Below are 60,948 nucleotides of genomic sequence, written 5' to 3' on the forward strand. Positions count from 1 at the left end.
CAGTCATTTAACCATTTAGGGCAAAATAAACACAACCAAAAATCCCAGCAGCAGCATCAACAATACTCATCCTAACTTTTTCTTACTTTCTTAATCATACAAAATCATTAACTAATAAAAACCCTAATCTACCTTCAACAAATCACCAACACAATTTCAAGGCTTTTTAAAACAGCATATATATATATATATATATATATATATATATAGATAGACTTACAAATACCATTACTAAAATTATTTAAAGGAAAACATGGATTCTAAGAGGAGAGTAGCTAGAATCCTTACCAAGTTTATGGTTCTTGTGGGGGAAAATAGACATAGAACCACTCATGTAAGAATGGTAGAGAGCTTGAGAGAGTTTTCTGGTTCCTTTGAGAGAATAAGAAGAAGAAATGAGCTTTCTTTTGGTGTGTGAACCGGTGGACTTGAGGGAAGACTCAAGAGAGCTTCCTAGCACTTTCCTTAAGACAAAAGAGAGAAAGGTGAGGTGCAAATATCTGATTTGCATGGATCCGTGGGAAATGGGAGCAAAAGAGTTTCTTGAGTCTTCTTGCTTTGAGAAAGTCAAAGAAGAGATAAAGGTGCAACCAATAAGAACAAAGAAGGAAGAAAACAAAGAAGTAAAGCAAGAATGACCAAGGGAAATTTCTGGTGCAGCCAAGAAGTCTAGCAAAAATATCTTGGGTGAACTATCTTGGGTGACATACGTATATTGCTAAGGAAAGGGAGAATAACTCACCTTTTCAACTTTCTTGCATTCACACTCACTTTTCTATCAAAAATAATATTACTTTGCATATACATATATATATATATATATATATATATATCTCTCTCTCTCATAATTTAACCACCTAATATAGTTTTGTACATGCTAAGTATATATTTATAATACAAATAGTCATTTCAATTGTTTATAATCTTTAAAATTCTTATTCAATGACATTATAAAATAATATGTTTATTAAATACTCTTATATTAATTTTTGTAAGTAAGTGGCTTAAAATATTAATCATAATTAACCACTTAAACACGTAGTTTAATTATAAAAATTGGGTCGGGGTGTTACAACTATAGTTGATCTTTTATTTTATTTTATTTTATTTTTTTTCATACAAGATAGAATTTCTACTCTATCCTAATATAAGTGTGTATATATATATATATATATATATATATATATATATATGTGAAGGTTCCTCTTGGAGACTTGAATCTCGGCCCTTACCTCCCATATCCCACAAACATTTATACTTGTGGAGCGACCAAACATTTATACTTGTGGAGTAACCACCGCACCAAGGATGTGCGGTGGTATAGTCGATCTCTTTTAAACATACAGTTTTTGTTGATTTCACTTGTGAGTTTTGCTTTGGAATGAGATAAATAGGCGGATATAATAAATGAAAAAGGAAAAAACTGCCCCCTCAAAAAAAAAAAAAGAAGGAAAAAACTGGGAGGAGCAAAGCACATTAATGAACTTATGGATCCAAAGAAACAATAAGCGAGCTCATTCAATTCCTCTAAAATCGAAACCAGTGACAACTGGATGCTTAAAAAGTAAACTTGTAGCATTGGAATATTATGCAAAATCCACTGCAATAGTCAATGCCATCAATAGGACACAATGGTGGCTTAGGCCTTTGCATCATACTTCACAATACTATGATAATAATAATAATATTTTTATTTTGGCTTCAAAAATTTTATTAAAAAAAATACAAATTTTTTGTCCCTCAGTGTTCCAGTGCCTATAACAACTGCAAAATTTCATGTCTATAATTTTTCTTTCTTCATTTTAAACTTTGATTATTTATCTTCTCAAAATAAAATTAAAAAAAAAAAAAAACTTTGGTTCTTTATAAATAAACAAAATTTAAAATAAATGTGATAGGCTGTGATTGATGAGATATAAAATAGAACATAGAGAAATTTTATTCCTTAACAATGTTTTCAGCCATGCAGCGTAAATAACAGAGACAAAAACTTCAGGTTTGGATCCCATGATATTAGTGGGATCCCCGAGCAGTTTTCACTAAACTCATCTCAGGAAGGGATAGAGTGGCAGCTACACTTGACTCAAACCAACCTAGCTTCGCAATGAGTTTTTTAACCAAGTAACCTGCTAAGAAAGAAATGCCAGAGACCCCGAGCCCAATCGCCAAGTAGTACAATATATTTGTGATATAGTTGTACCACTTGGTTGACTTTTGGATGTAAGTCTTCACAATGGCAAGCAGTGTGATGCATAAAAGAGAAGCTGCTGCAACTGCTGCGAGCTTAAGTTCCCTATTGTCACTCTCATAAAATGAGAAGCCATAGACCACAGGAGGCACTAAAGCCAAAAACAAGGAATGATAATATGGCAACTGAGGCATGCACAATGAAATTGCTTAATTTTCTGCCCCAGCACTTCTTGGTATCGATCCACTTGTTCTTCTGTTCCATTCGATTTCAAGGTCACTTTAGATTCATCCTTCCTCAATTCCTTAAGCTGTAATTTTATAATTTTAGTTCAAGATCATTAGGGTTAAAAACTATACTCATAGAAACAAGTTTCATACCACATAACATACTTCAAATTATCGGCTAAATAAGACATGTTGTACAATATTTACAAAAAAATCTAATTAAGGATTTTTTAATTGTAAAACTTAGTTAAAAAACACAATAATTGTTATCTCACACTTGTTAATATATACTCCCTATATACTATATCCACGATTTCACACATGATGTCCATTTTTTTATTTTTACTTTTAGTGATGTTCATATTTAAAATGTGAAATGAGTGATGTATTTGTATGATGTACAATAAGGAGTGCCTAAGAATCAATGCCCTAAACCAAATAGACAATTTATGTCAAGATTTGGAGAATATCTTAATGTATCATCAGAGGCATTATTGAAATTGTCTTGTTTACTGATCAAGTTGAAGGAGAAGTTTCTGGGGACAAAAATGAAAGGACCTTGTATGAATTGATGAATTGTGAGACTTGAAATGGAAGTTTTGACAAAAAAGTTATACACAAATAAAAAAACTCACATTATGACCAATGACGAAAAGTCCACCAATCAGGTTTGCCAATGCCAAGGCTATAATGTTCACTGCCTTGAGGAAATAGTTAATAACTAAAACCAACATATGTAAAATAGAAAAAGTTTACTGCCAGTAGTATTCATGGCTGAAAGGAATGATAGGTTGGTGTAGATGATTCAACCAACAAGAAGTTAAGATTAGTATGAGGCCCAAATATGGGGTATGTAGATGATATATGTACCTACATGTTTTTATTTATTTAAAATTTTAATAATAATGAATAAAAATATTTTATTAATTAAATAGATTAATCTTTTTTTTTTTTTTTTGAAGTGAAATAAGTAGGCTAATCCAAGTGCATATGAAAATATAGAAGAGAAGAATAAAACTTAAAAGAGTTCTTTAGGTTCTGTACCTTTAACTTCTCTAATTTAATTCCTCAAAAAAAAAAAAAAAAACTTCTCTTATTAAATCCAAATAAATAATTATATTAAATTTAATTGTTTTTATTACATTGGTCAATGTAGCTATTTAGTTGGAAGTTGGTGTTGGGGAGAGAAACACATTTGAAAGACTTTAATTAAGTAGTTAATATAATATATAGAGGCACGTTTAATCAAAAAGCTTAAACCCATTAGGTATAAGCTCAACTATATTATATTAACCACTATTTATTTTCATTAGTATCTAATGTGAAAGTTCACTACTTAACCAATTATACTACTCACATGTGAATATTCCAATTGTTAGAACTTTAATCTTACTTGTATTTGAGCCAAGAAATAGTTAAATTAAATTATAAATTAAAAAGATGGCCAATTACGTTAAATAAAGACATTAGCAAAATTTCTCAATTTCATGTAAATCACCAAGTTTTAGTTACAATCCACACCACATATGGAAAACCATTAATGATAATGGTACTTTTCTTGCTGTGATAGCTCTTCCTATATTAGCTATCTTTTATATTTGTTTTATTTACTTCTTTTGTGTCCTCTAGTCTCTAATGACTATTGTGTCCGAAATATTGCACCCCCCAAAAAAAAAGAAAGAAAAAAAAGCCATCTCCTAAAAACAAGCAGACAGAACAGAAGTATCAAGGTGAGAAAAAATAGATAAAAGAGTTTTTTTAACTGACAAGACTCGAAACAAAGAGCCCTGGAGATTTCCTTGAAAAGACCCTCAAGGCCTCCACCATTACAATCCACCAGTACAAGGACATCAAAACCCAAATAACCAATGACAGCCCATCTACTTTATATAATAGGATTTTGTTAATTTGTGACACACATTAAGTCATTCATTTTTAAAAAATATTTTCTAAAAAATTAAAATAATTGTCAATACTTTTTAAAATTTATAGAAAATATTTTCAAAAATCATCAAGGGCACACATTAACGAAATTCTATATAATATATCTCCAATATATCCAACCCCACAAAGGCACAAACAAACATTAAACCCAACCTAATCAATCTGATCGTGAATCAATAATCTCCATGCAAGTAACTATTAGAAAAAGACATTTCACTTTCACTTCACTATACTACTATTATATAATATATAATATTCTCAGCAAAATATATATATATATATATATATATATAAAATAGAATTGATATTGATGTTTATAAATAAATAAATAAAAGTTGATATTGATGTATTAAATAATAATACTAAAATAGGCCTTAAATAAATGGTTCTAATCATTATACTTGTAGTAGTGTTATGATATGTGGGCAGAGCACACAAATTGAGTAAGCATTAAATAGTTATAATGTTATATTTAAAATTAAAAAAGAAAAGAAAAAAAAAAGGTAGAGTTTGAATTTTTGAATGAGGTTCACGTGCACACAAAACAACAAAATCAGTTTGTCACTGCTTGTCAATGAATTGTCATGCACACAAATCAACAAAATCACGTGAGTTGTTTGTCACGTGAATTGATTATCAAAAATACAAAAGTTAAAGATTAAAATAAAAAGAAACATAAGAGGTTGGATAAGAAGAAGAAACATATGTCTGAGCAGACAAAGGAGGAGGAGGAGAAGAGGAAACATATGTGAGGAGGAGAAGAGGAAACAACAAGAGAAGCTGAAGAGAAGATCGCCAAATGGGTTGCTACAGGCAACATGGTGGCGACAACGGCACTATGTTTTCAAAAATTGTTGTTTAAAAAGATGTGAAAATTGTGGTTTAAAAAGTGTTGTTGAAAAACATATTTTTAGTGTGAATAAAACAAAAAAATGTGTTTGGTATTATGGTTTAAATAACATTTTTTAGTGTTCAAAAAATATAAAATATTTGTTTGGTATGTGTGTTTTGAATGATAAAAAAAGCTGACCAAAGTACAAAATAAATATATTTTAAATTAGGAGAGAGAACATGGTGGGCAGGAGATAGCCAAAACATTTAAAAAAAAAACTGACAAAGTATGAAAAAGCTGACCGGCACTAGTGTTTGTTGTTTGAAATAATTATAGAATTGCCACTGAGCACTAGTGTTTATTGTTTAAAATCTATCCGGAGCTGATTTCAAAAAATGGGTTTTATAACATTAGTTTTTGAACAATGTTTTTCAAACAATAAGGACAAAACTGGTACACCAAACATATTTTTGTTTTTGTTTTTGAACACTAGTGTTCAGTGTTTAAACAATGAACACTGTGTTTTCAAATGACAAACTAAACGGGCTCTATTAGATCTAAAATTTTTTGTTTGTATTTCGGTCCAGTATGAAAAAAGTAGCAAAAATAAACACTATTTCCAGTATTCATCTCTGCTTGTCATTAATCGACAGACATTCAGTAGTACTACTGAATGTCTGTAGTAGGAGAAATTATTGCTTCCTCCCAGGAGAAATTATAATTTCTCCTGGAGGACCACTGATGTGGTCCTCCTAGCTCTTCCCACCCAATAGGAAAGTGCTACTTAGTTTAAATTTATGACTCAGCTCCACATCACCAATTAACCATTAAATTAACTCTTGTTAAAAAACCAAACCATGGTTAAAAACTAATAGAAACACAGCAGCACCAACCGGATCATTTAACCCAAAATCATCAATTCAAAATTTCTCTCAAACCCTTAAAACACTATCTGCCTCTTTCCTTCTCTCTCCCTCTAGCTCTATTTCCCTAATATCTCTCTAGAGAAGAAATTCCCCCTCTCTTTCTGAATGAAATTAAAATTTAAAGAAGTGTTAAGCCATGGAAGGCTGCCATTTTCACAAGAATTCCGACAGTGACACAGTCAATGGAGGCCCAAAGAGAAAACCAACAATTTCCATAGCGGCTGGTTTTGGTATCAGATTTGGTGGGGATGTGAGAATTTTGGGTTGCGGCATCTTTGCCTAGAAGCAAAGATAGGACCCAAAACCCATAAGCTCCGATCGGTTTTGGTATCAGATTTCGTGGTCATGGGAATTTTGGGTTTTGGTTTTAAGACTCATGCCCATTCGATCTTAACAAGGATGTGGTTCATGAGATGAAGGCATACAGATGTTTTAATTTTTTTTGAATTTGTAATGTGGGGAGGTTAATATCTTGAGTCCTAGTTTTTAACTCTAGAGTGTGATTGTGAGTCTTTAAGTTGTTGGGTTTCATGGTTTTGCATTTGAATGTTGTTTTTGATGCTGTGAAATTGATGTCCCAAAGTTTTCCTTGAGAAGGAACCAACTAGCAAACTAAGATAGATACAAAATTCCAGAGATTTAATCCTCATTTCTTCCAAGGAAATGCAAACTTAAATGAAAGACACAAGTGATGAAATCTCTAAACAGTATACAACTATACTTAGTTTATACAATAGCCATAATCCAAAAATACTCACGAAAGATACCAGTTTTCCCAACACCAATTATGAACATCACAAGTTCACAAAAAATGCTTATAAGCACATTTGAAGTGTCGGAATTCCCACTGACTGTGTCACTGCCGGAATTCTTGTGAAAACGGCATCCTTCCATGGCTTAACACTTCTTTAAATTTCAATTTCATATAGAAAGAGAGGGGGAATTTCTTCTCTAGAGAGATATTGGGGAAATAGAGCTAGAGAGAGAGAGAAAGAAAGAGGCAGACAGTGTTTTAAGGGTTATGAGAGAAATTTTGAATTAATGATTTTGGGTTAAATGATCCGATTGGTGCTGCTGTGTTTCTATTAGTTTTTAACCATGGTTTGGTTTTTTAACAAGAGTTAATTTAATGGTTAATTGGTGATGTGGAGCTGAGTCATAAATTTAAACTAAGTAGCACTTTCCTATTGGGTGGGAGGAGCTGGGAGGACCACGATGTGGTCCTCCAGGAGGAAGCAATAATTTCTCCTGTCCAGGAGGAAGCAATAATTTCTCCTGTAGTAGACAGAAATTAAACGAATGTGAATATGGTAATTGATCTTCCTTTGGTAGTATTTCTCTTTTCAGACTTCACGTGATGTACAGATAATCTACTTTTTTTTTTTTAATTTTTAATTTTTTTATCATCTTAAACTATCGGTCAGATCGGATTTTACAGATTTTTAACCTATGAACCAGCTACCTGAATCGACTAGTCAGGTTTTATGAGAGAGAAACCCGAATCCGGTCGGTTTGGCCGGGTCTTTTACCCGCTGTACAGCCCTATGCAGCTTCTATAAAAAGAGACCCCTATCTCTTGCAAAGAACATAATTTGCTCCTCATCTCTAGTCTTGCAGCTTCTATAAAAAGAGACCCCTAGCTCTAGCAAAGAACGTAATTAGTACTCCCATCATTTTGTTCACTCCTGCTAGCCGTTATATATAACCATTAAATTTTCATTATCTTCTTTCATACCAAGGAAACCCTAGGCCTTAATATATCAGCCTTCTCTATAAAATGGAGGATGGGAGAGTTGAGAAGTTGAACCAGGCTGTGAGAATTGAGAGGTTGAACCAGGCTGCTTTAGGGGGGGATATTAATGATTTTTACAACTTGATTAAGGAGGATGTAAAACTTTTGGAGCACATTGATGAGCTACCATTTGTTGAAACTCCTTTGCACAAAGTTGCATCTGCTACGGAGACGCATATCCCATTCGCCATGGAGATGCTAAGATTAAAGCCCTCATTTGTCAGGAAGCTGAATCCAGATGGGCTTAGCCCCATTCACGTTGCTTTACTGAATGGGAAAACCCAGGTGGTGCGTTGGCTTCTAAAGGTTGATGCGGACCTTGTTCGTATCAAAGGAAGGGAGGGTATGACTCCTTTGCATGATGCAGCAGCAACAGAGGATCACCTTGATCTATTAGTCGAATTTCTAAAAGTCTGTCCTGATTCTATTGAAGATGTGACGATTAGAAATGAGACTGCTTTACATGTTGCGGTAAAATGCGAAAAGCTAGAGGCTTTTAAGCACTTGGTGGAACGGCTCCAACAAAACAAGTCTAAAAATACCATGTTATGGAAGAGGAAAATACTGAACTGGAAGGATGAGGAAGGCAACACTGTGTTGCATGTTGCCGTATCTACAAATCAGCCCGAGGAAAGCTCTCTCCTTTTCTCAATTATTTACTAACCTGAAATTTGCGTTGTGAATGATATGAAGCAAGTGTCCTAGCCATTGCTATAACCATAAATACATGTCAAAGATTTTAGAGCAATGCTAATTATACGATATTTTTTACAACATATTTCAAAATTGACAAATTGAAATTTGTTTCTCATATATATATATATATATTTATGGATACATACATACATCATTTTGATGTTTACCATTTAAAACTAGCCACCTGAATGTTATGAAAAATTTTTGCCAAAGAAAAAGTTGAGGGTATAGATTAATTTGAGTATTTTGGCAACAGGTTTCTATTTTTTAAGAACCAAACCACTGGATTATTTTGGCAAAAAAGTCGTGGGTTAGATTTTGATGCTTGTTTTGGAATAAAAAATATTTGTTCTTAAAAGAATTAGGAGTTTCAATTAATAAAATATAAGTTCATTTTTTTTAACACAATAATTATTACAAGGAGAAATGATGGATTTAAATCTTGATTTTCTCCATTGGAAAAAAAAATACCAATTATAAGATATTAATAAAATAAATAAAGTTTCATTTTATTTTTTTATCATAACATATATAATTTTTCATTTTATGATTTTATTTTAATCACTAATTAGTCTTCACTCAAAATAAAATAAAAATTTTGTTAGAAATTGTGAAATATTTGTTTTCCATTTAATTATGCCATGTACTTGAAGGATCAACTCTATTATCTTGTTATTTTCTTTTCTCAAGTATATATGTTTGAAAATTATTCATTTTTTATTAGTAGATAATTTTTTTAATCAAGGTTACTATTTTTTACAAATTTATTTTATTTTTTGTATTTTGTTAATATCAAATTAGTTATGACATTATTGCGGTTGAACTCTGGTTAGATCTCAAAACTATCAACCTCTCCATTTTACAATTCTTTCAAAGATTTATGTTTTTTTAGACCTTGTTCTCATATTAGCATTTTTAGCAAATAGAGTTTTAAAAAAAATCATATAATATGGATCCAAAATTAATGTGACTTTTCTTGTTCCCATTCAACTTCAAAGATCAATGTTAGCTAACTTCACGGGAAATCCAACAAAAATTAAAAGATGAGGAAAATTAAAGATAGAAAGAAAATGAACTACATAAAGATTTATCAAGAGATTAAGTGAGCATTTGGATAGGAATTATCCTGCGTCTGGTGTCTTGCATTTTTTTAAAAAAAAAAGAATTTTATGCATGCATTTCAGCTTTTAGAAACAAAGTGCACTATTCACGCATTGTTCCGCATTGTTCACGGGATCCACAACCACTTTATTCAGAAAAAAAATATTAAAAATGAGTCACATGGTACTATTTGCACATTTAAAAATTATTTTGTTATATTGTTTTCAATTTTCAATTTTTAGTAAAATAAGCTGTATCCAAACGGACCCTAAATAAGAATTTAAAAATAAAACAAAATGAAACAAAATTTTTGAGTTATTTGGTTATCCTGAAATAGGGCAAATTACAGATTACCCTCTTGTGATTTGACTTGAATTTAAGTTGCCTACCTATAGTTTAAAAATTGACACTTTATCCACTTAAGGTAAGTTCCGTTAAAGTTTGGTAACCCACCTCATTTATTTTTTCCTTAAAACATAAGATGAGGATGATAAGAGATGTGGTGATGGAAATAGAAACAGTGGTTCTTCTTTGTCCATTTGGTTCTCTCCAATTTCTCTGTTATTTATTTATTATTTTTTTGTGGGGTTTTAATTTTCTTGCAGAGAGTTTGGAATGGTTTGTCTGAATTTTGAAGAAGTTTGTGACAGAGTAACGGTAGAGATAGGCTTGTGGTTTTCCTTTGAATACTGGGGGCTTTTCAAAACTTGGATTGTTTTCTTATTTTGCAGCTGCGATTTCTTATCTTTTCATGGTGGGGTTGTGGAACTTGATTTCTTGTCTTGTTTTTAATTTTGCTTGATCTAGCTACAGAGTTGTTGTGTATACAGATTGTTATTGGTCTCTTTTTGTTTTACCTCTTAATTGGATACAACTCATAACTTTTAGAGTTTATACTTTATATTGTTCTATTGAAGTTAATGAGCCCAAGTTTCTAAATTTTTACAAATGCTACTTTTTGATCTTTTTTTTTCTTTGATTTTGTTATGTTTTTTTATTTTTATTTTTATTTTTATGTTTGAACGCAAAAAGTAATAAGTTGAGGGCAATATGCCAATTTTTAAACTACAAATAAACAACTTAAATTTAGGTCAAACCACATATGAATAACCTGTAATTTGCTCAAAATAAAATAATTTGACCATGTCACTATATGTCTTAACTAATAATTTATCATTTGTTGCATTTTTGGTACGAGTAGCTGACTTTGGTCTTTAAAGCTGAAACGAAAATAAAAGTTCATTTTGTATAATTAGGAAATTTCAGTATCCTTCTTTAAAATAATTTTAAAATTTAAATAATTTCAAACATATTATACAAGAATAGAAAAATATAAGATAATATAGTTAATCCTTAAAATACTATAAGATACTAATATTTTTTTTAATTTAAAAATATCTCTTCTTCTACTGGCGGAGCCAGGGGGAGCCATGGCCCCCCAGCTTTTTAAAATTTTCCTTAGAGTAGGTTCAAACACTTGTAGCTTTTGAAGAAAATTTGCATTCTGCCCCCTAGAAATTTTCGAATTTTGCCTCTCAAAAGGTAAAATTTAGATCAAGAGATTAATTGTCTTCCAAAAAAAAAAAAAAATCATAAGATTACTTTAGCTCTTGAAATTTTTAAGCAGTCCAGAAAACCCAAAGAGCTAAGTTGGTACCAAAAGAATAAAATTAAATTAGTGTAAATAAATACTATCCATATAATGTTTCTCAAAAAAAGTACTATCCATATAATGGCCCATTCACCCTGGGCCCCTGGCTGTCCAAACGCTAACAAGTAACAAAACCTAAATTACTCCTTTAATATATTCCAAATCACCAGAGAACAAAAAAAAAAAAAAAAAAAACCAAAACAAATCCGACTAGTTACTGTGTTTGTAGTGGACCTGCTCCTTTCCGTCGCCAATCAAATAACCGTGAATCCGTGAGTCTGTGTTCTTCTGGGCTCCGGCTTCAGTCCAAGCCGGCGACCACCATCGCCAGTACGGCGGTACATATCTCTTGCACTCTTCCTCTCTCGCTCTCTCTCGCTCTTGCTCTGTTTATGGTGTACTGCCTACAGACTTTTTATTATTAGTTATAATCTACTGCTACAGAGTATAGACTAATGGTAAAAAAGTTAATGCATTTGGATTAACAAAAGGGATGGTGTCAACTATATATCAAGATTTGAATAATTTACATTGATGAAATTAGTGACGGTGTATCAGACTACATTATGCAGGCTGTGAGGCTGTTACTAGATTCTGGTGTTGATATAAATGCCAAGAATGTGAAGGATCATACAGCAGGGGACATCTTGGAAAAACGACAAGAAGTAGAGCTGCTGAGCAGCAGCAGGGAGATCAGTGAAATGTTACAGCGTGCTGAAGTTAATAAATGTGCACGTTACCTACGCTTCATAGTCTTATCTCTCGAGGAAAGACGATTACTCCAGGTTGATAAATGGGCGAAAATATCGGACGACAGGCGCAATGTGGTTTTGGTGGTTGCTACCTTGCTTATGACAGTGACTTATCAAGGACTACTGAGCCCTCCAGGGGGACTTTGGCAAGATTACTACAATCCATGGAGCAATCTGCCCAATGCTACAATACCAGATTACAGAGGTTTCAATGAAACTTTTCCTTATCTTCCAAACATGGCAGGGACAGCCATTCGCGGTATATCTTTATTTTTTTGGGTCTTCCTGATAACAAATACTTTGACATTTATGCTCTCATACACAATAGTTCTTCTCATCATTCCATCCGGGTATGTTATACTCCGCGCAGCCCTTGGTTCCCTCTCTCTCTGTTATGTTATTTCGCTGGCACTCATATTCCCGATTTCTTTTGCATTTACCTATTCTTTAATCCTTGTGATTCTGTTTTCTGTTATATACGCACTATCTATATCTGCAATACGGTCGACGCTGCATGTCTCTGTGCTGATTCGTTCATGGAAGAAGAATTGATGGGAAAATGAAAATAAAGCCAAGCTTGGACCTGAATGCAATTGAAAATGCGTGCGTCAAGGTTTATTTTTACTTTATAGGTGTAAAATAAAGCTTTTGTTTCTAAGGGCATAATTGAGGTACGGGTACGACCCAATGTAATCCTCGAATGTTATTTATATTTCAATAAAGTTGTCTAATTGCCATCGGATTATTTATATAAGTTATGAATTTGTTAAGAATTTGTTATCAAATTTGTAATCTAAATGTTGTTACATTTATGGCTTTAATTAGCATGAGCAAAGTAGTCTTTTTGCACGTGATTAAATAATTTCTAGTATTTGTCGTTGATTGTTCTTATATTCCAAATCCCCTTTGGCCTTTTAAAGAATAAACTTTTTATTTTATTATTATTATTATTTTTTGAGAAACAAACACACACATATAAGAGAGAGGGAAGGGGGCTCTAACACAAAAGCATATCACAACTCTACTAAAAAACTATGGTAACTCTTTAGGGAGGGTCTTTAAAGAATAAGCTAACAGTGAGTTTTTGGCTAAAGTTTTTTTTTTTTTTTTTTTATAACAGAATAGCTAACAGTGAGCTTTTTTGTTTGGGCTAAAGTTTTTGATTGCTTGTGTGTAGTGTATGATTGCTTGATGGATTTTTTTTTTTTTTGAAAGCAAATACATTATATTTTAGTATTAATTATTAAATAAACTTAGTAGTAATATAGTTTATGAGTTGGCTATGGAGAAGCTTGGGTCCTCCATAATTTAAATTTTATATAATAATAAATATATAAATAAATAATGAAAGGAAAAGGTTTGGAGATGAATCTTTCAAATTAAAAGTGAATTTTAAAAATCTAACCGTTGGATTGCATGTTTATTATGTTCATAACCCACATGTCAAATTTTGACTTGTTATGGTAAATAATGCTTTCATAAGGTCTTCTAATAAAATGATTTGTTTGTTTGTTTTTATATTATTTTTTCAATGTTCGATTATGACTCTAGAAATGAACTTTTTTTTATTTTTAAAGATTGACTCACATGAAAAACAATTAATATTTTATGTAGACATAAAAGTGACAAAAGTGATGGTGGTGGTGGTGGTGGTGATGGTGATGATAGTGTGTCAGAGTTAAAAGTAGTGTGGTGGTAGTGGATATAATTATGATGGTGTGCTGGTGGAGAATGCAATGGTGATTGTAGTAATGGAGATACTATTTATGTTGACAATGGTGTTTATGTTGGTGACACAAAGTAATGATGGGGTGTTCATCACTTGTGCCATCACCTAGAAAGTACCGACGCGGCTACAGGGGTGCTGCACCAACGTCCAATGTGGCTTAACGAAGGGTGCGGGGGGCAATGCCACTGTCGGCTGCCGCGTTAGATTTTTTTTTTCCTTTCCGAATAGCACCGATTCAAGCCGATTCAGGTCGAATTAGATCGTATCGACTGCCTGAAACTGATCGATTTAGCCTGTATAGGCCAATACCAGCTTTGAATCAGTCCGAGATTCAAGTAAAAATTATTTTAAAAAAAAGAGTGCAAAAACATCTTTAAACAAAAAAAAAAAAAAAAAAAAAAAAAAAAGAACCCTAAAAACCATCACTGCCTCATAGCCTCTCTACTCTCTGCCTCTCTCTGCTCTTTGCTCTCTGCCCCCCTTCCCTGTATTCTAATTTCAATGTTTTAGCTTCAAACTTATGGATTGTATTTAATTTATGAACATCATGTTTTAGTTATTATCTACTATCACTCTTAAATCTGGTATATGTTTATGGCTTTTGTTAACGGGTGCTGGACAACACCTGTTAAGTCTAGATGATTTTTCTAAATTAGTCTGAGAAATCAAGAAAAACAATAACACATTAATGATGCGTGTTAGGTGGCATAAAAAACAACAAATATTGCATACTTTTACTTAAATACCCTTTCAACCATTTTTACCATCTCCTTTTTATCTCTCCCCCATCCTTTAGTTTCTTCATTCATCCTTATCTTTTGATTTTTTCCCCCTTTCCTACACGGCTGTGTCAGGCGTAACATGAAGGTAACATCAACCATTTGTTATTATTATTATTATTATGCTTTAGCCTCCAAAAAAATAACTTTTTAAAAAGAAATAAGACTCCTAAATTCAAATATTCATGAGATGGAACATTTAAAGAAAATATTTATCTAAAAAAAATAAGAATACATAGATAAAATTAGTGGAATAGTAAAACAAAAAAAAAAGAATTCAAAATAAACTTATATATTTAATCTCTTATAAACATACATGGCTCTAGTTGGATTGGGTCGACTAGTTATACTTATATATGTTCAATCTCTTGCAAGCACTCTCTTTTCAATATATATTATTAAAATTCACATAATATGCCTAAATATATTCCAAATTTCTAGATTCATCAAAACCAACTGACATATTCTTCATTGTGGTTTCTTCAAAGGCATTCTTCAAGACATCTCCAAGTAATCTTCTCATGCTTATCCAACCTCAAGCTTTCATCGAGCTTCCACCTTGAGTATGAGGGAGGGTGTTAGAGATATATATTAGACATATATTAGCCCAATGTAATAGGCCCAAGCCCAGTTCTACTTGTACTAGTAGTCTAAGGTTTAGTCGCCTATACATACTCATGTTAGGGTTTATTGTAACACAAGTTATTGTACTACACTCTTACACAATAAAGTTGTAACCCTTAAGGGATTTCTCCGTGGATGTAGGCTGACAAGGTTGAATCACGTAACCCTCGTGTTCTCTATGTTTCTGTTTTATGCTTTCTCTTCCGCATCCATTCTAGCATATACAACATGATATAACACATCGCGTTGCTAATAATATATTTAACAATAGCAACCAAAACTCAAACAATAACCGAAACTTTCTTCAGCTTTTCAGTTTGGATTATTTCCAACCTTGACTAGAAGTGATGGCCTAATCAAAATCAAAATGCAAAAAAAAAAAAAAAAATACGTTGATAGGATCAACGATTTACTGGATTCTCTGATTTGCCACATCCTTTCATTCCTCCCAACCAAACATGCATTTGCCACAACAATCTTGGCAACAAGGTGGAAGCAGCTCTGGACTATGGTCCCCACTCTTGATTTTGGAGACGATGATTTTGTGTTCAGAGTTTTGGCTCTTCGCAAACCATTTCTTGTGAAGAAATTCCGACTTGTGCTCTGTTTTGTTGATGTTAATCAGAGCCATGTTCTTACATGGGTTTCTTATGCAATCGAGTATGGCGTCCAAGAACTCCACCTCTTGGTTAAAAGGAACAAAACTTGTGAGTTGCCGCGTAGTCTTTTCAACTACGAATCACTCGAGGTTTTTGAACTGAAAGGCTTAATTGTTCTTGATTGTCCTCCCTCTATTCATCTTCCAAATTTGAAACACCTTTATCTTAGAAAAATCGAGTACACGAAAAAAACAATCATCAAAACTTAAAGAAAACACATGAACCAAGCCTAGCAACCACCACGACACAGATTGCATACCCAAACCACAACCCACCACTGTACCAAACCTAGCAACCAACGCCACCACGAGACACTGATCTGCCACATTTCCACCACCCCACACAAGTCGATCTCAACACCATGATCTGCCAAATGCCTACGTCCCACGCCGGTAGACCCACTCTGGTGAAGAGTTTTGAGAATTGAGAGGGAGTTTGACTGAGAAGAGAAAAGAAAGAGTGAGATAAATTTTCACAAAACCCTCCTTTTGATCTTGTTTCTCTTGCATTTTTGTGCTATTTTTTGTTTTGGGAGAGACATAAAATTTGAGCAAAAATACCGATTCACCCTTGATTTTAACAGAGGTGGGTTACAGAAAACAAACGGAATATGCCTCAGGTGGGTAAAGCGACATTTTTAAATCACGGGTAGGCAAAGTGATTTTCGCCCAAATCACAGGTGGATTTAGTGTAATTACCCCTAATAATAATAATAATAATAATAATAATAATAATAACAAATGGTTGACGTTACCTTCATGTTACGCTTGACATAGCCGTGTAGGAAAGGGGAAAAAAAAAATCAAAAGATAAGTATGAATGAAGAAACCAAAGGATGGGGGAGAGATAAAAAGGAGATGGTAAAAATGGTTGAAAGGGTATTTAAGTAAAAGCATGCAATATTTGTTGTTTTTTATGCTGCCTGACACACATCATTAATGTGTTGTTGTTTTTCTTGATTTCCCATGCTAATTTAGAAAAATCATGCAGACTTAATGGGTGCTATGCAGCACCCGTTAACCGGACTCAATTATAACTATAGTAATATTCATATTTTAACACATAAAAGGTAATGTGAAAAAACATAAAATAATAGATATGTGAGAATTAAAACATATAAAAAAAATTTATTAACAAAAAATGGATTTGTCATCGCATTTTATTTTCCAATTGAACTCGAACAATTTCACTTTAAAAATGAGTAAAAGTCTAGTTAGCTATACTAATAAAATTTTTCTTTTATTGAATGGGACTACCACATTCAAAAAAAAGAGAGAAGGAATTTATCTCAATTAAAAGTTACATATATACTTAGATTATTCTAGAGTAGAATTTCTATCTTTTATATATATATATATATATATATATATATATATATATATATAAAATCTCATTTCATTTTCTCAATTATGAAAATTCCATTACTTCTTTTATACAATAAGTGCTACCTTGCTGGCACATTGGTTAATTATTTGCTGATAATCAATTCCTCCGTACCATCATGACAAAACAAGGTTGGCATATTTACAAAGAATGGGGATAACACTAGGGTTTCCCTAATTGCAACCCTTTATGGGTCACCTGCCGTTTGGAAGGTTACTGCTCTTTTTTTAACATAATAATCCACTTTTTGTAATTTACATAGTCAATTTAAAAACTTTTACATCAAATTATTTATTATATATTCTATTTTATTTAAATAATTGTTTTTTATTTTTATCTTCATATAAAGAGAGAAAATCTGATAACAATGGTAGAGCCAGAGGGTAAGAAGGGGCAACTGCCTTCCTTGACTATTTCAGAAAAGTTTCCTTGTATGCTTAACCTATATCTTGAGAAGATATGCCCCTCCTAACATAAATAATTACAAAACAACACTCTACAATTCTAAGTAAAAAAAAAAAAAAATTGAGCATATAATTACTGGAAATATAAAAAAGGAATGAAGCTAGCATGGTACAAAAGGGAGTAAAAAGCTCCTACAAATGAAAATATTTTGTAAATTTTTTTTGTGACTCTATAATTATTTCAATTTTTTATGTCTCATGCCATTTTAATTAATGGGTCCCCTATTTTACAAAATAATAATGAACTACTTAATGTTCTTGTAAGACACAAACCATCATTATTTTTTATTTCTCTTCCATCTCTTGTTTTCTTTATGGCTCCCTCCAAACTTTGGATTTTTGTTACAAACTCAAATTTTAAATACTTATAAGAGTAAAAAAAATTTCAATTTATATTTTTTGAAAGCAATCAAGGAAAGTAAACTTATATACTATTTTGTCCTCTTAACACTTTTAGTCTTTTAGATTGATAAAATATTACAATTTACATTTATATTAGATTTTATTTGGCAGTTACATTAGTTTACAATTGTTATTTATTTTGTTATTAATATTGACTAATATTTTTCAGATTAGCTTTATTTTCAATTTTGTTCCCCTTAAATTGAAATCCTAGTCCAGCCACTATTTAATGAGACCAAGAGATGAAAAACAAAGTTACAGTAATTGTGTGTATTTACAAGGTTATTGTAGAAAATATAGAATTTTTTCATAATTTTACATTAGCTGATGTTGGAGGTTTTTGGGGTTAGTTGAGTAAAATGTGGGGGTTTTTTTTAATATAAAATTGAGGAATTTTTTTGGAGTGATATTTTGGATATCTATTACAAGTTTTATGATATATGTTTTATAAATTGACATGTCACCAATCACGAAAAAATAATTCAACCATTCGTATATATTTAAGCTCTTTGAGGTAAAATTTGTATTAATTTAGTATTTCTCTTTTATGTGTATGGTCATGTATTAGTTAAAGGAAATTTAGTCATGTTACACTTGGATTTTTTTAGAGATTCAAGCTCGAAACTCAATATTGGCAGTTTTTTATGCACTTTTAAACCTACAAAAGAAACTAGACTCAAATCTAAGAAGGAAAGCGTGAATAATAGTCATGTGTTTGATAAGAGAATTTGGAATCGAGATTTGGAGAATCGAATTTAATGATTCCTTCGTTTGAAGATATTGCAAATTTAACAATGGAAAATAATTCTGGGATTTGCAGGTTACAAATTCTGGATTTATATCCTGTTAAGATAGGTGTAATTTGATAAATTTGCTGAATGCAGGATTTGCTTTTGAGTGCAACAAGTCCGTATTGCCTTCTTCAAGTATTACCAACCCAAATTGCCACTATTTATTACAGTTATCTAGCTATCTAATTCCTATTTTTTGCCAGCTGTTTTAGCAAAAATTATTAGGTGCTCTCAGAGTATAGTGACTTGGTGCATGCTCGCTCCTCTTATATTTATGGTGCAAATAATTAGCAAGATCTAGGGACAGCTCTACAGCTAGCCCAAGGGGTTCAAGTGAACCCCCTGACCTGGCCAAAAAACAAAAATTATATATAAATATATATATATATATATATATATATATATCTATATATTAAATTCTTTTGTTTTAACCCCTAAAATAAAATTTTGAAAACCCTAATCCTAAATTTTGTTTAATCCCAGTTGAAATAAGCTTGAATATGATCATCTTAGTACTACTTTCACAATATTATTTTCACACTAATTTTACAATAAAGGTTAAGTGGCAAGTTTTAATTGTTTTTTATTTAAAGCCACAAATAACATCATTTTTTACATATCTTTAACAACTTGCCACCTAAATTTTATTGTGAAAGTGTTGTGTCAGTAGCTCTACTCTTAAAATTGCTGCTTTGTTTTTAAAAATAAATAAATAAATAAATAAACATTCTCTCTACTTTGCCATTGGTCGCAGAATGAAATTATTTTTCCAAATACTTTTCTTATTTATTAGCAAAAAATTTGCACCACTTTTAGCACACAAAAATTACAACACTATTGACCCCTCTAAAAAAAATTCCGAGAACCGCCACTAGCAAGATCAGATTACAAGCGTTCAAGTATAACCATTTTTACAAGTTGTCTGTCGTTACATTTACACGTGAATGATATCAAGCAATACAATACAAATCAAGCTTACACCCTTTCTATTAAAGCTAGTTGTCACACTTGTTGTCTTAAAAAACAAATCATGGCTTAACTTTTCTTTCTTTCTTTTTTTTTTTCCTTTTTTTTTTGTATTTTTAAATTAAAAAAAAAAAGGATAGGGGGGCGACCAACGTGACAATCCTACTTGGACGTGATCATAGTAGCACCCTACTTATTGGCTCCGAGGTCTTGTTGGGGTGCAGGGGAACCGTGGACAGCCAGAACTTCCTAGTCTCACGAGGAACAATAGTGAACCTTGAATTGCTAAGAGAGGTGACTAACATGGCAATCATGGCTTAACCTTTCTTATCTAGCGATTTATAATTCGTAGCAAGATAAAATGTCAAGCCTTAAGCTTATCGTGATAGGTTTTTTTAGTATTGTTTAAATTCTAGCTAATCTCATTTGGAATTTTGGAACTAAGCTTTTTGCGGGTTGCAAGGTAAGTAGCTTTTTAATGGGATTTTTTGGAAACAACCATGTTGCATAAAGCATTGTTTTTGGGTTAAACACATTTTAGGAAATTGTCATGGAAACTATATTTACCTAGAAAGTTTTGTGTTGTAACTTTAATGTAGGTGATTTTTTGTGAAAAGGGGCATCATATTTGTAACTGCATATGGGGAAATGCATAATTTGTTAGCATAGAAAAGACAAGCATCTTTTATAAAATTCTTGGGAATGGATTTTATAAATTTATTGCATTATTTGCAAATTCTAAAGATGCTTTATCTTAGCTTGTATTATTTGGGAAATTCTCGCAAAATATTTATGACATGAAATAGTTTAGAAGACTTTGAGAATATTGTGGCTATTTGGTTATTGAAATATTTTATGAAATTACTTGGAAGTGAACTATGTATTTCAAATACTTTAACTTGTGAGCTTTTGATGTGGTTTTGTCATTGTGCCATGATATTGGTGATTACCTCGTCTGTGTGATGACCTCGTTTGTGTGACGACTTTGTCATGTGGCCTTAGGTGAGGTTTCTTGATTTGAAATGGTATTGGATATTTTATGGCTCACAATGAATAATATGTAGTTTCATAGTTACTTTAGAAAGTTTGGTGGTACAATATGTCTATCATTCTTGTCATGATGTTAAGGAAATTTATTTTGCAGAATTCAAATGGAAATTCCCAAATTTTAGCATGTCTGTAAAATGTTCATTAATATGAAACTTGCATTTCCCCCACCCCCATTAATTATGCTACTTACTAGGATCTGTCTTATTCTATTATTTTACAAACTTTTTCAGAGTAGGCAACTATCATTTTGAGATAGCTTTTTGGTGGTTAGCAGTAGTTAGACTAACTGCTAATGGAGGTTGACTTTTATGATGGAGATAATTGATGATGTATAACTTAGAGTAGGCTTGACCCAATTCTTTTGTATTTAATAGTGGTTATGCCTTTATTTCCACTAATGGGACAAGTTGATGATATGTAATTATTTATTCAGACCTCCATTCTTTTGTGACCAATGGTCATTGTATTTATTGTATAGAGCTCTAACTTACTTTGAGAGTATATTTAATAGAATTATTATTATAATTCTTGATATTAGTACTTGATATGATTTTATTTGGATTGAATTGCCAAAAGGAACAAAATCTATAGGTACCTTTGAGATGTTTTTCTTATACTTTGGACCCTTTTGGGTTTGGGACGTGACACAAGTAGTGTGATGCATAAAAGAGAAGCTGTTGCAACTGCTGCGAGCTTAAGTTCCCTATTGTCACTCTCATAAAATGAGAAGCCATAGACCACAGGAGGCACTAAGCCAAAAACAAGGAATGATAATATGGCAATTGAGGCATGCACAATGAAATTGCTTTTCTGCCCCAACACTTCGTGGTATCGATCCACTTGTTCTTCGGTTCCATTCGATTTCAAGTTACTTTAGATTCATCCTTCCTCAATTCCTTAATTGTAATTTTATAATTTTAGTTCAAGATCAGTAGGGTTAAAAACTATACTTATAGAAACAAGTTTCATACCACTTAACATACTTCAAATTATCGGCTAAATCTAAGATATGTTGTACAATATTTACAAAAAATCTAATTAAGGATTTTTTGATTGTATAACTTAGCTAAAAAAACACAGTAATTGTTATCTCATACTTGTTAATGTACACTCTGTATATACAATATCCACAATTTCATACATGATGTCCATATTTTTTTTTTTATTGATGTTCATATTTAAAACATGAAATGAGTGATGTGTATGTATGATTTACAATGAGGAGTGCCTAAGAATCAATGCCTTAAACCATAAAGACAATTTATGTCAAGATTTGGAGAATATCTGAATGTATCATCAGAGGCATTACTGAAATTGTCTTGTTTATTGATGAAGTTGAAGGAGAAGTTTCTGGGGACAAAAATGAAAGGACCTTGTATGAATTGATGAATTGTGAGACTTGAAATGGAAGTTTTGACAAAAAAGTTATACACAAATAAAAAATTTCACGTTATGACCAATGACGAAAAGTACACCAATCGGGTTTGCCGATGCCAAGGCTATAATGTTCACTGCATTGAGGAAATAGTTAATAACTAAAACCAACATATGTAAAATGAAAAAGTTAACTGCCAGTAGTATTCATGGCTGAAAGGAATGATAGGTTTGGGTAGATGATTCAGTACAAAACAAGAAGTTAAGATTAGTATGAGGCCCAAATATGGGGTATGTAGATGATATATATACCTATATGGCTTTTTTTTTTTGGGTTTTTCATGTGACTCCTTAAAAAATTATGCAAGCATTGAAAGTTGAAAGGTGATCTTAGGCTGACAAAGTGAGATTTAGGCCATGTGCCACTGCCTTCTGTTTAAGACTTTAAGGTAGTATATCTCCAATAATAAATCTAAAAGAGAAATTATAAGATCCACATGATGGACAAGTGATGCGGTCCACCATTCCACTAAAAAACTTTCACTTGTTTAAAATTGTTAGTTAGAAAAATTTTTTAAATAGAAATTAATTATTGACTCAGTAATTTTAAACAAATTGAAGTTTTTTAGTAGAATGATGGAAAGTTGAAAGGTGATCTTAGGCTGACAAAGTGAGATTTAGGCCATGTGCCGCTGCCTTCTGTTTAAGACTTTAAGGTAGTATATCTCCAATAATAAATCTAAAAGAGAAATTATAAGATCCACATGATGGACAAATGATGTGGTCCACCATTCTACTAAAAAACTTCCATTTGTTTAAAATTGTTAATTAGAAAAAATTTTTAAACAGAAATTAATTACTGACCCAGCAATTTTAAACAAATTGAAGTTTTTTAGTGGAATGATAGACAAATGACGTGGTCCACCAGATGACTCTATAATTTCTCTACATGGGTAAGTTTTTGTTGCATTTACAAATCCTCCATATCGTGACATAATAAGGTTGGCAGTTGGCACAATTAATAAGAATAGGATAGCTGTTATCACTAATGAATTTATTATTATTATTGAGCAAATATTAACATGGATATGTCGTGTGGATCCAAATAAGTTAGTTTGTTATTCAGCCGAAAAAAAAGTTAGTTTGTTCTTCTCAAAAAAAAAAAAAAAAAAAAAAAATTCAAACTAGCAAGTTTTTAACAAATTCAATAATGTATTATTACAAAACCCTTTTTTTTATATATAAGAATATTAGTTTGGAAAAATGTCAGAGTTACAAAGTTTTTACAAATTATTGTTGTAGTGAGAGATTATTAGTAAGTAAAAAAAATAATGTCGATGGTGGGCTCATTTGTGAACCAGTAAGAATTTGTCATCTCAACAGTTTGTAAAAAGTTGTAAAAAAGTTTATAATATATTGTAGCATTGCTCTATTTTTTATTAGAAATAGATTTTACTTATGATATCTATTCCTAATGAACGTTCTTTATTATCAGATCAAGACACTAATTAGTTTTGAGTGTAAGTAAGGATCAAATCCTAAATCTCTTATTTCACTATTTACTGTTGATCTAAAACTTGAAACATTAATTTCTGATTATTTTAAGAATCTCTAAACACGTTGAGCACCTATGAAGTTGTTAGAGATCATTAATGAGAGTTCGACAATAATGTCTTTACCTTGTATTATATGCTTTAGTAATCAATGCGAGTGGGAGTGGAGTAGCCCAATTTTCTTCTTTGTTTGATCTAATTTATAATCTCTCACATGTGCGATAAATCTTTAAGCATATTCTCCATTAATGTTTTGGTTGGTAAACAATTTATTAATGAAAAGGGATGGATTTGAATTGATTAATCAATAAATGTTGAGCCACCCCAATCAAGGCTCCTCCAATTTATCCTTACTGTACTGTTTTTACTCTACTCTCTAGTGCTGCTCTCTTCTTATGGTAATGATTAAGTTAAGAGTAGGTTGGATTTTAAATTTTTTTAAATATTTTATTTTATTATTATTAACTTCTATTTTTTATTATTATTTTTTTTTTTGAGAAGAGAATAATAGGTTGGAATTATTTTATCTAGGTTTCAATTAACTCAATTAATAAAATCTATTGTCGTCAAAGAGCAGAGATTAAAAAAGTTGGAATTGTTTAAACAATTCTATATGTAAGTTGGACGCACCATTTGAAAAACATATTTAGGTTGAGAAATCTTAGGTTGACAAAATGGCTGATTGTAATTTTGTGTGTTTTTTCTTGTTAGTTCTCAAAACAAAAATCATTTAAGCAAATCGTGGCCCTCAAATTAGAGCTTCACTTCTGAGTGTCTTTTTTAGTTATATTAATTTAAAAGACAGAGGGGAAGGGCCTAAACCTTCTCAAAAATGCTTATATGCACATCTAAATTACAATGAGCAACCCAATTTGCTAAGTCGTGGGCTAAGAAATTTGAATTTCAAGGTACAAAGAAAAAGTTTCAATAAGGAAGGAAATTTAGAGAAACATTAGGAATATGGAATAATCGGTGATAAGTAGAAAAGAGGACTATAGGTCTATAACCCAAAGAAAATCAAACTTGAAGTAGACTTTCTGGAAAAATATATGAGGAGTATGGAGGTGCTCAGTAAGATTAAGAATATGATTTGGGTGAGTGTGTGAAAAGGCTAATGTAAATGCTTTTAACGTCCACTATAGAAAAATTTTCTAAAGCCGCCACTGATTTCCTCTATATAAACGACTTCAACCTTTTTCAAAATTTTCAAGGTTTATATTTCCTAATAATTTGTTTTTAAGCGTCATATTTTTCAAATCGTCATACACTTGTATTTTGTAGTATAAATTGTAATTTGAAATTTATTAAATTGGAGTTAGTTTTTGTGCTAGTCCTTTAAACATTCCTTGTAATTTGAAATTTGGAATGAATTTATGTATTAAATTTTCCAAAAAAAATTCACTAATTTTTGTTTAGTTATTATTTTAATATTGTTTAGATTATTTATTTATTCTTTATTAACTTAAAAATTATAATTACCCCTTCTAATTTTTGTCAAAAAAAAAAAAAAACTATCTATTTTTTTTAATGGAAACCTGCCTAATATAAAAAAAACCACGTATTTTTCACTATCAAAAAGAAAACTACTTTTCATTTACTTCACTACACGTTTCATTTACTTCACTTTTTTACTTTTTCGAATCAGAGAGAGAGAGAGAGGGAGAGAGAGAGATCGTTCATCACAGAGAGTCGATGCTGCAAGACCGGTGGAGAGATAAACCCTTGGACTGTCATGAAATCCCATTTTCAAGACTATCTTTGAATTGTTGATATTTTTTCTTTTATTTACCTTTGATCACAAGTAAAGATCAATATATGATATATGATATCATCTGACGAGTGAGTGATTTTTTGCCATCTGTAAATTGTTCATTCTTTAAATTATAGACCATAGAATAGTGGCATCTAGGTGCCGCATTATGTTCTCCACCATGATATTTTGAGTTAATTTATACCTTAATGTAATGATTGGTCACTGTTTCCATCTGGTAGAGGGGCATTTTAACACTCTCTTAGTTGGACACAACGTATAGTTGGCAAAATTTGGTATTTAGACTGTTTTTAAAAATTTTTTTTGTGAATAGAATGCGCGTCAAACTATTTAGTTAGTTGGACTGATTTTGAAACTCAAGTTTGCCAAACTCGACTTTGGGCTGGAAAGCAAACACTATAGTGGCGTTTTTTTAGTGCCTATAGCAGCGTTTATAGAAAACGCCACTAAAAAAAACGCCACTATATGTTCCAAAATCAGTCCAACTAACTCGAGTTTGACAAACTCGAGTTCCAAAATAAGTCAAATTAACTAAATAGTTTGACGCGCATATTGTTCACAAAAAAAATTTCTAAAAACAGTCTAAATACCAAATTTTGCCACCTATAGTTGCTGCAATAGGAGTAGCAAAGGGTATTCAATTTTTGCATATGGGGATCATGCCTAGTTTATATTCCAATAATCTTAAAATAACTGATATTTTATTGAATCAGAACCTTTTTGCAAAAATTTGCTGTTACAATCTGCCTTTACTGCCTTTATTAGCTGAGAACACGGTAAAGGTAACTTTTCTTTGTATTGAGTAGTGTATTCTTTTCCTTGGGGCAAAGCCCTTGAACTTATATTCCCCCTCTTCTCATCCTTGCAGTTTGGTCCTGGAATCTTGTCTAGCGGTTCTCAAACTTGGGCTGTGTTGACTGCAACAATAAGAAAAATTTTCATATGTTGTCATTGGTCCACTTTTTCACTTATGTCTTTTAAATAAATGCTTCCTCGTATGTCATACTTTACCATTCCATGTTCAATTTATTTGATAGATTTTGGTCCTCGGCAGCTCTTTTAAATGTTTCACTTATTAAATGTATGTCTCTTAATGATGGTTTGAAACGTGTGTTCCAATTCTTTTCCCTTTTTCTTGTTGTGTTGTTTAACTTTTAGTCCTTTGTTAGCAATCTCAGATCAAATTTGAATGTAATGCCTCTTGTTGGTGTGGGGCAGTTAGATTAACAAAAGTGGATTATGATCTAAACATGGTTGCTGAGTCAAGAATAAGACAAGTTTTTGTTCTATATAGTCTTGATTGGCACTTGGCATGAGTAGGAATTTCTGTAAATTAAGTTTTTTTTAGCTTCTTTCTTTGGTTTTGTTTTGAATGTTGATATGTCTACTGGCGGGGAAAATTTTATGTGGACTTTGCAATAGAGTTTGTGCTGTGTTAGCTGCAACAATAAAAAAAAACTCTAACTTTCTCTTGATTTCAGTTTTTGCTTATGAGTCTTTTGACACACGGCTCAATCTAAAGCAATATTATTCCTCTGTTTATTTTATAGGTTTTGTTGCTTGGCTGCCTTTTAATCTCTTTATGGCAGGAAATTGGCTTCTCTAATTGGTTTTATTGAGTTTTATGGGAGTACAATTATATAAACTTTCCTTTTTTTTTTCCATTTTGTTAGGTGACTAGTGATTATGAGTTTAAAAATTTAAAATTCATTTTGTAAATGACAACTTCGTGCTTCCATTTTGTGTATTACAAGCTGCATTTGATAAAAACAAAAATTACTGAAGGACGTTTTTTACACAATAACAGTAGGAAGTAGAGGATATAGAGAAAGCAGAGTATAAAATTTTTCTGCATTTTATTGATAAATCAACAGCCTATAAATAGGCTAATACATTATTGAAAGCAACATGAAAATAGGCACTATCCAACGTTCAACAACAAACTTCTATTGACTAGGTAAACCAACTCCTGTTAACTAGGTAAATAGACTCCTATAGACTAGGTAAATAGAAATACTTACTGACACTCCTAAAGACTAGGACAACCCAAACGTGGAAATTACTAATTTCCTCAACAATCCCTCCCTTAAACTGATGATCCAAACATAACATTCAGTTTAATAAGAGTCTAACTTGAAGCGCCATCCCTCAAATTGAATCATTTAGAGTGCAAACGCCAAGTAGCTTCCCGAGCTTCTGAAATGCAGGAAACTTGAGAGGCTTGGTTAGAATATTAACGATCTGGTCTTCACTTCTGTAGTAAATAAGATTAATGACTCCATCATTTGTGAGATACCTCAAGAAATGATACTTCACATCTATATGTTTGCTTCGACCATGTAAAACTGGATCAAAAAAGCACATTTGGGTATGTTTTCATGATGGGGACGAGCTGTTTCATGGTCATCAAAGAAGCAACTTATTGTCACATTATCATCCATTGAAGCTGAATTTATTGCTGAACTGTTGTCACAATAAATCTGAGTAGGTCCATCCTCCTTGAAATGCAGCTCTTTAAGGATTTTCTTTAGCCAAATAGCTTGACAAGCACAAGCTGTTGCAGCAACAAATTCAACTTCAGTGGATGATATGTGACAATAGGTTGCTTCTTTGATGACCATGAAACAACTCTTGTCCCCATCATGAAAACATACCTAGATGTGCTTTTTCGATCATTGAATCTCCTACATAATCACTATCTGTAAAGCCAAACAGATTTGACTTTTCTCCATTCTTGTAGAACAGCCAAACTCCTTAGTACCTTGCGAGTAACGACAAATTCTTTTTGCAGCCAAGAGATGAATCTCTGTAGGACATTCCATGTACCTGCTAATCACACTTACAACATGCATTATATCAGGTCTTGTTGCTGTCAAATACATTCAACTCCCCACTATTTGTTTGTAACGAGTGTCATCAACCTTCTTTCCTCCATTATCTTTGTTTAGCTTCATACCAAACTTAGATGGAGTATTTACAGGATTACAATCCTTCATCTAAAACTTGTCCAAGATTTCTCGCACATACTTCTTTTGAGAAATAAAAATTCCAGTAGAAGACTGCACCACTTCTATGCCAAGAAAATAATGCATCATGCCAAGATCAGACATCCCAAATTCAGCCATCATGGATTTCTTAAAACTATCAAACATGGTTGTATTATTTCAAGTGTAGATTAAATCATCTACATATAAGCAAACAATGAGCATCTTTCCTCCATCTTCAATTTTTATAAAAAGTGTATATTCATAAGGACATTTTTGAAATCCTTCCTTCAAAAAATAAGTTTCTATACGATTATACCAAGCCCGTGGAGCTTGTTTTAATCCATGTAGAGCTTTCTTTAACTTTTACACTTTATGCTCATTGCCAAGTTTTACATAACCAAGGGGTTGATCGATAAATACCTCTTCTTTCAAATCTCCATGGAGGAATGCTGATTTCACGTCCAATTGGAAAATAGGCCATGAGTTTTGAGTTGCCATAGCAATCACCAATCTGATTGTATCATGCCTTGCAACCGGAGCAAAAACTTCTTTATAATCAACACCAAACTCTTGCTTGTAGCCCTTAGCTACCATGCGTGCCTTGTGCTTGTCAGCCTCACCATTCTCCTTCAGCTTTGTCTTGTAAACCCACTTTACGCTAATTGTCATCTGCCCTTTTGGAAGATCACATAGCTCCCATGTATCATTTCTTTTAATGGTTGTAATTTCAGCATCCATAGCCTTTCTCCATTTTGGTTCTTTGACAACCATTTCAGAACTGGTAGGATCACAATCTGAAAACAGAGCAAAGTGAGTGAGTTGGTCTTCAGATTGATCAATTCCAGTTACCTCATAATCATACATCCATGCTGGTCTTCTTCGAACACGTTGTGGCCTTTGTGATTCAGTTGCAAGTGGGCTTTGATCAGCTATTGGAACATTTTCAGTGACTTCCTCTTCTTGCTCATTCTCCATTGGCTGCTGCCCTTTCTCTTCATCATCAAAATCTGCTGGAATACTTTCTTTAACACCATTTTGATTCCATGAATAGGTGCCTTCTTCATCAAATACCACATCACGACTGATGACAATTTTCATGGTGCTAGGATTGTATAGTTTATAAGCTTTTGACTTATCACTAACACCAAGAAAAATGCATTTTTCTCCCTTGTTATCTAGCTTCCTCCTCTTCTCATCTAGAATATGGGCATAGGCAACACACCCAAAAATCCAGAAATGATCTACAACAGGTTTCCTTCCGCTCCATGCTTCGTCTGATGTCATATTTTGAACAACAAGTGTGGGACTTCTGTTCAATATATGAATGCTCCGATTAACTTGAATTAGCGTGTTACGCTCTGTTTGTTTCAATGTAAAATATTTGCAAAGGTAAAATATTTTACGTGTAAAATATTTGCAGGAAAATATTTCCATTTTCATATTTGCAAGAGTGATAAGTATCGGGGTGTGAAGGATTGAGCAAATGTAAAATGATTTCCCAAAATTTTAAGTGTAAAATATTTTACATAAATTTGCTTAGGTTGATAGGGTTGACAGAAAATATTTTACTTTTTTTTTTTTTTTTTTTGAGAAACCAAACCTCAAGCCTGGGACTTTATTGAATAAAAAAGAACTAATGGACATCAAAGTCTACCAAAACAGCAATGCCTACAGAAAATATTTTACTGCAAAACAAACATTGTAAAATTGGAAAATATATTCCTGAAAATATTTTACATTGAAACAAACAGAGCGTTAATTACAAAAGCAAAATACAGTATATATATAGAGCAAATAATCCTATTATATATAGTTTTTATTATTATTGTATTTTATTTATGGTAATGATACAACATTATTAATTAAATTTGTTGGCAAATAACAAAATATAATTATTCCATTTTTATTGACATTATATCAGAAAAATATGTCAATGTACTTATCTTTAGTAAATTAAAAAAAAAAAACCATAAATAAAGAAATAAATAAAATTTATACAGTACTTGATTTTCCAGAAATAAAGTACCATGTAAAAAAAAATTATAATATGCTAAAGATACTTTATCTTCTAGAAATCAAGCACCGGTGAAAAAAAATTTACAAGGTACTCGGCTTTCTAATTGTTGATCACTGTGTAAAAAAAAAAATTTAAATTGTAATCGATTTTCCAGAAGTCGAGTACCGTGTAAATAAAATTTTCATGGTACTCGGATCGACGTTCAAGTGAGGCCCAGTCTAGTTCATCTCCATTAGAAGTTTCAGAGATGCAGCATGGGTATAGCAGCGAGGGGGAGACTGTGTATTCTTCAGAAACTGCCGAGAGTCGAAACAATACAAGTACTAGAGAGGGAAAGTTTCAGCAAGTGGGACAGAGCCAGAGTTGTGTAATTTACAATATAATAGATCAGGCATTGTCCAAAGGAACTCAGTAGCTCGGGGAACATCACTAGAAAAGTAGAGAAGCTTTATCCATGGAAGGAAGATTTATTCACAAGTGCAGCTTCTCAAAGGAGCAATGACTATTTCAGCCCAACTGTATCCCCAACTGTAACCCCGGCCAAGTGCTGTTCATTCTTCCCCGAGATGGATGTTTTAATTGATTCTTGAAAAGCGTGATACCACAAAGAGGTCAACAACAAAATTATAGTGTTTTAATTAATGCCCATTTGATTTTGCACTTTGGTATATACTGTAACTAATTTGTTGTGACTGTGCAGAAACCTATTCAAGGTGAATATGAAAACTCAGCCATGTTACTAGTTACTCTTTACATTTTTTGTTGTTGTTGTTGTTTTTCTTTTATAGATATTAAGTTTCAGGTTGGTGATATATGTATCTGGAGAAATCTTAACAAACCCTGCTTGAACAATCCTTTCAATGTAAGTTGTGCGTGGGTTATACTACATGTTTACAAACTAACTTGGAACTGGTGTATTGGATAACTCAGGGAGTTGGGTAGGTACTACAAGGATGAATTGAGGAGATGATTGGGAACAAGTATGCCTGTCCTACAAGAGCTACATCCAATCTTCTTGATTTTGTTTTCTGCTAGGCTCAGGGTTTCCTTCTGCTAAGAACATGTGTCCTTGGCCCTGTTCTAATAATTCAACCTCGGAGTTCATACTATCACCAATGCTAATTTTTTCTCTGTTTCTTTTCTTTTCATCGCAATCAAACAGTGACTGTGATAGAATTGTGGAGACAAAGTTTAATAATAATTAGCTTTTTGTTTGCTTGATTTCATTCTGTATTGGCTTTGTTTCAATTCTCATTTTGTTTGTTTCCTTTTCTATTTTTCTTGCTCTTGCCTCAGTCAGGTTGCTGAAAAAAATGTAAAGGAAATGATTGTTAAGTCAATGTTAATATTAGTTTCTGCACTACCAGTTGATCAAATTAACATCAGTAGGGGCTAGAGAGACTCTGGAGGTTTCAAATATTAATAGCTTCGATATGTTTTTTTACTGTATATAGGCAAGAGAATTGTTTACTTGTTTGTGCCCGTGTTTGGTGAAAGTAATTGTGGGTGGCAATGTGTATTGTTGAGGTTTGGGAAAATTTTCTTTTGAGTACCATCTACTTTTTTTTTATAAAGATTTTGTGCTTATTGCCTGGAATATCCAGCAATTTTGTGTACATTGTAGGTGCTATTAGCGTTACAAGTAGCAATGAGACGCTTTCAGAGTATTCAATGGTACATTGCAACTCACGAGATGTGCTCAAATGGGTATTTCATATAGCTAAGCAATTCTGTTCTATTGTGCTTTTTCCATTGACCATTCAAAAACCCTTGGCCTGTTTAGCAATGTTTAGTTCCATGGCTATTTGTTATAGAATATAGTTGTCACATGTTCGCAATTGTCACTTGATGGTGGCACATTGCAACATGCTTTACGAAACCCCTGGGTCTGTTGCTTTGTTTTGTTTGAATTTGAACTGGGCTTGGTACCTTTTGTGTTATGCACAAAATGCACAGCCTCGTTTCTTACAACTATTTCTTAGGTTGATATTACGATAGCCCCTGGATCTCTATCACATGAAACTGCAGACACTGTGTGTGTGCGCGTGTGTGTTTGGGGGTTGGGGGGGGGGTGGGGAGTTTGGTTGTTTACCTTGCACCTTTCACTCGCTCTTATATTATTAATATGGAAGAGACCTTTGTTGATCTCTTTTCCCTGTACAGGAAGTTTTGTTGATTTCTCTTGTGAATGTTACTTGGAACAGGATAAATGGGAGGAAGTAATAAATGATAAAAACAAAAAGGTTGAATTGCATATTTGGTGATTAATTGTTTCAAACTTGTTCTTATACTTCAAAATAACTCACTACTCCCTGTACTTTCAAATTTATTTCAAGGGTTCATATTGCCATTCGATGGATAGAAAATGTTGATGTGGCAAATGGAATTTATATCATGTCATAGGCTCTATGTCATCAAAGATTCAAAGTGACTTAGCTTTTATCAATTCCATTTGTTATGTTAGTATTTTCCATCCAAAAAATAAATAGTACAGATATATTTGAAACATTTTAAAGTATAAGGACAATTTGAAACAAAAGTCAAAGGCTGATGGACAAATATGCAATTTAACTAAACAAAAGGAGCAAGCACATTAATGAACATATAGATTTAAATAAACAATAACTTGCTTACTTGATCCCCCTAATTGTGCCCAGTTACAATTTGATCTTCAGAAAGTAAATTTGTGGCTTTAAAATATTAGTCAAAACCACCGAAATGCCAATGTTTCATATCCAAAGACATCGATAGGCATCAGTTGCTCAGGAGTAAGATCATACTTAACAGCACTGATGATAATAATATAGGACTACAACTTCAAAAAAACATAACAAAGGTGGAAAAAAAAAAAAAGAACTGCTAATGACAATGAATGCAACCCTGCAACATCAATAACAGAGTCAAGCTTCATGTTTAAAACCCATGATATTAGTAGGATTCCCACGCAAGTTTCTCAAAACTCATTGGCTGAATGGTAGCTACACTTGACTCAAACCAACCTAGTTTCTCAATGAGTTTCCTGACTAGGTAACCTGCCAAGTAAGAAATGCCGGAGGCCCCGATCCCAATAGAAAGGTAGTAAAGTATAGTTGTTATATAAATGCTCCACTTGGATGGCTTTTGGGTGTAAGCTTTCACTATGGCAAGTACTGCGATGCATAAAAGGCCAGCTGCTGCAGCTACTGCGAGCTTAAGGTTTCTGTTGTCACTCTGATAAAATGAGAAGCCATAGACCACAGGAGGCACCAAACCAAAAACAAGGAATGATAATATGGCAACTGAGGCATGAAGAACAAAATTCCTTTTCTGTCCCAGTAATTCTTGATACCGATCCACTTGTTCATCTGTTTCATTCAAGACCACTGTAGATTGATCATTCTTCAATTCTTGAAGCTGTAAGTTTATAGTATTAGTTCAAGAACAGTAACGTTAAAGCTATTTGAACAGAAACAAGTTCCATACCACAAAACATAGTTTAAATTATCAACTAAATTTAAGTCATTCTGAACAACCTTTATAAAAAATTTAATTAAGGATTTTTAATTTGATAATTTATTGAATCATCTCTACTCTCTAGTATAATTTACTTCAAGATTTGGAAATATCTGCATGTATTGTCAGAGACATTACTGCAACTGTTGTGTATAGGCTAATACATAACCAATATATGGCATGGCATAGCAATATGTTGCAACCTGATGAATTTAGAATTAATTATAATAGTTATTCCCAAATAATGAATTTAGAATTGAAATTGGTAATTCGTTTTGATGAGACGTTATCTTAAATAGTCACTTGATTGATTTAATGAGTAATTGATTGCACTTAGGGAGCATAGCTTAGTCCCTTTGCTATTTGTAATTCCATAGAGGGTGGATGTGTTCTAGTTGGATGGAGTGGAAGACTTCAACAAAATAGCTATATTCTGATGCAATGTATATCTACTGATGAATCTTGACTGGTATAGCAGTGGTTAAGTGTACTGCCTTGAAAGAAGAAGATTTTAAGGATCCCTAGTATGATTTTCAGCGGTCTAGCAATGCTATACTGATTTTATCTTAAGACTATTTATATCAATGTAAATTGATTTGAAAGCCATGGCCTAGTGACATCATATACCTTCCTTTAATTAAATTATACATTAATGGGATTTCATGGCATAATTCTGGGAGAAGCAAGCCAACGGATGTTCATAAAATAAAAATAATGAAATGATGATTCGGTATGAATTGATGCATTTGTGAGACTTTAAATGAAGTTAAAAAAAACAAAGTGCAAAAGGAGAGGTTTTGACAAAAGGTAAAAAAGTAAAAAAACTCACATTGTGACCAATGAGAAAAACTCCAGTTATCAGGTTTGCCAATGCCAGAGCTACAATGTTCACTGCAATCAGGAATTGATTAATAACCAGCTAAAAACCGATTTGGTGACCAAAAATGATATATCAGCCGTACTGTGTATTATATAAAAAAGCTACCAATAATCTTCATATCATAATAATGATAGTTGGGTATATGATTCAATGGCACAGACACACAAATCTATAGGTTAAAAACTGGGAGTAAGCTATGCAAATAAAAGCAACCATAAGAACAAATCTGTACAGTTGATTTAAAAGTAAACCATCATGTATTCTAGTTTAAAAAGTACATGCGTACAATTTCTCAATGGATTAAACTGTTAAGTCCATGTTTATTAAGTACTGCATTTTGTAGGTGGTCTGTCAATCACTAAGACTAATCACACGACTCACTTAACCAAGAACTCAAGATTAGCTTTAGGCTCGAATTTGATTAGATAGCTATGATGTACTTATATGCAACTAGAAATAAATTCATTAATCCCCGTGGTTGGAAGTAGGAACTTTACCATGCTCGCAATGAATTATAAATTGGGTAATTACAGGTTTTCATTGTACTATCAATGTAAAGCTTACATTTTAGACTAAACAAATGTGTACAATGTTGTACACATTTGTTTAGTTTACAATGTAAGAAATTTTTTTCTTATTAAAAAAAAAAAAAAGAATTTTCTTTATAAATTTACTAATTCACGCTACTTGAATACATTATATAAGATTTAAGTTAACAATGCTCAAGTAAATATAATCAAATATATATCAAATCATTAGCTTAGAAAAGTCCTAAAATCAGAGAGAAAGTAGTTGCAATTGTTTAATATATATACTGAGCTATTTCACAGTGAGAGAGAGAGAGAGAGATGCTAAATACTTACATGTAGTAGCATCAGCACTAGCTGCAGAGGTCACAACACCTAAGCTTGTGATTAATTCAATTAAACCACCATATACTAAACTTTTTAGGATTTCGTACTTCATAACACCTTGTTGTGATGGAGTTGTTGCTGGCAGTGGTGATGGATCAACTACAATTACCTGCTCCCCTTCAGTTGGCTTTGCTTCATCGAATGGAATCTCAGAAATTTCTGCACAATAATGTGTCAAAGACATTATTTGAAAAACATTGCTAATAATAACAAAACGTAATGAGATATAGCGATTTACTAGAATCAGTTGGTTTTGCTCCATCGGGTGGAATCACGTAAATTCCTGCATAATAATGTGTCAAAGAAAGTTAAGAAACCATTTAAAAACAAATGCTAATGATGAGAACAAAACATGATGATATATAGTGATTTACTAGAACTAGTTGGTTTTGCTTCATCGAGTGGAATGTTGTAAATTCCTGCATAATAATGTGTCAAAGAAACCTTTCGAAAGCCATTGCTATTGATGAGAACAAAGCATAATGAGATATAGCAATTTACTAGAATCAGTTGGCTTTACTGCATTAGATAGAATCTCGTAACTTCCTGGATAATAATGTGTTAAAGAAACCATATAAACATCATTGCAACTAATAATGTGGAAAAAAAAAACATGATGAGATATAGTGAATTTACTAGAATTGGTTGGTTTTGCTTCAGCGGGTGGAATCTCATAAATTCCTACATAAAAATGTGTCAAAGAAAATTAAGAAACCATTCAAAAATCATTGCTAATGATGAGAACAAAATATGATAAGATATAGAAATTTACTAGAATCGGTTGGTTTTGCTTCATCAAGTGGAATCTCATAAATTCCTGCATCTTAATGTGTCAAAAAAACCTTCTAAAAACCATTGCTATTGACGAGAACAAAACATAATGAGGTATAGCAATTTACTAGAATCAGTAGGCTTGGCTCCATTGGATGGAATCTCGTAACTTCCTGGATGATAATGTGTTAAAGAAACCATCTGAATATCATTGCTACTAATAATGCGGGGGAAAAAACATGATGAGATATAGCAATTTACTAGAATCAGTTGGTTTTGCTTCATCAGGTGGAATCTTGTAAATTCCTGCATAATAATGTGTCAAAGAAAGTTAAGAAACTATTTGAAAACCATTGCTAATGATGAGAACAAAATATGATGAGATATAGCAATTTACTAGAACCGGTTGGTTTTGCTTTATCTGGTGGAATCTCGTAAATTCCTGCATAGTAACTTGTCAAAGACTCAAAGAAACTATCCAAAAACCATTGCTATTGATGAGAACAAAACATGATGAGATATAGCAATTTACTAGAATCAGTTGGCTTTGTATATATCAGATGGAATATCGTAACTTCCTACATAGTATTGTGTTAAAGAAACCATTTGAAAATCATTACTAATAATAATGTGAAAAAAATGATGAGATTTAGCAATTTACTAGAATTAGTTGGTTTTGCTTCATCAGATAGAATCTCGTAAATTCCTGCATAAATATGTGTCAAAGAAACCATCTGAAACCAAATCTAATTATGAGAACAAAACGTGATGAGATATAGGATATTGCAACTTACTAGTATCAGTTGGTTTTGTTTCATTGGATGGAATCTCATAACTTCCTGCATAATTATATGTTGAAGAAACCATCTAAGAACCACATTTAATGATGGGAACAAAACATGATAGGATATAAAAATTTACTAGAATTAGTTGGCTTTGCTTTATCAGATGGAATCTCATAAATTCCTACATAATAACGTGTCAAAGAGACCATATGAAAACCATTGCTAATGATGAGAACAAAATAGGATGACATGATGGGATATAATATTTTACTAGAAGCAATTGCCTTTGCTTTATTGGATGAAATCTTATAAATTTCTGGATAATAATGTATCAAAGAAACCATATAAAAACTATTGCTAATGATGAGATCAAAACATGATGGTATATAGCATTTTACTAGAATCAATGGGCTTTGCTTTATTGGATAATATCTCTTAAATTTCGGCATAATAGTATGTCAAATAAACCATATGAAAACCATTGCTAATGATGAGAACAAAACATGAGGGGATAAAGCAATTTACTAGATTCAGTTGGCTTTGCTTCATTGGATGGAAGCTCTTGAATTCCTGCATATTAATTTGTTAAAGAAACCAAAATTCTTGCATAATAATTTGTTAAAGAAACCATCTAAAAATAATTGCTAATGATGAGAACAAAACATGTAGGGATTTAGCAATTTACTAGAATCAGTTGGCTTTGCTACATTAGATAGAACCTCGTGAATTCCTGCATAATAATGTGTCAAAAACCATTGTTAATGAACAGAACAAATCATAATGAGATATATCAATTTACTAGAATTGTGACATTTTAATGCAATAATAAGATTGATAAAGACTAGACTAAGAGGTTGAGATAAGAGGCAAATAGTGGTATATATAAAATTTACTAGTTTGGTTTTTATCAATTTTACATCACTCAATAACTTTTGATATTTTTATGTCTTCTTATACCCTATATGCAATTAAAATATTAAAACTCAACTTATGTGATTTTTAAAACCATATACAAAATATGAGTTCATAGATCAATTATGTTGTTTGTTTTGATTGGAAAGTTACATGTGCACCTTATACCATATAGGTCTTAAAGACACTTTACCTTATATCCTATTTTAATTGTGGAAGAAGGTGCCATTTAATCTAAAGTTGGTCAGTAGATATCACTACTTTTTATTTTTCTTTTTTCTTTTTTTGATCAAACACTTGGATAACTTTCATTAGACCAAAACTTGATACAAATTTGATACATCTTTGAGCACTTGGTCAACTAAAATGGGCGGAGTATCTTCCACCCATATTTTACAATCCTCTACTGATTTGGCCATTCTAGCCATCATGTGAGCTGCAACATTTCCTTTCCAAGTACTACTTTTGATTTGATTTCAAAACCAAGTACCACCATTATATGCTTTACTTGTTATGGTAAATAATGCTTTCATAAGGTCTTCTAATGAAATGATTTGTTTGTTTGTTTTTGTTTTATTTTTTCAATATTCGATTAAGACCCTAAAAATGACCTAAATTTTTTTTATTAGAAAATTATTTTCTGTCAATTGTATTTTATAATGTGTTATCAACTCATCAGTCTTATAATCCCGAGGCTGGAACTTTATAAGAATAGAAATTGACTAAAATAATGAATGCAAAGTATTACCAAACAGTTAAAACATTTGAGAATATGTATTACCTGGTTCAGAAGTTGCTGGTTTCCGAAATATCCAGTCTCCTGTTAAAGTGAGAAAAATATAGTTAAATTTTAACTCGATTTCTTTAATTAATATTATGATAGATCAGCCATGAATTTGAAAAAAAAAAGAAAAAAGAAAGCAATTTCCTTGGCATACCAGAGTACATTAATACATGACAGAAAAATAGTTTCCTAACATTTAGTTGAAAAGAAGTGTTTGTTTCAACAATCATTTTATTCACTTTGTTGGTGATCACATTACATGAACATATCAGATACAAGTGCCCAAGTGCGTGCCCAGTTAATAGAAAACTTTTTGTTCTTAAGAGCTTGAAATTTCTATATATTATGTGATCATGTGAAACCCATTATGATGATGAAGATTTTTATCCAAAGGTGTTAGATATTACAAGAATTTCAAATTAAGTTGATGTGTATGTAATCAACAGTCTACTGAGGAAAACATTGGATAGAAGGATAACTGAAGAAGAGTAAAAAAAATCATGCACCTTGAAAGCCAATGACATTATTGGAGTATCAATTATGAAAATTTAGCCAATGACATTATTGGAGTATCAATTATGAAAATTTTTAGATGTACAGCTAGTAAATAAAGGCTCCATTTCACATCATAAGAAGGATTTGTGCTGCTATTGTCTATTACTGAAGTATCAAACACGGTAAATTATATTTTGATACCTGAGGAGCTTATTTTACAAACATAGTAATATTAATTTTATGTGTATAAGTATATTTTTACACATATATAGATATAAATATATAGTATTATATACACTTGTGAGCTTATTTATGAACATTAATTTATATTTGAGCTTAACTTGTTAAATAATCGAGTATAAATTTAAACTTCATTTTGATTCTTTTATTAAATAAACATATATACTTTTTATGAAACTGAGCTCGGACTATTTATAAACGTTTTAATTCATTTAATGCACTGCATTTATCTTCAATATATTTTTGGCCCACTTTGACTTATTTCGTCAACGTTATAAATCACCATCATGAGTTAATACCAACGACAATATGGTTGTTGTAGTGTCATATCATTATCAAATAATACAGCTAGCATGAAACATGTGAATAAAGTTTGTACAACAAGTCCAGAATGTGTTAAAAGGTACCTATAGGTTTGAGAAATTCGAAGCATGATGGGCACCTCAGTTCATAGTCATCTCTTTCTCTTCTGCGAGTAATCAATTCATCTTCCGTACTCTGAAGAAGGACCTTGTCGATGCAAGCTTTACAGTTTGGGCAGTAGAAAGCATGTTTACCCGGCTTATTGTATAGTGCTTCAAAATACAGTTCGGTGGCTCTCAGTTCACTTCCATGTTCAGTTGTCTCAATGTTGATAGAAGGACTAGCATTTGCATCTTGCTCCTGAACTGAGTCCTTAGAAGCTGGAGGATTAGGATTAACAACAGGTGTGCTAATAATATCTTCAACTCCAACAATAATTTCTCTCGTACCTAACAATAACAGACAGAATATTAGTGATCAATTCTGGATTAAAGAACAGGGATAGATTTAAGGTACTATGTTTAAAATATATTTTGTTATTTTTTTTTCTTCAAATTTGAAAAATTATTAGATTCGCTATTCTGTCATATAAATAATGGATTTCATTGTAGTGTTAATGAGTGGGATCCATTATCCTATGAGAAGAATGAATACTTAATAATAACTATGAAAAATTTATTAAGTAACGTTGAAATATTAGTTTTCTTGTACTTTTAACAAGAGTAGTGGATGCAACCACATGGGGGTGTGGTTACAGTGATAGTCCCAATAAAGTCTGTGTGGTAAACATGGTATTAGTCATTATCATCACGTAACGTGAGGTCGATAAATCCATACTAAAGACTTATATGGTAGAATCACACTGCATTTAATTGATGAGACCAATGCCATGAATTTTGTTTCGTTTCACCCAAAGCGAGCAGAATTTTTCGTACCAATATATAAACTGGAATGAGAAACCCCATTGTTCCACCTCGGAGAAAATTTCGGACCATTTTGGTCTGTTTCTGCCATTTTGGGTTGTTTTAGGTGAATTTGACGAAAGCCGGGATTTGGCTGGTATAAGTTTAAAAGCTCATCGGAATTGACACGGCATGCAAGTTATAGAGATTGGGTCAAGCATTTTTCGAAGAGATATTTGAACAAGTAGAGCATTCCTGTAGCTGAGCGTAACAGAGAGAGAGAGAGTAGCAGACTACTATCAGAGAGAAGATAGAAGTTTTAGACTGCTTGAGAACGAAAGTCCTAAAGAAATAGAAGAACTAAAGAGATTTTTTTTTTTTTTTTTTTGTTGAATAGACGGCTGGGATGGGATTTGGGATTGTGAGAATATTTTTTTTTTTAATAGACGGCTGGGATGGGATTTGGGATTGTGAGAATATTAGGAATAGGATAGGGTAAAGTAGAGATAAGACTCAAAGGACAGAGGAGATACAGAAATAAATAATGAAAATAGAAAAGAATTGGGGAGAGGGAAACGGTTAGAGAGGAATGAATGAAGAGAGAGAAAGATAAATATAAAAAATAAAAAAATAAAAAAAAAAAAAAAAAAAAAACATATAGAATAAGATAACTTGGATTTAGATCAGGTGCAATGTATTGCACTTGCCCCCCTGATGTAATTATAATTAATGGTTGAAATTGAAAGTTGAGAAAACAACTTTCAATCTTAATTATTAAATAAAATATATTAGAGAGAAGTTAAAAAGTTAAAATTAAAAAGTAAAATATGTAAAAAAAATTGTGAGAGAAAGTAGGTGAATTGCATCAAGTGCAATACCTCTCATTCCAGATAACTTTGTGGGTGATTATAAATAAATTAAAAAAAAAGAATAAAAAAAAGATAATCATGTAGGCTCTATATATCCACCCAAAAGAATTTATTTTTAAAAAAATACTAGGCATTTTTAATACTCGCACACGCCGGGAGAGGAAAAAAGGTCTTAAAGAAATTAAGAGAATATGCACTTTCTTAAGAATTTGAATTTGCATGTATACTTTTTTGCTTACGATTTTAATTCTATAAAGAATATTCTTTATTTTCAAGTAAAGATACATAATTGTTTTTTTCTTTTTGTTAACATAGGCAAGATTCAAATTCAACTTTATTATTTGAAGATAAAAAACTTTATTAGTTGAACTAACCAAAATAACTTCTTTATATTTATTTAACAAACAAAAAAATATCTATCTCAAAAAAAAAAAAATATGGACCAACCAGTCATGAAAATTGCTAGTAAAATGGAGGGAAGAAGAAATATTGTTGAGTTTGAAAAAGTTGTACAGATATTGTACCTAACAAAATTATAAGGCATGAGAGGTTTTACACCACCCGTGTCAGATAACACGATTCCTCATAGTCACATTTAGCACATGGAGACAAAATAATGGAACACCGTACAGATAATATAATGCACACATTTTTCTGAGACCATCATGTAAAACAAAGCAACTAGCTAGGGGCCACGTAGATGCACCAAAAGCTAAAGCCAATTTGTTTTTAAAGAGACAAATTAACTTATGTATTGATGTAAAGAATTTAAGGTTAGTAACTTATTTAATAGCCCATTTTTGACATTTCATAGTCCAACGATTATGGGGGTAAAAGTCACAAATTAATTTGATTTTATGTATGTGTACAAATATGTAAAATTATAGAAAACTATGTTAAAGTGTAAAACTTACAATGTAGTAATTGACCATCACCTCACATGAAAATATAAAAACGTTATTGACAGTTGACACAAATATTTCATTCACAAGATTTTAAGAAATTACATTTTTTTAAGAAAAGATTTTAAGAAATTACTGTTTCACGTTTCACGATATCTGTTTTTTATATATTTAATATTAAAAATAAAGTTTGTGAAGGTTTGTCAACATGTGTACGTTAAACTATATAACATTATTATTTAATAGTTCTAAGTTTATAAAAAATTGTAAGTCATATGACACATATATAATGACATGATATGAATTTAATTTTTTTTTTTTTTTTTTTTTGGGGAAACATTTCAGTATCTACTATTGAGTTATATAATATGTATATTTCATAGTCCAAAAATCATAATTGTAAAAAATTGGTAGTAAACTTGAGACATAATGAAATATAAGACAATTCAACATTAATTATGACGTTTTTTTTCTTTTAAAAAGAAAATTGGATAGAAGTGGTTAGAGTTTATAGACGTTGGTCCAAAACAATCTTTAAAAAGAATATTTTAACCTTCAAGATAATTTAAACACTTATAAACTCATTAATTCTTCTACTCCATAATAATGTAGGACTATAAGTTTTTTTTTTTTTTTTTTTTTAAATTTTAGAAACGGGACTATAAGTTAGTGAAACTTGTTTTTATTTTTAATAATTTGATAGTTACAATAATTTGATAGTTGTGTTTATAAACTTTTTTTTTTATATATATAATAGATTTTGCATTCAAAAATAGATATGTAGAATTTTAGATAATAATTTTTTGCACATACAATATATAAAGCCATATATAGTTATAAGCTTGTGCAAAGTACTTGAACTGTAAAAACCTGATATGTATGGCATTGCCACATAAGTTCTCATGCCATGTTGGTATAGATTTTTTGAACTTCAGCTTTCTTCATTTTTAAAATTTTTTTATTCTAATTTGAGGAAAAAAAAAAAATCATCTAAAGCCCTATGTCCTCATGTGCTATTAGAAGAATTAAAATAAAACACCTAAAAAAAAAAAACTGTATCTATATATGCATGGCATATTGGTTTATGTTAGATAAAAATAGTATTCCATTTGGTCTTTTTCCTTACCTCTTTCAATAAGGATAGCCTCATCTCCAACTGATTGCTCCGTGAACACACCATGGCCAGTGCCATTACTGGCGGTAGTAGTGGTGCTGAAACGTTGGAAACGCCACCTTTCTACCAAGCCCCCTTCAGCTTCAGCTTCAGCTTCGGCTTCGGCTTTGGCTTCGGCTTCTGCTTCTGCTGTCTCGGCCTCTTTTTCTATCTTCACTTCTACCTCCCTCAATTGACCTTCCCTTTCCCTCTCCATTTCCATTCTTGGTTAAGAAAGGCTCAACTCTATATACCACTGTTGCTAACTTCTCACTTTAATATTATATTTGTGGATATTAAGTCAATGACATTGTTCTGTTGACTCTAGCAAATTTTTTTAGCGTTTGACCTTGAATGGCAGAAAATCACATGTATATGCCAACAACCATGCTCATATGGAAAGTGTTTTTTTTTTTTTTTTTTTTTTTTTAAGAATACTAAGTATTTTTAATACAAACAAGGGACAAGAGGAGAATGTCTTAAAGAAACTTACAATGCTGTATATCCAAAAGAACCTAACTCTTGGAGACACAGCACATGTTTTAAACCTCTTTAACTCATACTACAATGATGTATATTCAAAAGAGCCTAACTCTTGAATACATACCACATGCTTTAAACTTCTTTAACTCATACTTATTTTTCAATGTGAGATTAATCCACTGTTTTTTCTTTTAAGAATACTAAATATTTTTAACACACATCCGGGGAGAGGGGAGAATATCTTAAAGAAACTTATAGTGGTATATATCTAAAATGGTCTAACTCTTAAATACACAGCATAAACTTTAAACTTTAAACATTTGTAAGTCAACTGTAGTCTTCAAAAACCAAAAAAAAAAATTACAGGTTTGTGAAATATTATGTGAATGTATTAATGTGGACGGCTTAATATTATGCACCAGCGGTTATCAAAAAAATATTATTCACCAGAGAACTGTGATGTTAGGTTGACAGAGTGAGGGCCATGTTTGCATTTTCATATGAAACACAGGCAGGACCACGGTCTCAATGGCAAAATCTCCCAGATCCCCACGGACCCACCCTCCTCACACGCTCACACAATACTAAATAATTCTTTTTACACTTACTTATATTTACTATTTCACACACATGTTCATAGCTACACTAGTATTCATATTTTAACACATAAAAAGTAACGTGAAAAAAATGTAAAATAATAGATGGGTGAGAATTAAAACATATAAATAAAATAATAAATAAATAAATTTGTTTGCATTAACAGAAAATATAGATTTGTCATCACATTTATATTCCAATTGAACTCGAACAATTTGACTTTGGAAATGAGTAAAAGCTCAGCTAGCTAGACTGGTAATTTTTTTTATTATTATATTGAATGGAACTTACCACATTCAAAAAAAAAAAAAGTCTTATTTCTTCAAACCCTCCCTGGGTCCAAGAAGCTCTCCTCAATATTCAAATTGGTGGGGACTTTTCAAGAATGGGAAGTTGAGACAACACTAAAGCAAATGACTCCAATGAAAGCACGACTGCCTCCATTATTCTACCAACATTTTTGGCCAACGGTAGATGGTGATGTAACAAGCTCCATCCTTTCTTGGCCCAATACAAGTACATTACCCTCACTTGTAAACCATACTTGTATTACCCTCATTCCTAAAGTTGATAGCCCAGAGTTAGTTACTGATTTTCACCCAATTAGTTTGTGCAATGCTTTGTATAAGGTTTTCTCAAAAGTCCTATCAAACCAATTGAAACAATTTTTACCTAGCCTTATTATTGAGAATCAATTAGCCTTTGCAAAAGATAGGCTTATTTCTGATAATATCCTTATCGCTTTTGAGACTTTGCATAGCATGAAAAATTACAAATCTAGAGGAGGTGGATTCATGGCGTAAAATTGAATATGAGCAAAGCTTACGATAGGGTTAAATGGGAGTACTTGGAAAGACTTATGAGTAGAATGGGTTTTTGTGACCGGTGGATCAATCTCATTATGATATGTGTAAAAACTGTAACTTATTCCATATTGGTGAATGGTGAACCTCAAGGCCTTATTCAGCCTACTAGAGGAATTAGGCAAGGTGACCCACTGTCTCCTTTCCTATTTCTTTTATGTATTGAGGGATTGTATGGGCTAATCACAAAAGTAGCAGCTAATGGTGATATAAGAGGGTTCTCTATATGCAGATAGGGCCCTAAAATAACCCATCTTTTTTTTGCAGATGATAGTTTGTTATTTTGCAGGGCAAACTCCATGAAGTGTGAGAAAATCTTCGAGGTGCTACCACTGTATGAGTTTGCCTCAGGGCATAAAGTAAACAAGGAAAAAACGGCCCTCTTTTTCAGTAAGGCAACTCCCTTGGCTGCAAAAAATATGATTAAAAGTGTGCTCTGTGTTCAAGAGATCAAGTTTTATGAGAAATATCTAGGGCTACCATCTTTGATTGGGAGGGACAAGAGAGCAAGCTTCAATTATATCAAAGAAAGAGTTTGGAGGGAATTACAATGGTGGGAAGGAAAGCTACTTTTACAAGCTGGAAGAGAGGTGCTCGTTAAATTAGTCATGCAAGCAGTTCCCACCTATGCTATGGGTTGCTTCAAATTACCAAAGGGGTTGTGTCATGAAATTGAAGCCATGGTGAAAAAATTTTGGTAGAGACAACGTGGGGAGAGAAGAAAGATACATTGGATCCAGTAGGAGGAGTTAACAAAATCCAAGGTAATTGGTGGAATGGGTTTCAAAGACTTAGTCATGTTCAATGATGCTCATCTAGCCAAACAAACTTGACAACTTCTCTCCAACACTGATTCACTCCTCTATAAAGTCTTTGAGGCCAAGTTTTTCCCTCATTGCTCTATATTGGAAGCCAAGGAGTCAAGTGCGGGTTCATATGCTTGGAAAAGCATCCTTAAAGGGCAAGATGTTATTCTTGATGGAGCTTGTTGGCAAGTTGGAGATGGAAGGTCTATCAAAATTTGGCAACATAGATGGCTGCCAATTAAACATCCACCAAAAATTAACTCACCTATCCTAGATTCAATGGCAAAGGCAACGGTGGACTCCTTGATAATCCCAAAAACTAGAAATTGGAACCATGAGATGATTGATGGAATTTTTGCTCCACAAGAGACGGATTTGATATATATATATATATATATATATAAAGAATTCCCTTAGCAAAACAAGCAGCAACAAAGTATAAATAAATTTCACCCTCCCCACGACACTTACATCAACCTTGTCAAACCCACTATCTCAAACAAAGATGGCAATTTCGCCCTGCGCAAGTTTTCTCCACCTTGCAGAGGTGGTAGGGCGAGGAGATGGCAAAATTTTAGCCTCGCATTATAGGGTGGGGCAGGGATGAGTTTAGATTTTCTAGACCCACCCCACATTGATAAAAGATATAGACTTTTTGGATTATTTTGATATATGTTATGATATTGCCTTGTTAAACATTTGGATAATATTGTTCAATTTTTGCTAAAAATTGGTTTGATTTGATATAATAAATTTAGTTGTAATTTCAAGTACATTTTTATTAATGAAATAGGTTTTATTAGAAAAATATATAATAGTTGTGGAGCAAATTGACATGTAGAGTTTTACAGGATGGGGCAGGGCTTTGCAGGGTCCCTTGGGGTGGGGATGGGGTAAGAAAATTTTCTCCATCTTATGGGGTGGGGCAGAGATAGGGCAAGCCAAAACCATGTGGGGCGGAGATGAAGACCCTTTCCTTTGGTCCCATCCTGCTCCATTGCATCCCTAGTCTCCAACCCAAAGATCTCATTCATTATCCACAAATCCTTGATCATGCAACCAATTGACATTGCCCGAGCTACAAAAATCAAATACCTATTCCCATACTTAGTAGCTATTTCTTTGTTTGGCCAAAACCAGAATCAAAGAATAGCTCCCATGTTAACAAATAAAAGCCATCCATTTCGCCACACCTAAATCAACCGTCTCATCTCTCAAATCCAACTACAAAAACCTTCACTCCCTATCTGAATGCTCCCCAATCAATTTCAAAGTGAAGTGTCGACCATTTGCACAAAAACAATTGAAAAATTTTATCTTTTGACAGGGGAAGAGATAGAAGTGAAAGAAAGTTTGAAGGGCATTTCTTTTTCCCAGTTTGAATATACTTTCCAATGATAAATTACCAATTGTTTCAAAAATTTAATTTTATAGAAATTCAGGAATTTAGTCACTTAACCATTGTTGATGGCCATTTTGGAAGCCCAAGTGGAAAGTAGAAGCCTAGCAACACGGACAGAAAAAAGTTGGCAAATGGATAGAAAACCTATTAAGTCCAAGCGGCAGGAATAATGGATCATAGGATCATGAGATAAACAAATGGGACTTGAAGAGGTAAATGGGCTTAAAGGTGCTTGGAAAGAGAAAAAAAGCAAACCATGGGCAGTATATGATGTCGAAAAGTGAGAATGGGTCACAGCAGGCTCAAAGTAATGAAAGCAAAGAAAGTAAGGGGTTGATAGCAAGCCCATAAACCTTAAGGATGAGGGATAAAGTAATTGGGATGGGGAAACCCAAAGAATTTAGTAAAAGCTCATGGGAATGCAAAGTTAAAAAAAGGGCCAAGGAAGCCCAAGGAAAGCAAACGGGCCTAGGACGCCCAAGGGAAAACAAATGAGACACAGGAGCCTGCTAGTGATATAATAAAAGAACCAATGGCCATACTAGGCCATTGGGAGAAGAATAAACGATGGGCTCAAAGAGGCCCAGCAGGATTGAGGCAAACAACTTCACAGTGGGAATGATAGAGTGGTATGGCAGGAGATAATAGCAGGAAAAAAGGTGGGCTGAAGAAAAGAAAAGTTCATCGTTAAGCAAGGCCCAGCCCCTAAGTAGGGTAAGCCATAAAAAAAAGGGGAACTAGAAAATAGTCAAAAACGGACAGCAAACTATGTAGACCAACCATGAAAAATGCATGAGCAGCAGACAGATTTTGGATATACATGGAAAAGAGGCACACGCAAGGCCCAAACCTCGCCAACCTATACCCAGCCAATACAGGATACAGTGAGGTCATGAGTTAGAGGTAAGAGGGCATTGTTTGGCGGTGGGGAGAGGGGAAAAACCTATTTTGAGAATCCTGCTAGAGCTCTTTTGGGGGAAGTGTCCTGCTGGGATAACATATCACCCAAATGAGCAAAGCTAAGTTGGAACCACTAGATGCATGCCATGAGGGATAACGAGAGATAAGGCACCCACACCATAGCAGGAAAGGGTGTCACAACAGACAAACAAACAAAATAGTTTTCTTTTGTTTGGTAATGGGGAGTGGCACACAGACGGACCAGTGGTGGTCAACAAGTACACTTAGACCAAACGAAAGTGGTTAAGGGCTAAAATAGTAAAATCCGGTCACGACAAGCATTATAAAAAGGCCCTTGCCATGTACAGGAACAAGGATGACACAAGCACTACGATATTAGAAATTTGAAAACTAGGAAATAGAAAACAAGTATTAAGAAAAATAAGTAGAAAGAAAAAAAAAAAGAAAAAAAGAAAAGAAAGGGGAATATTAGAAGAGAAGGAAAGAAAAAGATAGAGAGTTAGAGTAGCAGGCATGCACCAATAGTTTGATTCCCTCTCTTCCTCTCAAAGTCCTGTTCTTTGCCGAAAACAAAGAGTCCTCTTGTGTAACAATCATTTAGGTCCGCTTCTCTCAAAGTGATTAATTTCCACGACAGGATCTTCCTAAGAGATTATTCACTTTGAGAAGAGGCGTTCTTTCCTCTCTGGTTTTGGTCTTGCGGATCAGATTTAATTTGATTTATTTCCTTTTTCAATCAACCCATATACTACCCACTTGTTTCCCTTACTTTTCTTATAAAATAATTGTTGTTAAACTGTGATTATCTTTTCTTAAGTAGGGATTATCTGTTTACTTTAATAAAGATGTCAAAGTACTTTATTTTATCTTCTTATTATCATATCTGTCTACCGCAACTCATCTGAAACAGTTTTGCCCACCGTAAGCGTGCTCCTGGCATACGAGGCATAGTTCGCGCATGAGCCAGACCAAATTGAGTTGCAATTGGATCGGTCTTAACTCCCTTACTCAAAATATTTGGGCCCAGCACCGCAAGAGGCAGCCTAGCCCGCTTTAACCAAAAAGGCCCACTACAACCATAATCTTAACATTTTCTTTAACATGTGAGACCAAACTCTACACTAATAAGTGAAGCCTAACATCTGAGATTTTTAAATATTTTAAATGAAAGGTTGAATGGAAATGAGAATCGAATTGAAAACTTCATACTCTAATGTTATGGTAAATGGTTGATTGTCCTAATAGCCTAATTAAGCTGTTAGGAAATAATAAATTTATCACTTAACCATAATTCTAACATTCAAAAATTACTAATCTCTTTTCCAATTGCTCTTTGTGTTTTTTAGCCTTTTGAAATCAATTTCCCATTACTCTAAAATGGTCTAAGTGTCTAACTAAGGTGAAAAACAACTTACGCTCTTGTTTTAACATTAACATGTTCTAAACAATTAGTAGTTCCACCCCTGCTTGAGAATATGGAAGCTTTATTGTGCACTTGACGTTATATATATGGATTTAAAAGAATTTTAATTCATTAATAGAATAGACATTGTTATAAAAATTTATACTTTATTAACTCACCTTCATATATTTAAGTTATATTAAAATTTTGTATTGTAAATGTAAATACTGACGAAATAATGCACCAACTTGAGATGCAATTCTCAACTATCAATATTTCCACTACTGATCTACAATTAGGTTTGAGTAGATTGAGGTATAATTCATGTACAATATTAACATTTTTTTTTACCATATATGTTATGTTTTATTCTTATAAAGCTTTTTTTATTTAGTAATCCTTCTAAACAATTGAACTTTATTATTATTTTACATACAACATGTGCACTAGAGGAGGTTAACAATTTGATGTGGTGCACGACATCTAGTTTTTATTTTTTATATGGTGATGAAATCATTAATGACTTTAGATTGTATATTTGTATGAAATTAAGAATTTATATATATTATATAACTTTTACTTTTTAAGTATTTTTTTTATTTGTTTTGGAAGGAAGACAAAAACAATATGATCATATTATATATATATATATATATATATATACATATATAACTAAAGCTTTTTGAATCTTTCACAATTTTCCACGCCATGACAATATTTAAATAATATTATCATTTTATTTAAATAAAATTATTTTTGTCTAGTCTAAACTTAATAAGGAGTGAAACTCTATCTCTTTAACAAGTCCAACTTAAACTCAAACTCAAACTCATCATTTAAAAAAAAAAATTTATTTTTGTTTAATCCAAACTTAACAAGAAGTGAAACTCTATCTCTCTAACAATTCCAACTTAAACTTCAATTTTGAGATAAATATGAAACCTTAATTATTGTTCCAATCCTAAAATCAGTAACATTGAAGTGCATGTCATAATTTTTCCCTTTATTATTTTTGTTTAAATGTTGAAGTGTCAAAATTTTTTTATATTTTATTTTTACATAGAAACACTATCTTTAACTTTTTATCAACTTTTCTTCTACGTATTACTTTAGCAAATTTTTAGATATATATATATATATATATATACACACACACACAACATTTTACTCTACTACTTTATCCACTTTTTGGATGGATACAAAAGGTAATCAAATTTTTTTTTTCCTTCACATCGTCTTTTTCTATGCTAAAATCAATAGCTATTAGGTAGAAAGTGTCACAATTTTTTCCCTAATACACGTTTTCCTTTTTTCATTTATGTTGAACTGTCACAGATTTTTTCCTTTTTTAGTTTATTTATTCTTCTTATCGAACTTTTCATTCCACCATTATCAATAATTCTCCTTCTCTTATAATTCATATTAATTAGAAATCTAACTACTTTACAATTTGAAATTTTATACCAGATGAAATTCTTCAAAATTGATTTAAAACTGAAGCCTTTAATGCTCTCACATTTGTCCACGTCAGCACAATATTTAAATAAAATTATTTTTGTTTAGTTCAAACTTAACAAAAAGTGAAATTCTATTTCTCTAATAAGTCCAACTTAAACTCAAACTCATCATTTTTTTTAACAGAATTATTTGTATTTAATCCAAACTTAATAAATAGTGAAACTCTATCTTTCTAACAAGTCCAACTTAAATTCAAATTCAAATATTGATAATTTATCTCAAAATTTACGAGGTTAATCATGAACACTATAAAAGCAATGCAAACCCCAATATTATTTTTTAGAGCCGAGTAGAGGTATGAGCTCTTCTTATATTATTTTCTTCTCCTCTACTTTGTTTAAAAAAAAAAAAAACTTATTTTATGGTTTTTTATGTATTTCTTAAAAAGTAATTTTCTTACATGAACCACCAAACTTTCTTTAGTAGCTTTTAACAAGATAAAAATGCTTGCAATAATTGAAATTATTCTTTTGAATGTAACTCATCTTTCTTTTATATTTCTCTATTATTTAGTCATATATATATATATATATATATTTGTTTTGTTTTAATAATTTCTAAGCAATGAATCATCATATTTTTTAATATTTTTTGGCCTTTCAGAAGTTTTAATATCTAAATTTTTGAGTTATTTTTTGTGCAAAATCTGAAATTGTCTGACAAGTTTTTTATAAAACATTACACGTTTAAGTAATGGCTTCTTCATCAAATTGTAACACAAATTGAAGTCATACAAGAGCAAATATTGCAATGGTGTAGTTTCTTAATCAATTTCAGATTTTATAAAATTATTTTAGTTTACCTCACAAATAAATAGGTTTTCATGCACAGCATGGATTAACGACTAGTTATTATTATTTGCTTGTAAAATATACAAATGAACATGTAACCCAATACATTCTCCAAAAAAAAACATGTAACCCAATTGAACGGACTTGTATGCAAACTATTTAGGATGATTTGTGTTGTGTCAGTGGCTTATATTGGTCAAGGTATGTTGATAGAGTCCTTGCTAGATGGGGACTTTGTGTAACCGACTTTAGTAAGTGTTGTAGCGAACCTATTGCCTAGCGTGTATGTTAGTATATAAATACACGTAGGTTCTCCCATATTAAGTGAGCTGCATATTAAGAGAAAGGGTGTTGTGTTAGTGTGGCTTGAATTTTGCCACAAGCCCATAAGGCCCAACCAAGCCCAATCCGGTCATAGAAATTGACCTAATACAAGTTGTATTAGGAATCCCAGCGGCCGACTTTATAAAGTAATATATATATATATATATATGTGCTTTATTATATGCGGCTAGATGAAGAGAATTGATTTAAGAGAAATTCTAATTAACATAGTGTGCAGCTACATGAGAGAAAATAGAGAAAAGAGAGGCAGCTAGCTTCTGTGAGAGAGTGCTGGGGTGTAATTGGGATTTGGGTTTCTTGAGAGTGTTCCTGTGCACTATTGTATTTTCCCTGATAATAGTGAAATCTCTGCAACTCCGTGGACGTAGGCAAATTGCCGAACCACGTAAATATTGTTTTGTACATGTGATTATTTTTCTTTGGTGTGTATTTTCTCTATTTGTTTTGATTCTCAAAGGTTGGGATTTTGGTTAAATTCCCTACAACTGGTATCAGAGCATAGGGTTAGGTTTGAGTGGGAGCAATGGCAGAGGAAGCAGGAAAGACATCTGGAATAGAAAAGTTTGATGGCACAGACTTCGCGTATTGGAGGATACAGATTGAAGATTATCTCTATGGGAGGAAATTGCATCTGCCTCTTTTGGGGACAAAACCTGAGGCTATAAAGGCTGAGAAATGGGCTCTTCATGACAGACAGGTACTAGGAGTCATCAGGTTAACTCTGTCTAGATCTGTTGCACACAATGTTGTAAAGGAGAAGACCACAGCAGATCTGATGAAGGCTTTATCTGGTATGTATGAAAAGCCGTCAGCAAACAATAAGGTGCACTTGATGAAGAAACTGTTCAATCTGAAGATGGCAGAGAATGCATCAGTAGCACAACATCTAAATGAATTTAATACTATCACAAATCAATTGTCATTTGTAGAAATTGATTTTGATGATGAGATCCGTGCACTAATCGTTTTGGCTTCTTTGCTAAACAGTTGGGAGTCAATGAGGATGACAGTAAGCAATTCTACAGGAAAAGAAAAGCTCAAGTACAATGATATACGAGATTTAATTCTGGCTGAGAAGATTCGCCGAAGAGATGCAGGCGAAACCTCAAGATCTGGTTCTGCCCTAAACCTTGAGACAAGAGGCAGAGGTAATGATAGAAATTCAAACCGGGCCAAATCAAAATCCAAAAAGTCTAATCGGAACAGAAGTAAATCTAGATCAGGCCAACAAATACAATGCTGGAACTGTGGGAAAACAGGTCACTTTAGGAATCAATGCAAAAGTCCTAAGAAGAAGAATGGAGATGATTCTGCTAATGCTGTACCAGAAGAGGTACAGGATGCATTACTTCTTGCAGTAGACAGTCCACTTGATGATTGGGTTTTGGATTCAGGAGTTTCGTTTCATACCACTCCACACTGAGAAATCATACAGAATTATGTTGCAGGTGATTTTGGTAAGGTGTATTTGGCTGATGGTTCAGCCTTGGATGTTATTGGTATGGGAGATGTCTGAATATTGTTACCCAATGGGTTTGTTTGGTTACTAGAGAAGGTTCGACATATTCCTGACCTAAGGAGGAATCTGATTTATTTCGAACAACTTGATGATGAAGGGCATGCAATACTATTTGTTGGTGGTACTTGGAAGGTTACAAAGGGAGCTGGGTATTGGCTCGTGGAAAAAAAACTGGTACTTTGTACATGACCTCAAGTCGAAGAGACACAATTACAGTTGCTGATGCAAGTACTGATACAAGCCTATGGCACCGTAAACTTGGTCACATGAGTGAGAAAGGGATGAAGATGCTGCTGTCAAAAGGAAAACTACCAGAATTGAAGTCCATTGATTTTGACATATGTGAAAGTTGCATCTTAGGAAAGCAGAAAAATGTGAACTTCTTGAAAACTTGCAGGACAACGAAGGCTGGAAAATTGGAGTTAGTACACACTGATTTGTGGGGGCCTTCTCCGATTGCATGCCTTGGAGGTTCAAGGTACTACATCACTTTCATTAATGACTCAAGCAGAAAGGTATGAGTTTATTTTCTGAAAAATAAATCAGATGTATTTGAAACCTTTAAGAAGTGGAAAGTCATGGTTGAGAAAGAAACATGTTTGAAAGTAAAATGTTTGAGGTCAGATAATGGAGGAGAGTACATAGATGGAGGGTTCAGTGAGTATTGTGCTGCATAGGGAATTAGAATGGAGAAGACTATTCCTGGGACACCACAGCAGAATGGTGTGGCTGAGCGCATGACCAGAACACTCAATGAGTGTGCTAGGAGTATGAGGTTGCATGCTGGACTACCAAAAACTTTTTGGGCTGATGCTGTTAGCACTGCAGCTTACCTGATAAACCGAGGACCTTCAGTTCCCATGGAGTTCAGACTTCCTGAGGAGGTTTGGAGTGGTAAAGAGGTAAAGTTTTCACACTTAAAAGTTTTTGGTTATGTTTCTTATGTTCATATTAATTCTGATGCTCATAGTAAATTTGATGCAAAGTCTAAAATATGTTTTTTTATTGGCTATGGTGGTGAGAAATTTGGCTATAGGTTTTGGGATGAACAAAACAGGAAAATCATCAGAAGTAGAAATGAGATATTTAATGAACAGGTTATGTATAAGGACATGTCAACTGTAGTGTAAGATGTTATAGAGATAGATCAGAAGAAATCTGAGTTTGTCAACTTAGATGAATTGACTGAATGTACTGTCCAGAAAAGGGGTGAAGAAGATAAGGAGAATGTAAATTCACAGGTAGATCTGAGTACACCTGTAACTGAAGTCCGCAGATCTTCCAGAAACATTAGACCTCCACAGCGTTATTGACCCACTCTAAATTATCTCCTGTTGACTGATGGTGGTGAGCCAGAGTGTTATGAAGAAGCCTTGCAAGATGAGAATTCAAGCAAGTGGGAGTTAGCAATGAAAGATGAGATGAATTCCTTATTGGGGAATCAGACATGGGAATTGACTGAATTGCCAGCAGGAAAAAAGGTTTTGCACAACAAGTGGGTATACAGAATAAAGAATGAGTATGATGGTAGCAAACGTTACAAGGCCAGATTAGTTGTTAAAGGGTTCCAGCAAAAGGAAGGCATTGACTACACAGAGATATTTTCTTAAGTTGTGAAGATGTCAACAATCAAACTATTACTGAGAATGGTGGCTGCAGAAAACTTATATCTTGAGCAGTTAGATGTGAAGACAGCATTCCTTTATGGTGATTTGGAGGAATACATTTACATGATTCAGCCAAAAGGGTTCATTGCTCAAGGACAAGAGAATTTAGTCTGCAAACTGAAAAAGAGCTTGTATGGCTTAAAACAAGCTCCTAGACAGTGGTACAAGAAATTTGATAGTTTTATGCATAGAATTGGGTTCAAGAGATGTGAAACTGATCACTGTTGCTATGTTAAGTTTTTTGACAATTCTTACATCATATTACTGTTGTATGTGGATGATATGCTTATTACAGGGTCTAGCATTGAGGAGATTAATAATCTGAAGAAGCAATTGTCCAAACAGTTTGCAATGAAGGATTTGGGAGCTGCAAAGCAAATCCTTGGTATGAGAATCATTAGAGACAAGGCTAATGGTACATTGAAACTTTCACAGTCAGAGTATGTGAAGAAAAAGAAAGTTCTCAGCAGGTTTAACATGAATGAAGCTAAACCAATGAGCACACCCTTGGGTAGTCATTTCAAACTAAGCAAAAAACAGTCACCAAAGACAGAAGAAGAAAGGGACCACATGAGCAAGGTGCCCTATGCCTCAGCTATTGGCAGCTTAATGTATGCTATGGTGTGTACAAGGCCAGACATTGCACATGCAGTGGGAGTTGTGAGCAGATTCATGAGTAGGTCTGGAAAGCAGCATTGGGAGACAGTCAAATGGATTCTGAGATATCTGAAGGGTTCATCAGATACATGTCTTTGCTTCACAGGTGCAAGTTTGAAACTGCAGGGTTATGTAGATGTTGATTTTGCTGGTGATATTGATAGTAAAAAGAGTATTACTGGGTTTGTTTTTACTCTGGGTGGCACAACAATATCATGGGTTTCAAATCTGCAAAAGATTGTCACTTTGTCTACTACAGAAGCTGAGTATATTGCAGCAACTGAAGCTGGAAAGGAGATGATTTGGTTACATGGTTTCTTAGATGAATTGGGTAAGAAGCAGGAGATGGGCATTCTACACAGTGACAGTCAGAGTGCAATCTTTCTTACCAAAAACTCGGTTTTTCATTCAAAGTCGAAGCACATACAGACAAAATACCACTTTATCTGTTACCTTGTTGAAGATAAGCTAGTAATGCTTTAGAAAATTTGTGGATCAAAGAACCCGGTAGACATGTTGACTAAGGTTGTCACTATTGAGAAGTTGAAGCTGTGCGCAGTTTCAATTGGTCTTCTAGCTTGAGGACAGGAGGATGAGTTGCTAGGATGAGGGATTGTGTTATGGAGGATTGTGGCTGATGTTTGTAGCTTGTGAGCCCTTAAGGGCTAAGGTGGAGCTAATGGAGGAGTTTGCTAGTGTAGCTTGATCAATTCAAGCCAAGGTGGAGATTTGTTAGTGTGGCTTGAATTTTGCCACAAGCCCATAAGGCCCAACCAAGCCCAATCCGGTCATAGAAATTGACCTAATACAAGTTGTATTAGGAATCCCAGCAGCCGACTTTATAAAGTAATATATATATATATATATATATATATATATATATATATATGTGCTTTATTATATGCGGCTAGATGAAGAGAATTGATTTATGAGAAATTCTAATTAACCTAGTGAGCAGCCGCATGAGAGAAAATAGAGAAGAGAGGCAGCGAGCTTCTATGAGAGAGTGCTAGGGTGTAATTGAGATTTGGGTTTCTTGAGAGTGTTCCTGTGCACTATTGTATTTTTCCTGATAATAGTGAAATCCCTGCAACCGTGGACGTAGGCAAATTACCGAACCACGTAAATATTGTCTTGTGCGTGCAATTATTTTTCTTTGACGTGTGTTTTCTCTATTTGTTTTGTTTCTCACAGGTTGGGATTTAGGTGTAATTCCCTACATGTTGCAATAGTATAGCAAATACAATAGAGTGTTCTCTATTTTTTACGAAAGAGAGCCATTGGTGCATTTGGGGTTCAAGTCTTGTGAGAGAGTATGTGTGCTACTGTTGTCTTCTTATTTTATGGTGGAGCTTTCTCTTGGTGATACCCGTGGATTTAGGCATATTGTCAAACCACATAAAATTTTTGTGTCTATTTTGCTTAACTCCTCTTTAACCTTGCGTAAATGGATTATTTTAATAACAACTTGTTTCTGGCTTGAACCAGATTTGACTGAGGACACTTCTTGGTTCCAAGCAAAAATATAACCTTCATATATCTACTCTAAGGCTCTGTTTAGTTATAGTTGGAGTGAGGGAAGAGAAAGGTAAAAGAAAATAATTTTCCTTAGGTGTGTTTAGATACAATAAGGAAAGAAAAGAGAAAGAAAAATATAGAAATCTTTCCTTTGTTTGGTTTATCCCAAATTATTTTGAAATTGGTCAGCCAACAATTTGCCTTATTCGGCTTTCCTTGCTCTTTCACCCAATTTGGGAAGACAAGGCTTTATGGGCCCGAGAGAAACCTTTTCTTCAATTCTCACATTTTCTTCCCACCCTTGAAATCAAACAATAGAAATATCTTCCTTTCCCTTCTTTTCTTTTTCCTTTTGCCAATCCCAATATAAAATTTATTGAGCATGTAATTTATATGATTTTTTTTTTTTTTAAAGCCAAAAAAAGAGTCTCCAGTCCCCATGCCCCACTAGTTGTTGTAACTTGTAACCAGTCAATGGGTACCACTTAGCAAGCCATCATGGGGCTACACAGACACCTCACCCCCAAATTGGATAAACAAGGGGAATATAAGTGCCACTACTCGAATCACAATGCTCGTACTCGTAAGCGCGATGGAACTGTGGCTCCTACTGCTAGGCCACACCCTTGGGTGGTTAATTTTTATAGGATCTTGATAACTAGTCATCATCCTCGTGTACCTATAATGAAGGAAGAAACTTTCAATTAGAATAATAAGTTTAGGATTTTAAAAAAAATTACTGTATACTAAATGATGTTTTCCTAATGTAAAATGCATTCAAAACATTCATTATCAATAATTTAATTTGTAAATTATATGTTCTATTAGGTTTTTACTAGTAAGAATATTCATGATGTCTCAACTCATTCAATATTTTTTGAATTGGTATCAATATACTTATATTTTATGTAGAATTTTACATATGCAACTAGCCAAAAAGATTCAATAACTTTAACTTTGTAGCCATCAAATTAGTGGTGGAGTCAAAAAATTTTCTTCAAGGGGCCTTGGTTAACCTTAATATTATATATTATTTATTATGAATTCAATTCAATTACAAAAGCATACGAGATTTATTGTCAAAATAAAATTTATTTTAAAAATAACCTTCTTATACTATGATATACTGCTTCACTAAAATTGTTACAACGTATATTCTTATTCTTAACAACTTTTTTTGGGTGTAATATTTAAATGGTTATAATAGATAAAAGAAGTTAAAAAGTACCCCTATTCCTCCAACTTTGATTATTTTCTAATAACATCTAATAACATTACCTTCATTTTACTATTATTTTAATCTGAATGTGGGTTTTTATTTTTTGCTTTGTTTTTTTAAAAGCATCAAAGCCATGTGACTTGGGATTTTTTTTTTTAAATTTTGAGAAAAAATGTGATTTGGGAATTAGGGTTGCCTTAATCACACTACTTTTTTCCATTACTTATGAAATATTGTCATTGGAATTCATGTAACTTATAAACCAATAATTATTTGATGTAACTTTAACCAAAAAAATAATCATCTTTATTTTTTATATTCAAAATAAGTAAAATAATTTTTTAATATTTTATGTTATTATTTTTAGATATTTTTATATGTGAAATAAATTTATATAAGTGGTGATTTTATGTCTTAAAATACATGTCATGTATCAAAAAAATGTATCAATGATTCATAAGTCACATGAGTAATATTTAAGCACTTTCTTTAACAACTTGTTGACAACAAATTATACCAGGTTTTTTGACAAAATAAATTCTAAAATTGTAGAGTCATTATCAAAATATTTGACACTAAATTGAATAATAAATAAGGAATCAATTTACGAGAAACATTATTATCACATTTTGCACAAAAGCAATTACGCTTAGAGATGGCAATTTTTCCCTGCTCCACTTAACTCGCCCCTCCCCGCTTCGCCCCATGCAGGTTTTCCCCACCCCGCCCCTCCCCGTCCCCGCCCCACCCCACGTTACTAAAGATTATAATTATAATTTTTTCATACCCTAAAACCCTACTATTTAAATAAACATATTAATATTAGCATATTTTATTATACTCAATGTGATTCTCTACCTTTATTTTGTTATGTATTATACTATAAGATTTTTATTTACTTATTTTTTTTAATGATTGTTTTGTTAAGCACTTGGATATATTATTCAATTTTTTCTAAAAATTGATTTGATTTGATGGGATAAATTTAGTTGTAATTTCAAGTATATTTTTATTAATGAAATAGGTTTCATTAAAAAAATGTTACTAGTTGTAGGGCAAATTAACAAAAAGTAGAGTTTTACAGGGTGGGGCGAGGCTTCGTAGGGCCCCAAGGGGCGAGGATGAGATGAGAAAGTATTCCTCGTCATGTGGGGCGGGACGGGGATGCAGCAAGACAAAA

The 60,948-nt window shown here is 32.7% G+C and overlaps 2 protein-coding genes across 24 annotated transcripts; one reads left to right on the forward strand and one right to left on the reverse strand.

Annotated features, from left to right (window-relative positions):
• Positions 1 to 7,894: 7,894 nt before the first annotated feature.
• Positions 7,895 to 12,834, forward strand: LOC115961965 (ankyrin repeat-containing protein BDA1-like). Its single transcript, XM_031080849.1, has 3 exons — positions 7,895 to 8,518; positions 11,663 to 11,695; positions 11,930 to 12,834. Exons 1-3 carry the CDS (start codon positions 7,895 to 7,897, stop codon positions 12,659 to 12,661), a joined length of 1,389 nt encoding a protein of 462 aa, XP_030936709.1. The 3' UTR covers positions 12,662 to 12,834.
• A 20,421-nt stretch (positions 12,835 to 33,255) lies between these two features.
• Positions 33,256 to 44,407, reverse strand: LOC115960924 (membrane protein of ER body-like protein). 23 transcript variants are annotated; one of them, XM_031079935.1, is made up of 18 exons: positions 44,034 to 44,406; positions 40,339 to 40,683; positions 39,194 to 39,232; positions 38,186 to 38,230; positions 38,026 to 38,070; positions 37,510 to 37,554; positions 37,377 to 37,421; positions 37,113 to 37,157; positions 36,977 to 37,021; positions 36,844 to 36,888; positions 36,717 to 36,761; positions 36,581 to 36,625; positions 36,446 to 36,490; positions 36,325 to 36,363; positions 36,183 to 36,227; positions 35,894 to 36,103; positions 34,980 to 35,041; positions 33,256 to 34,051 (listed from the first exon to the last, which is right to left on the reverse strand). In XM_031079935.1, the coding sequence occupies exons 1-18, from the start codon at positions 44,281 to 44,283 to the stop codon at positions 33,587 to 33,589; spliced, it is 1,905 nt and encodes a 634-aa protein (XP_030935795.1). In that variant the 5' UTR covers positions 44,284 to 44,406; the 3' UTR covers positions 33,256 to 33,586. The 23 variants fall into 23 exon arrangements, with proteins under 23 accessions (XP_030935795.1, XP_030935794.1, XP_030935808.1 ...); XM_031079934.1 differs by having other exon boundaries at positions 36,319 to 36,363; XM_031079948.1 differs by lacking the exon at positions 44,034 to 44,406 and adding an exon at positions 41,170 to 41,683 and having other exon boundaries at positions 36,319 to 36,363.
• Positions 44,408 to 60,948: the final 16,541 nt, after the last annotated feature.

This window comes from Quercus lobata, chromosome 9 (assembly GCF_001633185.2).
Source record: "Quercus lobata isolate SW786 chromosome 9, ValleyOak3.0 Primary Assembly, whole genome shotgun sequence".
NCBI lineage: Eukaryota > Viridiplantae > Streptophyta > Magnoliopsida > Fagales > Fagaceae > Quercus > Quercus lobata.

Coding starts and splice junctions, on each gene's coding strand:
- LOC115961965 (XM_031080849.1), top strand. CDS start 7,895: ATGGAGGATGGGAGAGTTGAGAAGTTGAACCAGGCTGTGAGAATTGAG. Junction 8,519..11,662: donor ACACTGTGTTGCATGTTGCC/GTATCTACAAAT, acceptor CTCCGGCTTCAG/TCCAAGCCGGCGACCACCAT. Junction 11,696..11,929: donor CCACCATCGCCAGTACGGCG/GTACATATCTCT, acceptor TACATTATGCAG/GCTGTGAGGCTGTTACTAGA.
- LOC115960924 (XM_031079934.1), bottom strand. CDS start 44,283: ATGGAAATGGAGAGGGAAAGGGAAGGTCAATTGAGGGAGGTAGAAGTG. Junction 40,684..44,033: donor GGCTATCCTTATTGAAAGAG/GTAAGGAAAAAG, acceptor TGTTATTGTTAG/GTACGAGAGAAATTATTGTT. Junction 36,364..36,445: donor AGTAAAGCCAACTGATTCTA/GTAAATTGCTAT, acceptor ATTATTATGCAG/GAATTTACAACATTCCACTC.